The following is a 59329-nucleotide window of genomic DNA, read 5'->3' as shown; positions in this document are numbered from 1 at the left end:
CTTATAGGGGACACCCCATACAATATGCACACCTCATATCAAATCATTTTACTGCAGCGTTTTGGAGTTATGTCACATTTTACAACTTTAGAGGCCTATAAAGATCTCATTTCTAATAAGTAGAAAAAACTAATGGACATTTCTTATAGGGGACGTCCCATACAATATGCACACCTCATATCAAAGCATTTTACTGCAGCATTTTGGAGTTATGTCACATTTTACTACTTTAGAGGCCTATGAAGTTTTCATTTATAATAAGTAGAAAAAACTAATGGCCATTTCTTATAGGGGACATCCCATACAGTATACACACCTCATAACTCCAAAATGCTACAGTAAAATGTTTTGATATGAGGTGTGTATACTGTATGGGATGTCCCCTATAAGAAATGGCCATTAGTTTTTTCTACTTATTATAAATGAGAACTTCATAGGCCTCTAAAGTAGTAAAATGTGACATAACTCCAAAATGCTGCAGTAAAATGCTTTGATATGAGGTGTGCATATTGTATGGGACGTCCCCTATAAGAAATGGCCATTAGTTTTTTCTACTTATTAGAAATGAGGTCTTTATAGGCCTCTAAAGTAGCAAAATGTGACATAACTCCAAAATGCTACAGTAAAATGTTTTGATATGTCACATTTTGCTACTTTAGAGGCCTATAAAGACCTCATTTCTAATAAGTAGAAAAAACGAATGGCCATTTCTTATTGGGGACGTCCCATACAGTATGTACACCTCATATCAAAACATTTTACTGTAGCATTTTGGAGATATGTCACATTTTACTATTTTAGAGGTCTATAAAGACCTCATTAGTAAAAAGTAGAAAAAAAACTGATGGCCATTTCTTATAGGGGACGTCCCATACAGTATACACGCCTCATATCAAAACATTTTACTGTAGCATTTTGGAGTCATTTCACATTTTGCTACTTTAGAGGCCTGTAAAGACCTAATTTCTAATAAGTAGAAAAAACGAATGGCCATTTCTTATAGGGGACGTCCCATACAGAATGCACACCTCATATCAAACCATTTTACTGTAGCATTTTGGAGATATGTCACATTTTACTATCAGAGGTATATAAAGACTTCATTTCTAATAAGTAGAAAAAACTAATGGCCATTTCTTATAGGAGACGTCCCATACAGTATACACGACTCATACCAAAACATTTTACTGCAGCATTTTGGAGATATGTCACATTTTGCTAATTCAGAGGCCTATAAAGACCTCATTTCTAATAAGTAGAAAAAACGAATGGCCATTTCTTATAGGGGACGTCCCATACAGTACGCACACCTCATATCAAAACATTTTACTGTAGCGTTTTGGAGATATGTCACATTTTACTATCAGAGGCCTAAAGACCTCATTTCTAATAAGTAGAAAAAACTAATGGTCAGTTCTTATAGGGGACGTCCCATACAGTATGCACGCCTCATATCAAAACATTTTACTGTAGCATTTTGGAGATATGTCACATTTTACTACTTTAGAGGCCTATAAAGACCTTATTTCTAATAAGTAGAAAAAACTAATGGTCAGTTCTTATAGGGGACGTCCCATACAGTATGCACACCTCATATCAAAACATTTTACTGTAGCATTTTGGAGATATGTCACATTTTACTATTTTAGAGGCCTATAAAGACCTCATTTCTAATCAGTAGAAAAAACTAATGGTCAGTCCGTATAAGGGACACCCCATACAGTATGTACACCTCATATCAAAACATTTTACTGCAGCATTTTGGAGTTTTGTCACATTTTACTACTTCAGAGGCCCATAAACACCTAATTTCTAATAAGTAGAAAAAATGAATGGCCATTTCTTATAGGGGACGTCCCATACAGTATGTACACCTCATATCAAACCATTTTACTGTAGCATTTTGGAGATTTGTCACATTTTACTATTTTAGAGGTCTATAAAGACCTCATTTGTAAAAAGTAGAAAAAACTAATGGTCAGTCCTTATAGGGGACACCCCATACAGTATGTACACCTCATATCAAAGCATTTTACTGCAGCATTTTGGAGTTATGTCACATTTTGCTACTTTAGAGGCATATAAAGACCTCATTTCTAATAAGTAGAAAAAACGAATGGCCATTTTTTATAGGGGACGTCCCATACAGTATGTACACCTCATATCAAAGCATTTTACTGTATCATTTTGGAGATATGTCACATTTTACTATTTTAGAGGTCTATAAAGACCTCATTTCTAATAAGTAGAAAAAACTAATGGCCATTTCTTATAGGGGACGTCCCATACAGTATGCATACCTCATATCAAAACATTTTACTGTAGCATTTTGGAGATATGTCACATTTTACTATCAGAGGCCTATAAAGACCTCATTTCTAATAAGTAGAAAAAACTAATGGTCAGTCCTTATAGGGGACGTCCCATACGGTATGCACACCTCATATCAAAACATTTTACTGTAGCATTTTGGAGATATGTCATATTTTACTACTTCAGTTGCCTATAAACACCTCATTTCTAATTAGTAGCAAAAAGTAATGGTCAGTTCTTATAGGGGACGTCCCATACAATATGCATACCTCATATCAAAGAATTTTACTGCAGCATTTTGGAGTCATGTCACATTTTACTAATTCAGAGGCCTATAAACACCTCATTTCTAATAAGTAGAAAAAACTAATGGTCAGCTATTATATGGGACGTCCCATATAGTATGCACACCTCATATCAAAGCATTTTACTGTAGCGTTTTGGAGTTTTGTCACATTTTACTACTTTAGAGGCCTATAAAGACCTTATTTCTAATAAGTAGAAAAAACTAATGGTCAGTTCTTATAGGGGACGTCCCATACAGTATGCACACCTCATATCAAAACATTTTACTGTAGCATTTTGGAGATATGTTACATTTTACTATTTTAGAGGTCTATAAAGACCTCATTAGTAAAAAGTAGAAACAACTAATGGCCATTTCTTATAGGGGACGTCCCATACAGTATGCATACCTCATATCAAACCATTTTACTGTAGCATTTTGGAGTTATGTCACTACTTTAGAGGCCTATAAAGTTCTCATTTCTAAAAAGTAGAAAAAACTGATGGCCATTTCTTATAGGGGACGTCCCATACAGTATACACGCCTCATATCAAAACATTTTACTGTAGCATTTTGGAGTCATGTCACATTTTGCTACTTTAGAGGCCTGTAAAGACCTAATTTCTAATAAGTAGAAAAAACGAATGGCCATTTCTTATTGGGGACGTCCCATACAGTATGCACGCCTCATATCAAAACATTTTACGGCAGCAATTTGGAGTTACTTCACATTTTACTACTTCAGAGGCCTATAAACACCTCATTTCTAATAAGTAGAAAAAACTAACGGTCAGATCTTATTGGGGACGTCCCATACAATATGCACACCTCATATCAAAGCATTTTACTGCAGCATTTTGGAGTTATGTCACATTTTACTACTTCAGAGGCCTATAAAGACCTTATTTCTAATAAGTAGAGGTCAGTTCTTATAGGGGACGTCCCATACAGTATGCACACCTCATATCAAAACATTTTACTGCAGCAATTTGGAGTAACTTCACATTTTACTACTTCAGAAGCCTATAAAGACCTCATTTGTGACCCTGGATCACAAAACCAGTCTTATGTTGCACGGGTATATTTGTGGCAATAGCCAACAAAACATTGTATGGGTCAAAATTATAGATTTTTCTTTTATGTCAAAAAACATATTAAGTAAAGATCATGTTCCATGAAGATATTTTGTAAATTTCCCACCTTAAATATATAAAACATTTATTTTTGTGAATGGATGCAGCACTATCACCAATAGAAATGGACAACTTTAAAGGCGATTTTCTCAATATTCCGATTTTTTTGCACCCTCAGATTCCAGATTTTCAAATAGTTGTTTCTCGGACAAATATTGTCCTATCCTAATAAACCATACATCAATGGAAAGATTGTGTATTCAGCTTTCAGATGATGTATAAATCTCAATTTTAGAAAAAATACACATAAGACTGGTTTTGTGGTCCAGGGTCACATTTCTAAAAAGTAGAAAAAAGTAATGGTCAGTTCTTATAGGGGACGTCCCATATAGTATGCATACCTCATATCAAAGCATTTTATTGCAGCATTTTGGAGTTATGTCGAATTAGACTATTTTAGAGGCCTATAAATACCTCATTTCTAATAAGTAGAAAAAAGTAATGGTCAGTTTTTACAGGGGACGTCCCATACAGTATGCAAACCTCATATAAAACCATTTCACTGTGGCTTTTTGGAGGTATGTCACATTTTACTACTTCAGAGGCCTAGAAAGACCGAATTTCTAATAAGTAGATAAAACTAATGGTCAGTTCTAATTGGGGACGTCCCATATAGTGTGCATACCTCATATCAAAACATTTTACTGCAGCATTTTGGAGTTATGTCACATTTTACTACTTCAGAGGCTTATAAAGACCTCATTTTAAATAAGTAGAAATTCAGAATTTGTGGAGTGGTTGCTGGCATCTTGTGAATGCTTGTGACGCCACTCACCGTCGTAACTGTGGACAACAACGCCAGTCCCACTCACAACCCAGTTCCCAGCCAAGATCACCCAGACTGTGAGGATCAGCAGCATGAGCCCACCGAAAGCAGCGAGAATGAATTCACTTGTCCCGTCCAACCTCCCTCTCCCACCACCTCTCCAAACCACTTGTAATAAATGTGTATGTTTCCTCAGTATCTGTATGTTTCTGCAGTCCCAAGACACTCCTGCCACCCAGTCATCTCCCCCTCCCATTTGTCCCGCAGTGCATCTCAGCCTCCTCTCAGTGGCACGGCTACATCTTGGGCCTGCTGGGAGCCATCTCCTCCTGGGAGTGTGGAGACTGTGGCTCCGCCTCCAGCCTCTGAGTGCACCGCCTCCACTCCACCTCTACCCATCGCCCTGGCTCCTGTGCTCTTACCACCCTCCACTCCAACGTGAACCATTGGCCATTCGGCCTCGCCGGGCTACGTCGGCTCCACTTGGGTTGGTCATCGCACCACTTTTGCCATGGACTTGTGGCCCATTTGTTGCCCTGTGGCCCTCCACCTCTTCAGCTTTGGCTAGCCCCGCACTCCCTCAGGCTCCACCTTCACATATGGTCGCTCCAGCTCAGCCTCTAACCTCAGGATCCCTGCTTCCACCTCAGGGGGTCGTCGCTGCGGCCCAGCCACGGTCGCATAGGTCTTTGTGTCTCACTGCCTCATGGCTTCTCTGGCTACGCGGTGTGCTCCACATCCATCACTGTCGTCACCACCGGCAGTCCCCATGGTGGCGTCTGGACTCTTCACTCCATGGCTACTGCCTCCTGCGCCGCCGCCATGGGAGGCAGTCCTGGCTGTGGTCTAATTATTGGAAATGAGGTCTTTATACACCTCTAAGGTAGTAAAATGTTAAATAACTCAAAAATGCTGCATTAAAATGCTTTGATATGAGGTGTGCATACTGTATGGGACGTCCCCTGTAAAAACTGACCATTACTTTTTTCTACTTATTAGAAATTAGGTTTTTATAGGCCTCTAAAGTAGTAAAATTTGACATAACTCCAAAATGCTGCAGTAAAATAGTTTGATATGAGGTGTGCATACCGTATGGGACGTCCCCTATAAGAACTGACCATTAGTTTTTTCTACTTATTAGAAATGAGGTCTTTATAGGCCTCTGAAGTAGTCAAATGTTACAAAACTCCAAAATGCTGCTGTAAAATGTATTGATATGAGGTGTGCATACTGTATGGGACGTCCCCAATAAGAAATGGCCATTAGTTTTTTCTACTTATTAGAAATTAGGTTTTTATAGGCCTCTAAAGTAGTAAAATGTGACAAAACTCCAAAACGCTACAGTGAAATGCTTTGATATGAGGTGTGCATACTGTATGGGACGTCCCCTGTAAAAAACTGACCATTATTTTTTTCTACTTATTAGAAATTAGGTTTTTATAGGCCTCTAAAGTAATAAAATGTGACAAAACTCCAAAACGCTACAGTAAAATGCTTTGATATGAGGTGTGCATACCGTATGGGACGTCCCCTATAAGAACTGACCATTATTTTTTTCTACTTATTAGAAATGAGGTGTTTATGGGCCTCTGAAGTAGTAAAATGTGACAAAACTCCAAAATGCTACAGTAAAATGTTTTGATATGATGTGTGCATACCGTATGGGACGTCCCCTATAAGAACTGACCATTAGTTTTTTCTACTTATTAGAAATGAGGTCTTTATAGGCCTCTAAAGTAGTAAAATGTGACAAAACTCCAAAACGCTACAGTAAAATGCTTTGATATGAGGTGTGCATACTGTATGGGACGTCCCCTATAAGAACTGACCATTAGTTTTTTCTACCTATTAGAAATGAGGTGTTTATGGGCCTCTGAAGTTGTAAAATTTGACAAAACTCCAAAATGCTGCAGTAAAATGCTTTGATATGAGGTGTGCATACCGTATGGGACGTCCCCTATAAGAACTAACCATTAGTTTTTTCTACTTATTAGAAATTAGGTGTTTATGGGCCTCTGAAGTAGTAAAATGTGACAAAACTCCAAAACGCTACAGTAAAATGCTTTGATATGAGGTGTGCATACCGTATGGGACGTCCCCTATAAGAACTGACCATTAGTTTTTTCTACTTATTAGAAATGAGGTGTTTATGGGCCTCTGAAGTAGTAAAATGTGAAATAACTCCAAAATGCTGCAGTAAAATGCTTTGATATGAGGTATGCATACTGTATGGGACGTCCCCTATAAGAACTGACCATTAGTTTTTTTCTACTTATTAGAAATTAGGTCTTTATAGGCCTCTGAAGTAGTAAAATGTTACAAAACTCCAAAATGCTGCAGTAAAATGTATTGATATGAGGTGTGCATACTGTATGGGACGTCCCCTATAAGAACTGACCATTAGTTTTTTCTACTTATTAGAAATAAGGTCTTTATAGGCCTCTAAAGTAATAAAATGTGACAAAACTCCAAAACGCTACAGTAAAATGCTTTTATATGAGGTGTGCATACTGTATGGGACGTCCCCTATAAGAACTGACCATTAGTTTTTTCTACTTATTAGAAATGAGGTGTTTATGGGCCTCTGAAGTTGTAAAATTTGACAAAACTCCAAAATGCTGCAGTAAAATGTTTTGATATGAGGTGTGCATACCGTATGGGACGTCCCCTGTAAAAACTGACCATTACTTTTTTCTACTTATTAGAAATTAGGTCTTTATAGGCCTCTGAAGTAGTAAAATGTGACAAAACTCCCAAATGCTGCAGTAAAATGCTTTGATATGAGGTGTGCATACCGTATGGGACGTCCCCTTTAAGAACTGACCATTAGTTTTTTCTACTTATTAGAAATGAGGTGTTTATGGGCCTCTGAAGTAGTAAAATGTGACAAAACTCCAAAACGCTACAGTAAAATGTTTTGATATGAGGTGTGCATACCGTATGGGACGTCCCCTATAAGAACTGACCATTAGTTTTTTCTACTTATTAGAAATGAGGTGTTTATGGGCCTCTGAAGTAGTAAAATGTGAAATAACTCCAAAATGCTGCAGTAAAATGCTTTGATATGAGGTGTGCATACTGTATGGGACGTCCCCTATAAGAACTGACCATTAGTTTTTTCTACTTATTAGAAATGAGGTCTTTATAGGCCTCTGAAGTAGTAAAATGTTACAAAACTCCAAAATGCTGCAGTAAAATGTATTGATATGAGGTGTGCATACTGTATGGGACGTCCCCTATAAGAAATGGCCATTAGTTTTTTTACTACTTATTAGAAATTAGGTTTTTATAGGCCTCTAAAGTAGTAAAATGTGACAAAACTCCAAAACGCTACAGTAAAATGCTTTGATATGAGGTGTGCATACTGTATGGGACGTCCCCTATAAGAACTGACCATTAGTTTTTTCTACTTATTAGAAATGAGGTCTTTATAGGCCTCTGAAGTAGTAAAATGTTACAAAACTCCAAAATGCTACAGTAAAATGCTTTGATATGAGTCGTGTATACTGTATGGGACGTCCCCTATAAGAAATGGCCATTAGTTTTTTCTACTTATTAGAAATAAGGTCTTTATAGGCCTCTGAAGTAGTAAAATGTGAAATAACTCCAAAATGCTGCAGTAAAATGTTTTGATATGAGGCGTGCATACTGTATGGGGTGTCCCCTATAAGAAATGGCCATTAGTTTTTTCTACTTATTAGAAATGAGGTCTTTATAGGCCTCTAAAGTAGTAAAATGTGACAAAACTCCAAAACGCTACAGTAAAATGCTTTGATATAAGGTGTGCATACTGTATGGGACGTCCCCTATAAGAACTGACCATTAGTTTTTTCTACTTATTAGAAATGAGGTCTTTATAGGCCTCTAAAGTAGTAAAATGTGACAAAACTCCAAAACGCTACAGTAAAATGCTTTGATATAAGGTGTGCATACTGTATGGGACGTCCCCTATAAGAACTGACCATTAGTTTTTTCTACTTATTAGAAATGAGGTCTTTATAGGCCTCTGAAGTCGAATAAATTGACGTATCTCCAAAATGCTACAGTAAAATGTGACATTGAATTTCAGAAACTTTTAATGTAGTAAAAAATATATATGAAAACAAAAAAGATGTATTTAGAAAGAATGTATACTTTATTTTACTGCTTTTTTTTGCAAATAATTATGTTGTAAACCTCTACATAAAAATTCTCTAGATGTGACCTATAAAGAAAAAAAAAAACATTAGTCAAAGAAATACACAACTTGCAAAGACAACATGAGTGTAAATTAAAAGGATAACAGAGTAAAGTACAAAAACTCTCAAAATACGGCATCTTATTATATCGTCTCTCACAGATAGATAGATAGATAGATAGATAGATAGATAGATAGATAGATAGATGAAGAAAAAGATAGAAAAAAGAAAAAAGAAAGAAAGAGAGAGAGAGAAAAGAAAGAAAAAAGACAGATAGATAGATAGATAGATAGATAGATAGATAGATAGAAAAAGAAAAAAGAAAGAGAGAGAAGAAAAAGATAGAAAAAAGAAGACAAAAAGAAAAAAGAGAAAAAAAGAAAAAAAAAGAAAGAAAAAGATAGATAGATAAGAAAAAGATAGAAAAAAGAAAGAAAGAAAGAAAGAGAGAGAGAGAGAGAGAGAAAAGAAAGAAAAAAGATAGATAGATAGATAGATAGATAGATAGATAGATAGATAGATAGATAGATAGATAGAAAAACAAAAAAGAAAGAGAGAGAGAAAGAGAAAAAAAGAAAAAAGATAAAGAGAGAGAGAGAGAGAGAGAGAGAGAGAGAGAGAGAGAGAGAGAGAGAGAGAGAGAGAGAGAGAGAGAGAGAGAGTGTGTGTGTGTGTGAGAGAGAGAGAGAGAGAGAGAGAGAGAGATCTGGGGTGCGTTTCCCGTACAACTATATAGCTCGCTGCTTAACTACCATAGTACGATGCATCGTTGGAGAAATCAACTAGCTAGTCACGACTGTTTCCCGAAACCGTCTGTCGCAAAGTATCGTTCAACCACGTTGGTTTATGACGTCTCGCACGTGGTGGACTAATAACTTATTTTAATTAATCTGTTTGAGATCGAATTAACGCTAGATTTTGTCATATAAGTTACAGACATGGCATCTGAAGACCATTTCTAATTTTTCTCAGTTATTTTGCTTTATTACCAGACTCAATATTTGGCTCGTTCTTACATAGTAGAGCACGTTCGCACATGCGCAGTCTTCAAAAACGGTGCTTTAAATCTTTTGACAAACTAAAAGACATAAATTACATTTGTATGTATTCTAAATAAATAACACGGGTTGTACTGAATGTCAGCTTGCTTATTTTGCTAAAGATAAGGATTTATTCAGTCTACATCTAATGTAAACTAGAAACTATGCTTCTACGACAGCTCGAGAGCTGTCGTTCCAACCACACAAGTTTGCGATGCTGTTTGCGAACGTTCGTTTGAACGATGGTTTCGGGAAACACCAAATCGTTGAACTATGCTGATAACGACGGAACTTGCGACCATAGTTGGCTAACGATGCTTTCGGGAAACGCACCCCTGGGCAACTCAAGCGCTCTGAAAGCGCGTTCTCTCTGCTGTTACTGAAATTACCGTATTCACAGTAATAGGCGCACACGTTTTTTTTTTTTGGCGGCTGGCTTGACCGTGTATTTTCAAACCACGGCTGGCTTGACCGCAGTAAGAAACCAAAGGAGCAGCGGCAGCCGTAAAGGAGGCGGAAGAAGAACATTAAAGAAATAAGATAGCCTACATTTCTTACCTGCTATTTACAATATAGGCTAGGCTATTATCAACATTTGGAACAGGGCGTCGGGATCCTGGCACCAGGATATAGCCTAGTCTAACAGTTTGTTTTAAACCTAATCTCTGAGTTGGTGTGTAATTGTCTAGTTAGCACTACAAGTCTACAAACAAGAGTAGCTTAAAATCGTGCGGCATACTGAGGAGAGGTGTGCTTTTATCTGTCTAAGCGATCAGAGAAGTAAACGACTGAGACAATTTCTCTATTGTTTCAGGGCTGCCGACTCACGCAATTGATACTTTTCACACGCTTCTTCTGCTTCTTCACACTGACACCTACAGACAATACAGAGCAGGTTACTTTTCATATGACACAAATAACCTCTCAATTTCTGTCAATTTTATTACGAAATTCAATAAATTATTGACAATAATTATTAACAATAAATACCGTTTTGGCGCTTGTAGCATGTGACGTGACAGATTATGAATTTCTTCAGAGGAAGGACCAAGGTAATTTGGCTAAATTTGTATGAAAAACCTAACTGCACGCTATGACATGGTGTTGCCCAATGCCCATAAGCAACCAGTTACTTATATAGCCTATATAATATCACCTGACATGTCTGTTCAATGAAATGAGAGGCTGAAGCGGGTGTGACCTTTTGTTTAGGGATAGAGCAGTGCTTTCATGAAGCAAAGCCACATGGCTACACAGTGCCACCAATTGGTAAGATAAATTTAAACAATAATCCGTGTTTTATAGTGGATTTAGGCACGACGCTGAGCAATAAAGGCTTAAAATAGTCGATCTCCGAATGCAAAGTAACAGGGAGGAGAGTATACGGAAAGCTCAGTTCCATATAAATTCACGGATAATTTGTTGTTTTGTCGTTAGTGAAAATCAATATTGACCTTGTATTTGAAAAAGGATGCTCATATAAGAAGCAATATTACAATTCAGAGTCAGTTCATTTACATTCGGAGATCGACTATTTTTGACTGTCAAAATGCCAGCAGGCTACAGTGAGTTGTTCAAAATCTTTCTTTTTAGTAAGGGACTGTTCGTTTTTTATTTAAGGGGCCACCGGAGGAGTTTTGAGATCTGTTGTCAAAAAAGACATGACCCTCCCTTCGCCAGCAATACATTTTTCTATGACCCTCCAAAATGATTGTGAAAAAAGGCATGACCCTCCCCGATAATTTATTGATTAGCCTACTTCTGTACTGCGCTTGGCAAAGATGTTCAGATAGCCATTGTTTGTTTGTTTTTTAAAACCATAAACTCTTGCTTTCTCATCTTACTATGGCTGTAACGATAGACCAAACCTACGATTCGGTTCGTATCACGATTTTTGATTTTAGATTTGAAAAACAATCATGTTTTTGGTGCTGATGCGGTTTGACTCGTTCAACATGTGGATGGCGCTGCCAACAAAGCATCTAAAAGCTGTCACAAAGAACCTGCAAAAGTAATTATTATGAATATGTCAAATATAGCAAGGAGACATTTTAATTGTTTATTAATAAACGTGTTTTCTGTGTCGACTGCAAATATGAAGTTGACGATGCGTCGCGATCTTCTCAGAACGCGCCAGAGAGAAATGCATATTTCATAAGCAGAAAGCAGTCAGTTCCTTCATTTTGAATTGTTCTGTTTAAAAGTAGACATTTCAAGCTTTCTATATATTTCTCAGGTCTGTGAGGCAAGTAGCATACCTTACGCTGAGTTTCGGTTCATTTATGAGACGAGTCCAGTTCTCGCCCGCGCCTCCGTGTCATGATTACCGGTATCTATTTTCTACTATATTTACTTCTTAGGCTATTTAAATCCAGATAAAACATTGATTAAAATTAAGATACAATTAATAAAAAAACGAAATTCACTTTAAAGAAAGGCTTTGTGCTTTCTGTTTGAGGTCTCTGTGAAATTTTTAAAGTCGCTTTCAGAGCAGTCATGTCCGTAATGGAGAACTGTCACGCCCGTAACATTGTTTTTTTTTCACATAAATGCGACCACGAAAAATTAAATAAAAATAATATGTTATGTTCTGTGGAGGCCGATCTTTATTCATCCGGTGGGTATATATCTTTTGGTTTGCACAGTGTCATTTATAGAATTAGGCTACTAAAAAATATTTTGCCACCTAAAAGTTAAAGATTTTTTGTGTCACGTCACATGTGTATTTCCCTCATATTAAATATAAAACGCATGTGTAGACTGATATTTTTCTAATGTCTTGACTCCTTTCAGACGTTTCAAAATATTGGTATTAAATGCATTTTCTGAGAATTTATATTTCACGTATTGACTGCAAATGTCACGTCCATAACACTGGAATCGCCCAAGTTTAACGAATTTATCCTCAACTAGTTTTTGTGGTGTAGGTCTACGTATTTATGTTAACTTAAATAAATCTAGTAATTTAAAGATGTGGTAGCCCTACATCTTACACATCGTGGAAACAAAATAAGAATGGAAACTAAAATATGGTAGCCTATGCGCCTAAAGGCCAATTTATACTCGAAGGTACGGCGTAGCATACGCATTGACGTGTACCATACGTCGTAGGCTACCCTTCGCCGTACCCTGACGCGCACCTCCTCAAAAATGTAACTACGCGTCGCGGCGACGCGGACCGCAAGATCTGTGATTGGTCGGCTGGATAGCATCGCGTTTCCTCCTACCCATTTCCGGAATGATCTTCTGCACTCTGCACCGCCCGCCCGCCATTTTTAAATTCCGAAGATCAGTGAAGAGCCATGGAAATAGACCAAGTGACCGAGAGATTGCTTGAAGAAGTGCGGAAATACAGCCATCTGTATGACTCCTTCAGTCGCCATTGCTCGTAGAAACCTAAACTCAAAACAGCCGCGAGGAATGTAAACACAGTGGAACTGGAACATTAAAACCCACCCGCGCCAACTAGCGTTTCGGCGGTGTAACTGCAGAGCAACACAGACATTCGCAGAAGTATAAATGCTCACGACGGCGTCGCCTATGTGCGTACCCTACGACGTACACTACGGCGTACACTCGACGCAGAAGTATAAATTGGCCTTCAGTCCCAATACTGTAAAACTCGACGTAGGCCTACGTTCACAACATGTTAATGCAGCGGTAGAGTTACACTCACAGGACACTGTGCACTTATTCGGAATCACAAAAGTTAATTATTTGCTCGTGCTTTAAAGCTTTGCCGGGTAAACATTTCATTGGCATTCTGTTCTGACATGATGCACTTTTTCTAAGCGCGAACTGAAGTGCGCGCGCACTGTCCAACAGCGCCAAACTGGATTTTTGTTGGGTCAGACCCATCTGATATCGAAGGGGGGCTGATAACGCGAGATCAACATCGATCTAAATGGAAAAAAATAGCACCAAACAAGCCACTTTGAAATGTTGCTGTTTTCATGAATATAAAAGTTGGGTGACCCTCCCCCTAGACTAAAAAAAATTGGATGACCCTCCCCTCAACAAAGAATAAAAAGACATGACCCTCCCCTATTTTCCTCCGGTGGCCCCTTCCATAAATACCGAACGGTCCCTAAACTCTGTGTACACATGTAGCCCCTGGTGATACTTCCAGCAAAGTTTCATGTTGTGTCGAGCCTTCTTAGTGTTTTAAAAATAGTGATTTTTGATGCTATCATAGTAGTGCCCCAAACACTCCCATTCAAAAGGCAATTTGACCGAAAACGAAAATACGGTCAATCTTAAAAGTGCCATTTCCATTCTAATTATGCTTTTAAGTGAAAGTTGCCCTTTAAAATGTTTCTAAAATGTTTATTTTTATTTATTTTTTAGCATTATTATATTATATTAGGCCTATATTTAGGGGCGGGCTGTCAAAATTAGTGTGTTAACTTTTTTTAGTTTAACGTGTTAAAAATATTTACCGCAATTAACGCAGCATCCGTTTTCCCCGGCATAATTTGGCGAGCATTACAATATATAACCACTCTCTTATTCAAAAGTTTTTAAACCATTAAAACACCTCAAGTCAAACGAGAACACACTGTCTGTCTGTGAATATCCTGTCTGTGTGACACACACACGCCTTGAACAAACAATAACACAAAGAATTGTACCAAAATGCAGATTTTCTCAAGTAGCCTACACTGATAAACCAGTTGCTTTGATGTCTGTCATCAATGTTAATCAAAGATCAAAGGTAACAGAGAAAATGAACTGTAGCTTTAATAAGGATTAATCTTTATTTAATTTATAATTTATGCAGTTAAGACTGTAAAGTGTTTGAGAACTTCATTCAATTTATGTATGTGTATAGATAGGAAGGCCACAGGTAAATATGACATTTCTTATCATGGGTTTATCTGAAGATTGTTTTAAGTTCACTTTAATTAAAAGATGTTATTTTTTAAAGCCTAATAAATGTTGAAATTGATAGCTTTCAATTATACTGAAATGTTGAATGTCTATAATTTCTATAATTAATGTTTAAAAAAAAAAAAATTATATAGACATCAGTACCAGTGGCTATTAGTATGAGTGATACTGGCATTCATTCATAAAAAGATGCCATTTCAACAAATATTTTAAATATTCTGTCTTTAAGTTGATGATTAATCATGATAAATTACAGGAAAAATGTGTGATTAATTCATTTTTTTAATTGATTGACAGCACTAATTATATTATATTATATTATATTATATTATATTATATTATATTATATTATATTATACTGCTACTTGTAATCAACATAACCGTTTTAGTATCGCCGTCTAGTGGTTCAATCTGGTGATGCTTCAATGACAGCAGCAGATTCTGGCCAGCAGGGCGGCGCTCTGGCACAACGAAGGTTGAAAATATTTCTTAATGAATAAAACTAAAAGTAATATGATTATTTAAAGAAAGAAAGAAAGACAGAAAGAAAGAAAGAAAGAAAGAAAGAAAGAAAGAAAGAAAGAAAGAAAGAAAGAAAGAAAGAAAGAAAGAAAGAAAGAAAGAAAGAAAAGATCAATTATTGATAATATAACAATGACTAAAAACATATTGCTACATTTAGGCTCAAACTTAAACTGTTTTGAATGTAAATGTTTTTATTGCATACAAAGTGTAGCCTACACATGTAGCAGAGAAATAATTAATATTTAATTGTGTTTAGGCACATTTTAATGCACACCTTCCAATATATTCAGGTTTATTTACTCTTGATTTAATAGAATCATGAAGCAGATCTTGGGGAAGACTGAATGATAGTTCTGCACATTATTTTATTAAATTTTTTTGCATATCAGGTGCTGTATTCACAAAACACCTTAAAGCTGTAAACACCTAGCTTGCAGGTTTAGGAGAAAATAATGAAAATAATGGCCATGTCAGTCCTAATTTTAGGAATTTTTGCTCCAAGAGTATTTCACAAAGCATTATAGCACTAAAACCAGCTTCTAAATCTGTGAAAAGTTCACTGTAAAAAGTGATCAGTTGACTTTAAAAAAAAAGGAAACTTGTTGCCTTAAAATGATTAAGTAAATAAAATTGTTATGTGAACTTGACAATTCCAAGTTGAACTAGCTTAATCTAATTAAATTGAAATTACTTAAACATGTCAATCTTCTTAACTTAAAACTAACACGTTTTTCCTGAGTTCTGTCTACTTACTTAAATTGAGGAAACCCGCTGCTTTGAAAAAATGAAGTAACCACAACTTATCACGCATGAGTACTTATAATTCACTCAAGACTGATTTGATGTAATCTCATTTTAAACATTTCTTTGAAAGTCACAAAAATTGTAGGCTATACAATTCTTAAAAAATACCAAATTGTTAAAAACAATATTGTGTTTATTCCCATACTTCCATAAACTGCACACACACACACACACACACACACACACACACACACACACACACACACACACACACACACACACACACACACACACACACACACACACACACACACACACACACACACACACACACACACACACACACACACACACACACACACACACACACACACACACACACACACACACACAACCCTCTTCTCTGAGAATAGATGACATTTTAAATTGTCAGTCTGTAATTATACTATTATACTTTCAATATTCAGAAAAGCAAAAATTTTATTCAACTAAGTGGAGAAAGAACTTTTTCACATTAAAACACAGAAGGTTCTACTGATGCTGTAAAATACATATGGGTAGTCAAGAAGACTCCTAAGTCACTAAAACCAAATCACAAACAATCCCAAAAATGGCTATTGCCACAGCAATCCGCCCAAAGACACTGGACACCAGGGATGGGCAAACAAGGGCCAACATTTTTCTCCTTCATACCAAGGTGCCAAATTACTAATCCACATTCTAGACCGTCTTACTCAATTTACTTTTTGTTGAGGGAATTCAATAATGTAATTTGTTTTGAAAGATTTTATTAACTATAAAACTTGTGAAATTATGCTAATACAAATGGGAAACTTTGTTGTCAGTTATAGCAATATAAGCAATATAAGCAGTAAGCCTACCCCAACAAGCAAATGTAAACATCTTACAGTTTTTTTTTTCGATTGCTAAACAACAGTGGGCACAACTGGAGTCACAATCATGTGCAAAACTCTAACTACAGTCTGCACAGCAGCAGTTCATGTGGACCAAACTCTAGTTCGTTTTTCATTGCTTGAACACAGTTTTCAAAACTCTATCCCATGACTTTAACCACAACCTGCACAACACTGTGGATTTACAGCACTTTGTTCAAATGCTAACACACTGCTGTCAAAACTGTGAACCACACATTCAAAACAGAATAGATTTCAGCCTAGTGCCTTTCAAACACTGCTGACTGCAATCTCAGCTGAAAGGCTATAAGCAGGGGTCTTGTTTTAGACTTGTTAGTGAACACACACACACACACACACACACATTTTAGTACTTTTAGTTTCTAAATTTTTTTCTCATTACTGTAATTCAGTAAATTACTACCGACTATTGAAGCAAACTGCTAATTTTCATTTACCGTAAAGAATTATGTTCTAAAAATTTAAATAAATCATGCGAAAGAATGTCACTCTTTTCTTTGAAGAAAATATGACTTTGTGAAGTCACTGAAATTGTTCAAACTGTAAAGATGAAAAGTTTGTATTTTCTGTATTGGTGTTTGATGCTAGTGTTTTTCCTCTCAGTGTGTTCTGAGTGACAGTGTGTGTTATCTCAGTGAGGGTTGTGTGTAGTGTTTGGCTGCACTGAGCCTGTTTTGAGCCGTGTGTTAAGAGTTGTGTTGCTTGGAGTGAGTTTTGCAGGTGATGTGAACTGTTTAGCTCAGGTGACTGTTGGTAGTGCAGACTGTAGTTAGAGTTTTGCACATGTAGCTCCAGTTGTGCCCACTGTCGTTTAGCAATCGGAAAAAACTGTAAATGCGTTGTCTGTAAATTTGTAACAAACAAATGTACAGATGTCCTATTTTTGATTACAAGCCTAGAGAACATTCTCAACAGTTAACAAGTGCTTTTTCAAAAAATAAGGGTATTTAGCGTGCCGTCCGAGGGGACTGAGAGCTCCAAGCTTGAAATTTAGCCTAAACCCAAAGTATTCCCGGCTGGGAATAGGAACCAGCCGAGCGTGAGGAGTCTGGGTGGTCGTTTTTTTGTATTCATCATTCAGTGGCTCTGAATTGTCAAAACACCTCTCAAAATGCATACTGCAGATTCGTATCCGTAGAAAGCATTTTGAGAGGTGTTTTGACAATTCAGAGCCATGTAGGGCCTACAAGCGAACGCCCAAATCCAGAACTGTTCAGATCAATTGGTTCACGGAAATTGGTGGTCTTTCTAATGTGTGGCTCCAGTATCGCTAGCAAAGCATCAAACTGAGCCACTGACATCGTGAAGTAAACTTTGAATCGCCCCCCTCTTTTTATGAAGAGAGGACATCAAAATCATCCTCACTCCCTGAAGGCTCCATTTTGTATTGTTTTGTGAATTTTTTAATTCACCGGATTTAAGTCATTGGACTCAGTGTGCAAGGTTTCTGTGCGTGACGAATTTTTAGGATGACAAATACGAAAAAACGCACACGAAAATTTCGGATTGGTAAGATAAAATGTTTTGTGAATACGGCCCCTTTTGTGTTAATTTATACAAAAATAAGTTGAAATTGCAACACATAATGACTTGAAATTACCACTTTAAACTGAGCATGTTTATAATTTGTAAAAAAAAATTAAGGGATATCAAGACAAAAATGTTAGTGGGATATTTTTCGCAACACTTTGCCAGAACTCTATTATCTGCTTCGGTGACCTCGCGATTGTTGTAATGACCTTGGAAAGGTTGTGACTTTTAGAATCCTTCATATAGGTCCGAAACTGAGAAGGATCTGGTGCGCGTGAGGGTTTAATGCCCAACCGTTTCAGACAAATGCCCACATAGGCGTCCTCTATGTTAAAGTACTTCACGTCCTTGGAAGCCTCAACTATTTTTTTGGGAAGGTCATTGGAGAAAACATATCCTAGTCCCTGCAAATATGTGGGGTATGTCGGTTCGGGGAACAGCTCCTCTGAGACGTAATATTTAGATTTATTGTTTCTGATGACATGCTGGTTCCACATCAAAAAACCAGTGATGTAGTTCTGTCTGGGTGTGTTGGGTGCCAATAGGAGAGTCACCAAGTTTTCCAGATTTAAGTACATGTCAGAATCGACCTTCATACTGAAATTGGCTTGAGGGCAACGAGTGGCCAACCAGTCCATGATCACCATCGTCTTTATGGTCAGGTTGACGTACGAGTCCACAAAGTTGCTCTGCACTAAGTCTCTGTGTTGTCGGCTCTCTTCCTCCAGTTGCTGTTGAGCTTTTTCAGAGTCGGATCCTCCAGTCAAACCCACCAAGAACAGAGTCATCACTGCTTTCCCCTGGACTGTGCTCTCATTCCCCCACGTGCTCCGGATGGCGTTACGAGCTTCTACCTGATGGGGCGCCACAGGGACCATCAAGACCAGGAACGGATTCTGCTGACATTTGTCAGGTTCATCCATAATGAACTGATAGTTGCTTGGATGAGCTATATGATAATGCACTGAAATGGCTTTGGTGCTAATGGATGCAGTGGGTTTGTTCAGGGCTGTAGGTGTTTGCATGATTTTCCAGAAAGAATGTTTGCCAGACAAGCCCTCAGTATAGGACTGAGTCTGATTTACAACATTAAACATTGTGTGATGGTGCGTAACTTGCTTGAGAGAGAAATAGATATAAGCCATAGTAGACAATGCTAATGTAGTTGTGAACATCAGAATGAATCTTGTTTTAATGTGACACATTAAAGCTCTTCCCGGAGTCAAACCGCATCTGAAGAAAAAGGAGAAAGAGAAGCATTAAAATATTAAATAATCTCCCTTGGATTAGTTTTTGCCACAATCAGTCCTAATTATTTCGAAAGATTGAGTAGCACTACACTTTTATTTTTTCATGCAATGTTTTCGCTGAGTAAGTTTTAGCGCCAGACAATGCCAGTGACAATAACACCATTCTAATAAAAGATCAAATTGTTTGCTATTGGTATTAATATCAAACACACACAAATTACCATTTGACAGTGCAGTATGTATTTGACAGTCAAATTATGAAGCTGATCTATCTCATGAATAAGCTGTACAAAAGTGACCGTGCCGGTTTTCCCTGTCCGACTTCCACTAAAACCTCTTTCACAGTGTTTGCTGAAATATGTAATCGTAGTATTCTACATTTCTGTCAGGACCGTCAAATACGATTGACAATAAACATACAGTTTGGACTGGCGGTACGGTTCCGTTCTGGGCGAGAACTCCCTGCGCATCCATGAAGCCTAGCATGGATAAGAGCAGGGAGAGCAGCAATAACCCCCTTAGGGTAAACAGAACTGAACCAACCTGAAAGTTTGCAAATATATTTAATTCAAGATTTTAAAGTACAACATAATCGAGAATTACTCTGATTCAAGGGGAATCAGAATGCCAAATCCTGACTGGGCGAGAGGAAGAGCTGGGGATGGAGGAGGGTAATTAGCTCCTGAGAAACGCGATAGCTGCTGCTGATAATACTGAATACTTATATATGTATACAGTGATAGGCGTCGTATTCCTATAGGTAGATGTGGATCAGCTGAGGGTCAGCTGATACGAGCTTGACTAACGTGACCAGCCAGAACTAACGCTACGCTTGATAACAACATACGTTTTTTAAAACAACGAAATATTCATTTTTGGGAAACATAGTTCATCTTTACCTTCATGCACTTTGGTCAGTAGTGTATAGTTGGTATACTCAGGTATTGTTTCCACTTGTTATTGTTAACTATAACTAAAACTATTAAAAATCATTTTTGTGATTGAAAAGTTGAGATAAAGCTTAAATATTAAATATTAGATGGATTTCTTTTTTAAACCCAAAAAACATAAACTAATAAAAATGACAGAAGCACACAATTAACTTAAGGGAATTTTACATTTTAAATCTCATTCAAAATATTAATAATCCTATAACAGTATATAAGATACTGATTTTTTTCAATACATTAAAGAATTTGTAATAACTGTGAACATTTTCAGGTATAACAATGAACTATAAAAGCTAAAGATCAGCAGAAGTATAAAGTATCAAAATATGACTAATTATAACCTCATATTTACTCACAATTGTGTCTATTATGGGACTATAGTTACTGCATGGTGTTCATGAAAGTATTGATTTTATAGCATGAATATTAAAGCCCGGAAAGTACTGTGTAATTAAATTGAAAGTACAGTATAACTTTCGGTAATTACAGTGTACCTATAAAGTACTTACATGTAAGTATAGGGGAACAATACGTAAAGTCTTGGGAATAAAGGTGTAACAACCAGGAAAATACGGCGTAATTAAAACGAAATTACAGTGTAACTTTTCGTAATTACAGTGTACCTATAAAGTACATAAGTGTAAGTATAGGGGAATAATATGTAAAGTTTTGGGAATAAAGGGGTAACAACCAGAAAAATAACTAATTATTTAGGCAAATTATTTAGACTGTAAGTATTCCATGTAGATACAGGGTAAGTATGACATTGTGGGCTGTAAATTAAAGTGGTGCTTCTTACCCTCTTGTTTCATGTAGTTACAGGGTTAGTACAATAAAAACACATGCAGGCCTACACACACACAATCTGACATCACTTGGAAAACCTTTATTTGAAAAACAACTTATTTCAAAACAGATTTACAACATATTACACTTCTTATTCTTTTTTTTTTTTTTTTAAATCAACTTTTCATTTCAAATACTAAAGTCCTGATAGAAAGTAGCATGTTTTGTCCTGTTTTGTTTCTCTTGCATGGATTCCTCCTCCTCTTGGTCCTCCTCTTCTTTTTCTATCGTTCCACTGATTTGCCTAATCATAAGAAGGAGTATTTTTCTATTCTGTATTATGTATTAAAAGAAAATACAGTACACCCAGAAATGTTCTCATAATTTACTCATCTTTTCGTTACCGACCAACTGTCACCAGCGAGTGCATGAGAGTCGGCTTGAATGGTTTCGCGTTTGCTGAAGCTTTAAGCGACCATTGCATCCTCGCGGGAGTTTGATGTGAAACTCGCGCGAGAACTGGTGTCTGTTCTTCTGCATGGTTTGTTTTTCATTAGTATTATCTGTTATTGTTTGTATTTTGTTGTGAGCAATAATAAAAACATTAAAAAAATAATAATAATTTGACATTCGGTTTTTCGGTGCGCTTACGTCAAGCTTTAATTTGTCAAGCGTAAACGTACTCAACCCTCTCATGAACGCGCAGGTGACAGTTGGTCGGAAGCGATAGTCTACAGTTTAAAATTTTTAAATATTTGGTATCTTTCTTAAAAACGTTTCTCGTTTCACTTCAGAAGACATTGATTCATCCATTGGGGTCGTATGGATTACTGTAGTTATTGTTGTATGTGCTGTTGTCAACTTTAGGAACACATGAGCTTGCATTATATGCATTTACAGAGATTATTTATTTTTCTAAAAACTTTTGTTTGTGTTAATCTGAAGAAGGAAATTTGTATACATCTCGGATGACATCAGGGTAAAAGAGGAGTAAATGGTGAGGACATTTCTGTAGCCTACTGTAGGCTATTTTCTTTTAACACATAATACAGAATAGCAAGAGACATGTCATGGGATTCCTTCTTAAGATTCATCAGTGGAAAGAAAGAAAAAGAAGAGGAACAAGAGGAGGAGGAAACCAAGCAAGCGAAAGTGCTGTAAATCCGTTTTTAAATAAGTTGTTTTTTTTTAAAATAAAGTTTTCCGAGTGATATCAGATTGTGTGTGTGTACATGTGTTTTTATTGTACTAACCCTGTAACTACATGAAACAAGAGGGTAAGAAACACCACTTTAATTTACAGCCCGCAATGTCATACTAACCCTGTAACTACATGGAATACTTACAGTCTAAATAATTTGCCTAAATAATTTGTTATTTTCCTGGTTGTTACCCCTTTATTCCCAAAACTTTACATATTATTCCCCTATACTTACACTTATGTACTTTATAGGTACACTGTAATTACCAAAAGTTACACTGTAATTTCGTTTTAATTACGCAGTATTTTCCTGGTTGTTACACCTTTATTCCCAAGACTTTACGTATTGTTCCCCTATACTTACACGTAAGTAGCCTACTTTATAGGTAGGCCTACACTGTAATTACCGAACGTTACACTGTACTTTCATTTTAATTACGCAGTACTTTCCGGGCTGTAATCTAAAGCGTTACCGAAAAGCACATAAACAACAAATAAAAGCAGGGACCATACCTCTTCCACATGCTTCCAAATCCAAATGTCATGACTGCATATCTAAATGAACTACTGGAACATGCATCAGTTTTTTGCATAGATCATATTTTCATAAGTAGTTAGCTGGGTGGAGCTATGCATCGAAATGACTGCATTTGTGATGCAACACTCTGAATCTCCTTTCTGATATTATAATAAGACGAACTTTCCACAAATGTCATGTTTTTATGGTGACTATTTGCTATATGTTTGATGAACTATTACTTAACATAAAACTGCAAAATTACTAGAATTGTTCTCACATTTAACAGTTTCATGGAAGACAATGGGATTATTAAAATGAATTAGGCTACTCATCACTAAAACCAGAAGTTCTGGTTGAAAAACAAAAGATCTGGAACTTGAACTACTGATGGCTTACTGCGGAGGTAAAAAAATGACAGAAATGTTGCTCTGTCACTATTTAACAGCACTTTTCAACAAGTCTCGCCTCACAGAGATATGTGTGCTTCTAACTAAACTGCAAGAACAAAATTATATATACACGCGCACATACGACCCCAAAAGTTGGGACATTTTGTAAAGTGCAATAACATTAAGAATCTGTGATTTGTTAATTCTCTTTCAAGTTTATTTAACTGACAGAATGATTCCAATGTTTTCACTGAACAACTTAATTTTATTTAAGCAAATCACAAACAATCCCAAAAATGTCTATTGCCACAGCAATCCGCCCGAAGACACTGGACACCAGGGATGGGCAACTTCGATAGTGACGAGGGCCAACATTTTTCTCCTTCATACCAAGGTGCCAAATTACTAATCCACACTCACACCTTTTACACCGTCTTACTCAACTGACTTTTTTATTAAGGGAATTCAATAATGTAATTTGTTTTTAAAGATTTTATTAACTATAAAACTTGTGAAATTATGCTAATACAAATAGGAATCTTTGTTGTCAGTTATATCAATATAAGCAATATAAGTAATATAAGCCTACCCCAACAAGCAAATGTAAACATCTCAATTGCATTGTCTGTAAATTTGCAACAAACAAATGTACAGATGTCCTATTTTTTTATTAGAAGCATAGAGAACATTCTCAACAGTTAACAAGTGCTTATTCAAACCATGAATAAAAATACTATTTTTTTAAAAACTGTATAAGAACATAATTAAGTGCACACATTTCTGTCATGCATTTGGCAAAAAGGATTTTGTTGACTGCATTTTACCTTTGCAATCAAAGACAAGTGCAACTCTTGCGTCACCGGTGTATCTTTCATACTTCTCGTTCTCTTCGCTTAACCGATCCGAGCCAGCCGGTATGGATATGGTTTCGTTTTCCACTATAGTGGCGATAGAGCCTTGGGTGCTGAGCATTTTCTTCATAAATGCAATACATATTTTGATTTATAGATTTTAATCCGCGATGACATAACATAATAAAGGTTAATTTATGTACAGGCAACATGTGTTGAATAATGGAGAATAAAACATAGAAGAACCGAGGTCCACCCACCACAATTTTACCAAAACTCCTGTAAGAAACAATGGTATTGCTATTCCAATGCAGCTTATAGCTTGTTTTAGGATTCATCACTGTGGAGTAGTTCAACTGTATTAATAAATGTTATTATTTCTTATTTCATCTGTTAACTCTCACTTGTTCCTATAGGCCTACTCACTCATTACCTGGCATTAGTGGTTTTAAGGAATAGGAGTTGGTATGCATATATTTAAGGGCGTGCAAAGATGGGTGGTGTTTATGATCATATAGTGGGCCGGTCTGGGCCAAAATGCCCGGGCCGATTTGTTGTCCCAGTCCAGCCCTGATGTCGCTATAGTCGCTTGTGGGCGTTGGTAGTAAAGCGTGGAAATAATTCCCTAATTTATATTAAAATGAGTGTATACTGAGAAGTCTGAACATAATTTACTGATATTTTCGCTTTTATAACCTTTTAATAAACACGCATCTGGAACGGAGAAAAATGTATACCACTTAGCGCCTCTAGTGGACGTTTCACCCGAAAAGTGCAGGGAAACGTACCTGGAGGTACGTATTTCAGGTTCTGCAAAAATGTAGGCAGAGTAACGTATTTCCGCTTTGGAAGGAGCCCAGAAGGGAGGGGGTGGGAGTGAATGGAATAAGTAGCTGTGTTTATTACGCACTGAGAGGACTACAGACACTCAATTTTTATACTCTCTTTTTCAGAGTACTTACATTTTAATGATGTATTGTATATAAAGACAGTTTAAACAAATTTGGGAACAAGTTTTTTAGAAAAACCCTGCTTACCCTGGCTATGAACCTAAAAAGTAAAATAAAAAATTTAATGTAATGAAAAAATTGAGTAAGCAATGATTACACAGGTTATACACCACAATTTAATTAAATATATTAAATATATTTAAAATTAAATACTTTTTACATACTTTTTCTCTTTTTCAGGAAATGCTGTTTTTGGACTGGCAGTCTGTTTTCATGGAACATTCAACCTTTTCATGGAACATTCAGGAAAATGTGATTTCTCCCTCTTATGTTGTTTTTCCCCCAACCATTTAAAAAAATAAAAAAAAATAAAAAAAATAATCAGAACGTGTAACGTGTCAACGGCTCCTCAAACAATTTCCTTTCTGAACGTTTTGTTTTGTTTTGTCACAACCTCTTCCTTCTGAACATGTTGTGACCAGCTTTAAAAATATTCTTAAATAAACATCCTCCATGTTTCATGTCTTTGTAAACAGAAATGTGTTTCTCATGTTTGTTTGTTTGTTTGTGCTCCCATCCCAGACAGGGATTTTGAGATACTTTTATGTATCCCAAATTATACTTTTAGGAAAGTTTGGGATACTTTTATGTGGGCCTCTTTACGTCCTTCCAGATGTCTATTAGCTGCTGTGGGGATCCCAGGATTGTTGTAATGACCCTGAGAAAATCCTCTCGATTATATTGTCCCATATAAATTCTAAACTGTGAAGGGTCTGGGGGGGATGAGGGTGTAATGCCCAAATGTTTCACACAAGCGCCCACATATGCGTCTTCAATGTTAAAGGGCTTTATTTTCTTGGAAGCCTCAACTATTTTTTCTGGCAAGTCATTGGAGAAAACATATCCCATTCCCAGCAGGTAAGTGGGGTATTTCGGTTCGGGGTACAGCTCCTCTGACACGTACCATTTTGAGTTTGTGTCTCTGATAACGGACTGGTCCCACATCACCATTCCAGTGATGTAGTTCTGTCTGGATGTGTTGGGTGCCAATAGGAGAGTCACCAAGTTTTCCAGGTTTAAGTACATGTCAGAATCGACCTTCATACTGAAATTGGCTTGAGGGCAACGAGTGGCCAACCAGTCCATGATCACCATCGTCTTTATGGTCAGGTTGAAGTACGAGTCCACAAAGTTGCTCTGCACTAAGTCTCTGTGTTGTCGGCTCTCTTCCTCCAGTTGCTGTTGAGCTTTTTCAGAGTCGGATCCTCCAGTCAAACCCACCAAGAACAGAGTCATCACTGCTTTCCCCTGGACTGTGCTCTCATTCCCCCACGTGCTCCGGATGGCGTTACGAGCTTCTACCTGATGGGGCGCCACAGGGACCATCAAGACCAGGAACGGGTTCTGCTGACATTTATCAGGTTCATCCATAATGAACTGATAGTTGCTTGGATGAGCTATATGATAATGCACTGAAATGGCTTTGGTGCTAATGGATGCAGTGGGTTTGTTCAGGGCTGTAGGTGTTTGCATGATTTTCCAGAAAGAATGTTTGCCAGACAAGCCCTCAGTATAGGACTGAGTCTGATTTACAACATTAAACTTTGTGTGATGGTGCGTAACTTGCTTGAGAGATAAATAGATGTAAGCCATAGTAGACAATGATAATGTAATTGTGAACATCAGAATGAATCTTATTTTAATGTGACACATTAAAGCTCTATCCGGAGTCAAACCGCATCTGAAGAAGAAGGAGAAAGAGAAGCATTAAAATATAAAATAATCTCCCTTGGATTAGTTTTTGCCACAATCAGTCCTAATTATTTCGAAAGATTGAGTAGCAGGCCAGACACAGCCAGTGACAATAACACCATTCTAATAAAAGATCAGATTGTTTGCTATTGGTATTAATATCAAACACACACAAATTACCATGTAGAATCAGACGGTTAAGTGATGGAACTGATGAGCACTAGTAGCTGACACTGAGCATGCGTTTACTGCCGAACGTACAGTCGGGTACAGCCACGGTCGCTTTGGCCAGGTGCTGTTTATAGCATATGGGGCGGAAGTCGCGGGACGCAGACTCTAGAGAGCATTTGACTGGACAGAAGATGATGAGAAGCTGAAGTCCGCGGTAACGTCATAAAAATCCGTGAGCCATTAGCAGAAGTGAGAGACTGTAGCTTTGAATGCTTATATCTCCTAAATGCAAATTTTGTCATTGTTTTGGAACACACAAGCTTATTTATAACATTAAGGCTAACATATTCATCCTAAAAACGTACATTTTGATTTCAGGGGGCCTTTAACTATTAGGGCCTAGCCTTTCACTTCTATTTGGCCTCTGTCCCACTTTTTTGTTGTGTTTTGCAGCCATCAAAATAAAAATGTGTGTATAGCCTACTTACTAAATACAATTAAGTTGTTCAGTGAAAACACTGGGAATCTTTTCTTTGTACTTTTGTCAGTTAAATAAAGTTGAAAGAGAATTAACAAATCCTGGATTCTTGATTTTATTGTATTTTACAAAATGTTCCAACTTTTCCTGATTTGGGGTTGTGGCTACTATACTGTATACAACTGATGACGTTTTATTAAAAAGGTTTTCCACATTTCCACATTCTACTAAAAGATCCACATTTACTGCCTGGGAAATGTCATATTTAATCAGTAAATACAATTTAATAAGACACTAGCTGTTACAATTCAAATGAAATCACTAACACCAAAATGTAAGTAAAAACCAAAAAGTATAAAAGTATTTAAAAAATCAGTATAACGTTTGCAGTCGTGCTCATATTTGTGAAAACAGCTCCATTGCGCTTGTGATATTGCTTTATATCGTTATTTTTTTTTTAAAAAAGATTTCATACAAGTACTTTTTTTTTATATCAATTCTTACATTTTGTGTGCATTAAGTATTATTTTTTCACACAATCCCCCGTTAATTTCTGACAAAAATAAAATAATTTGAAGCTGTAAGTTTTACATCCAACAAATAGTTAAATAACAAACAAAGTCCTTTTGGTCTGCAATGTTATAATCGTTAACGAAAACGAACGAAAAAACGAAAACTAGTTAGGCCTAACTGTCGTTAAAAAAAGAAAAGAAAAAAAAAAAGGCATTTAAAAAAAAACGATAACTAACTAAAACTGTTATGTCAACGTGTGTTTGGCAAAACTAGCAAAAATAAAATAAAATTATAGAGTAAATGTCCTTAGTTTTGTCAATGTCTTTCATAGAGCAAATAACGTTATATCTTTCAGAGTTGACATTTCCGACCAAAAACATTTCCGACTAATTGTTTCCCACACATAGACTAATATTTGGCGGTGCGCCACAGAATCGACACCGGCCGCCACATATTGCGTGTCGTTATTCATTTTTTTAACGCTATTTAAAACACGGAGCGTATTCGTTAAGCTGCATTTCCTTTCCCTGCTCTCCCTCCGTCTCTCTGTCACTCACGCGTCTCTATCACACACACACACACACACACACACACACACACACACACACACACACACACACACACACACACACACACACACACACACACAGCCTCTCCCCTCCGTGCACACCGCGTCTCCATGAAAATGTGTGTTCGTTGAAAGCAAGTTCGAGAAAGGTTGGTATCTCGTGAAGACCTTTACACAATCAATCACACATTAAAAAAGTGGTATAAAAAATATTTTGAATTCTGAATACAATTTTGTCAGTGTGTTAATGTCGACCCGAGAAGCGATTGCGCCTTCTTTAGAAAGTTAACTAGTCACAAGTTTGAGGTAAAATGCAGTTGGGTTGTCGATGTCAAAACACTAAGCTGTGATTCAAATATTAAATAGCCTAATGTTTTATCTTTTTTTTTATTTTATTTTTATTTTTTTACTTATTTCTTACACTGAATGTTTGCTGCTTCAATCCAGATGAGTATTGTATAGGGTAAATGTTGTACAGGGTCAGGGTATAGCCATCGCTCTCTTTTGCAGACTGTTTACATATTTGTGCCCATATGTACATGTTATATAGCCTACTGGTGTTATCGTTGAATACATATTTCTAAAATTGTAGTCTATGATGTTTTTGCTGAGTTATTATTACACAATACTTTTTCCGAACTTTTTGAATCTTGCCCTTGACAAATAACCCAAATTACAAAAAAAAGACTAACACTAAAACTAATAAAAACTAAACTAAAACTAAGTATTTTCAAAAAAATGAAAACTAAACTAAACTAGCAAACCCACTTTAAAAACGAAATAAAACTAAACTGAATATGAAAACAAAAAGTCAAAACGAAATAAAAATAAAAACTGATGAAAAAATGCAAAACTAGAATAACCTTGAGATCGAGACAAGACATTCAAAAATGGTTTTGAGTACAACAATTTACAACTAGGCTATTTGAGTCTGTAGGTTATATAAAACTACACAAACCTTTCTGAATAGCCTACCTCAGGTGCGTCATGATGGGTTTTTTTCCAATTGGTAGTAGACTACACAAGAAACTTGTTAGTAGGTAGGTAGCCTATTTTCATTGTTTGCCATGGCGGAACGTAATTTGTCTCTCGAGTTGTAGAGCTGTTGCTTGTTAAACAAATGGGAACTAATCAGAGCCGCAACCTGTTTACAGTCTATGGCCCTGTCCCAAATGGCACCCCATACTCGCGATCTTCCTCTGTCCGCACTTTCGTGACTTAACGCCGCTTTGACTGTCGGGAAGAAGTCTGCTGCGGAGCTCACATCAGTGCGGACTCGGCAAAAGTGCGCATCGAGGGCGCAAATCGACTGCAAAGAGGGCACTCGCGAGCACCCTTCTGAGACCTAAAATGACAAATGGGACACGGTCTCACGGAGTTAACGGACACGCGCACGCGGCAGCCAAAGTCCACAAGACCGAAAGTGCATTTTGGGACAGGGCCATATGTCCGGAACAGCAACACAACTGTCTTCGTGTTCACGCGCGCACCAAGGTTATTATAATTTTGCATTTTTCGTTATTTTTTATTTAGTTTTGACTTTTTGTTTTCAAATTAGTTTTTAAAGTGGGTTTGCTAGTTTAGTTTAGTTTTCTTTTTTTTTAAATGCTTAGTTTTAGTTTATTTTTTATTAACTAAAGTTTTTATTAGTTTTTATTAGTCTTCTTTTGTAATTTGGGATATTTGTCAGAGGCAAGATTCAAGAAGGTCAGAAAAAGTACTGTGTAATAATAACTCAACAAACACATCATAAAATTTTAGAAATATGTGTTCAACAATAACACCAGTATATAAAATGTACATATGGGCACAAATATGTAAACAGTCTGTACAAGACTCCACAGAAAGTGCAAAATGTGTAAGTGACGTTTGCCAGGAAAAAAACCTCCATAGCCAACAGACTAAAGAAGACATACATGAACAGCATGTATTCAACCCATTTTTGGAGCTCAATCTGACGTGAGAAATTTAAAATAAACTCTAGAGGGTCAACACATTTAGATGAACCATCTCAAAATGAACTAGGCTACTCAATGAATTGGACTGCCCCGCATTAGATGCATGTTCTGCGGCTCTATGGCAAATCATTGCAGTTGAATAGCAATACAATACTGCCTATGTTGTACTTGACTTCATTAATTAACACTTCAAGTACGAGATCCAGACAGCTGGCAAGATACTGCACCATCTCAGCTGGAAGCTGATGTGGTTTGCTTTTCTATGTTAAGTTTACATCAACTTGTGTCCAACATGGTAAACAAAAGAGTGTAAGTCCCTTGCATTAATGAATCAGCTGTGTCAAATTGTTGTGTGTGTGTGCCGTGGGTGTGTGCGTGAGGGAGTGTGCATACACTGAAAAAATTTATGTAATTTGTTACAGCAAATTTTTTTGTTGAGATTTTCTCAAATTGTATTTATGATTTAGTTAAAACCATGAATTTTGATTTAATATTTTATATACATCAGGATAATAGGCATTAAAGGTTTTTGAAATTTATATCTATAGGGTTCTTGCCAATGCCCACCGATGAGCGCTGCTGAAAAGCAGGGGCACTACCTTGCCAGGCGTGATGCAGACAAACAGAGAAGACAGCAGTACTTACAGAAAGAGAAAGAGAAGTGGATTAAAGACATAGAGACAGGAAAGAAGAAAGTTCAAAAAGGCCGCAGTGATAGGGGACAGCGTGCCCAGCGAAAAAAGTGGAGAGAGGCTTATAAAAGCAGGAAAGAGATTCATGAAATAATTAAAACCCCTTCTCCCAGACACAGACTGACGGATGGACTGTTATAAGATGCTATTAAATGTTATTCAACAATGTTCCTGTGTTTCCTGAGCATTTTGTCACATTATTGACCTGATCTTTAATCAAAAGTAATCTATCTATCAATCCCTGTAACTTTTCGCAACCCTGTTACTTAAATTTCAACCCTGTTACCGTATAATTTTTATTAAAATAATAATAAATTACCTTTTTTAGCTCACAGGGGCTTGAGCTATATTGTCATTACCATAGTTTCAAGGATTATATGCATTATGCATTTTAGCAAATACTTGAAAATGTCAAAAGTTAAAAATTTGGCAAAGATGGAACTCAAAAGTTACTGAAATGAATTTAAATCAAGTGATATCTAAAATTAAATATTTATATAGAGTGATTGTGACTTTATAGGCTACCTAATGGCATGAAATTATATTAAAAAAAATCAATATACTTTTTTCGGGTTCCTGAGTATTGGTAACAGGGTTGCATCGAGCACCAAAAAAGTAAAATAAAAAGTACTATAAAAAGTGTGCCTTTGATACCTGAGCTGGACGAATCAAATTACTTAATGGTATATTGCCTGTTTTTATGAAATACATAGTAAAAAATAGTAAAATAAAGGGCCAATTTTTCGAAATTATGGATGCCTAAATGTCCTCCAATTCTGGAATGACCCGTGTATGTATTTCATTCAGATAAAGTAGCCTAGTCTACCTGCACACAGATCTACGTTTTAATGTAATAATTCCTCATAGTAAAAAAAGCGTATTTTATTAAGTTAGGAGTAGAGATGCACCGATTGATCCGCTGGTGATCAGAATTGGCCAATTTTCACGTGATCGGCCATGACCGGCGACCGGCCGGTCAGTCTGACATATGCCGATTTAATGCCGGTCAAATGCACTCGGGCTCCCCATGATTAACATCGCGCAACATCAGCATCACACGTGCACACGGAACGCACATGTAGGAAACCTCGTGAATTACGGCCGTTTCACGCATATTTTTTTTTTTTTTTTTTTTTTTTTTTTGCCGTGTATGTTAATCAATGAGTGCATTCACACCGGCAGCAGGAACAGCGCGTGAGCGCCGCATGAGCACCAGTGAAGCGGGGGTTTCGCCGCCGAGTCTATTTTGTCTGCGCTGCTCACGGTCAATTAAAGTGAAAGCACACTTTTGATGGACAAAGTAAATATGATTTCAAACAAAAGTGCCCAAAATGCACAGAATGTGCATGACTAGTATGTTTTAACAAGAACTGGATTAGGTTATGTCAGAAAAGAAAATGAAGACTCAAAAATATTTATATAAAATGTACCCATTTAAACTTGTCTTTATCATTCAGTTTGGCTAAAAGGATATGGTATTTTATAATAATAATAAAAAATAAATATATATAGAAAATAAATATTTGTGTGTGCTGTAAAGTAGTTAGAATAAAATGAAATCGGAATCGGCTAAAATCGGTATCGGCAGGTCAAACTCAATGAAAAATCGGAAATCGGAATCAGCCTAGAAAATTGTAATCGGTGCATACATAGGGGAGCGCGGGGCACAACCTAACGCGGGGCTAGTTGTAACACGCTTGTTTTAAATACTTCCGCACATACTTGGATGACGAAACTTTGTGTATTTACTAGTTGCCAAATCAATACTAAATAGAAAAAAAAAAAATTCCGCCAAAAGATATCCATAGACATTTATTAAACCATAGCAAAAGTAAATTTCTTAAGTTAATTTTTCATCTCTATTTTTTGTGTTTATTTAAAATAAGACAAATCTGATATTTTAATCTCCAAGATGTTATTTAACAGTTGAGATCAGGGACGTCACTAGGATTGGAAGACAGGGGGGGTTTAGCCCCCAGGGTATTTGTAACTTGCGTTTATAGAAAATCTTACAGTGAATTTGAGTAAAAAACAACTATGTATATATTTTGCTGTATTTGTCTCTTCAACCCCGTTACCATCTTCAACCCTGTTACCCTAGTCTCAACCCCGTCACACCTACATATTTTTATTAATGATTTTTTAAAGTTTATGAATAAGTAATTTAATGTTTGTTGAACTTAGTCAGAAATGTTCAGAGCAATCATAAGAATACTGATTTTAGTTCAAATTCTGAAGTTAAGCCACATCTTTGATCAAAAATGATAGGGTTGCTGTCACAAAAAGTGCCCATTTCAGGCTTTAGTATAGCATAAGTGTAAAATTATATGTAAATTTTATGGTGCATGGTACAATTTCTGGTAAGCTACGCTTTTTTATTATTTCAATTCAATTATTGTGATTTGATTTAATATTGACTCATTTGGATAAATATTAGGTACTCAAGATAGGCGTTAATTTTTCTCAAGAAAAAACAACTCACCTAATGCTGTAAACATACAGAGAGCCCTATCAGCTGGCAGTATTATTAAGGTTAAAAATAACTCAAATTAAATATAATGCGTTTTTTTTTTATTATAATAACTTTATTTAATGATAGGCCTATAAGTAAAAATATAATAAATATGTAATATAGAACACATATTTAACAAAATACTCTCTATAGCTCTTTTTTTCTTGCCAACTATATACGTGCTATAGCCTATTATGGTCATTAAAGGTAGGGTAGGTAATCATTTTTCTAAAAAAAAAACATTCCAAATTTGTTTAAACTGTCTTTATATACCAATACATAATTAAAATGTAAGTACTCTGAAAAAGAAAATATAAAAATCGAGTGACTGTAGACCTTTTAATCTGCAATAAACACAGCTCATTATTTCCATTCACTCCACCCCCTCCCTTCTGAGCTCCTTCCAAAGCCACGCCCCCAAAACACATGAACGCGCGACGCCAAACGCTCAGGCTGGAACAAGACGCATTTATTACCTGAGACGAGTGGAGAGGAAGGAGCGCAGTACATACAGTGACATCATGTCAGAATCACATGTAATAAAATACCTAACTTTATCACTATGAATATAAACAAATAAGATTTCTTTTAGTACTCACTATCAAGCTAGCATATCGATAATGGTAAAGTTTCATTCGGTAACGAGCTATATTTATAAGGCAAAACTAAAAACAGGTTGCATTGATACACGTTTTTCCATTACCATCAGTTACACTGTGATGAAGATGAATTTCGTGTAAGATTCATAACATATACGGTGTTTTGCATGTAAGAGTTTCCATGATGAAAACATTGTTGACTCTAATGAAGACTAACGTACACTCCGAGTCCGGAGACAAGTACCGCATCGTCGGCTCGAGGACAGGTCCGGGGTTGAGGGCGAAGCAGAGGAGGTCGTTCAAGAGCGCGGGCAGGGTCCGAGGAAGTAGTTTTTGCCTTGTTTGCCTTCGCTGACTGCATATGCAGGTGCTTTGAGCTGAATATTTCCGGGAACGGTGACATGTGATGAGTGCACGCCGGGCAGCGCGCGCAGTGGGGCTCGGGGCGGGCACGAGACATGAAGGCATCTGATTGGTTCTTTACATTCGCACCGAATGGCAGTGATTGGTCAGAGTTTTTACTGTCCTGCAGCTGCTACAGAGGTCTGATTTTTTTCATTCCTTTTTCTAAACACATAATGTATTGACTACTATCAGGATGGAAGGACCATTTCACCCAGTATAAAAAAAAGTGTTTCTGAACAGGATCACCTACCCTACCTTTAAATGGCTTTCCTGAGGTAAATGTGACATTGTTCTCCAGCTATGTTATTGACCTCTTCACGCTGATAAAAAACACTGATTGATCGATATTATGTATGAGCCATGAGGAATATACATTTCGGTAAGTTGTAGCCTACTACTGTATCTTTCAACAGTGTTCGTGTTTTTTTTTTTTTTTTTTGTATTAGCTAGAGATGATCGGTTCACGTGCGCTTGGGATCTGTCACGTCACATTTACAAATGCCAAAACGGTATTTATTGTTTGAATTTCGTAATAAAATTGACAGAATCTGAGAGTTGAGATTCTTTTATATCATAAAGTAACCTGCTCTGTCTAGTCTGTCGGTCTCCGTGTCCTCTTTGCTTCGCGATTTGTCTGTGCGTGAGAAAATGGATGTGTGGCGTGAGAGCGTGTGAAAAGTGTCAATTGCGTGAGTCTCACGGTGAAGGCGTGATAGTTGGCAGCTCTGATTACCCTTTGTACTTCTGTCCAACTTCCGACTTTTCGGCTATTTTTTGTAGCTGGATATATATCATTTGTTGCGTCTAAATATGAATGAGGATACAGTTACTGATAAATCGAATTGTTATTGTTGTTCTTATTATCATTTAGGGGGGCTTAGGAACATTTTTGGGGTAGCTTCAGCCCCCCTAAAATAGGCCTAACGACGTCCCTGGTTGAGATAGTTCTTTAATGCTTCGCTAACTAGCAGAAGACACTAGCAGGGTTTAAATCCCAGTTGTGCAGGCGGGGACATGTTGTAACACTGCGTTACAATGTGCTCTATTAGAAATATGCTATTATATTCTATACTTTTATTAATTTTATTGGGAAAACGTGAGAAAAAGGTGAATAAAGACTGAGAGTCAATGTTCAGAAATGACTAATTATTTAATTGTTTTGAACTATGTTGTATAGCTGTGTTTTCATGTGTTCGTAGTCAAAACTCAAAAATGTGTTTATATTTAATTATTAAAAATTGCCATTATTTTATATGAAAAAGTTTTTTAATTGTATTTTATTTAGAAAATATTTTAGTTTGTTTTGTATATATTTTTTATTAGATCAGATAACATTTTAAGCTGTCATATATGTTATGTTACAATGTACCCCACACATGTTACAATGTACCCCACCTATGGGGCATGTTGTCACATTTCACTTCCATTCTTTCGGGGTATGTCAAGAAAAAAGTATATACTGTATTAATAAAACAAAACCACATAATTGTACTAGACATGTGGGAAATTAATGTGGGAAAAAATAAATACTCTGAACCATAAGTAGATTTACACAATCTGAGAAAGTCAAAAAGCGTTAGGTTGTGCCCCGCTCTCCCCTACTATTAAATTGTCTATCTAAATCTAAAACAAATTTCAAGAGAAATATTTAAATTTATGTAATATTTGTGTAAGCCATTATGAAAATGTAAAATGTTTGTGTATTTATATGAGTGTGTGTGTGTGTGTGTGTGTGTGTGTGTTTGTTTATATTACATTGTGGGAACCAAATGTCCCCACAAGGATAGTAAAACCTGAGATCACCTCCATTGTGGGGACCAGCCAGCGGTCCCCACGAGGGGAATGGGTTAATAAACATACTAAATTATATTTTTTTGAAAATGTAAAAATGCAGAACGTTTTCTGTGATGGGTAGGTTTAGGGGTAGGGTTAGTGTAAGGGGACAGAATATACAGTTTGTACAGTATAAAAACCATTACGTCTATGGAGAGTCCCCACAAAGATGTGTGCGCCTGTTAGAGTGTGTGTGTGTGTGTGTGTGTGTGTGTGTGTGTGTGTGTGTGTGTGTGTGTGTGTGTGTGTGTGTGTTGGGATATGTGGTTTACACGGACAACACGCCGGACATTTCACCTGGGCTCCACGGACCTAAGGGTAATACGGGGACTATGCCAAGGTCCTCATAAATCAAAGAGTGTAACTGCATTTGTTAGTGTCTGAACAACATAAATTCTCTTTTTCTTTGAAAGTCCTTATTTACCACTTGACCTGATTTTGAGTGTATCCCAGTGTATAGAACAGCGACCCCACAGCTGGGTTTTATATTGCAGTTTCATACACATTTCTGATACACACGGTGCATTTTGGCGGGCCGTCTTGTGATTGGCTGGTTTGCGCACGTGGGCGGTAACAAACGGAAGCTCCGCCCAGAAGCATGGCCTCGAGCAGTCGCTAATTAAATGCCTAATGGACCACACCTCGCCTCGGAAGTGTCAGCTCGACGTCATTGGATTTACTGGATTAAATACATACAGGTAATACTTATATTTATAAATATAGTTGCATTTTTGCATGAAGTGTTTCCTATTGGCAAGAAAGTGTAACTTGTGACTTACAATTACTGTAAAATGCTATATATTTACCACAATGTTAGCTGAGCTAGCTTGAGTGGCTATCAACATGTCCTGCTCATTAAGCCTCAGGCTAAAGAGGTGGAGGACAGCAGGTAGAGATGAGGACAGAAGTAACATTGCCAGCAGGTCAAATTTGGTAGTTTTGTTTTTAAAATGAAAGCTAGCTAGGTTAAGTTGAGCTGTGGCTATCGCATGGCTTAACGAGCAGGGCGTAGCTAGTTAAAGCCTTAACTTTTACTACAGATATTGTGTTTGTTTTATAGAATTAAATATTTTCTTAGTAGCCCAACATTATTTTGTTTAAATATGAAGTTGCAGTGACACAGGAAGGCTGTGATATCATTAATATGAGTGCTTTCAGGCCATTAAATAAATGTAATGTGTTTATGATGTTCTGTTAGTGTACTAAACCTGTAAGATAAATTAATTGGTACCATAGTAACCAACCACAATGATCAATATACAAAACATGCTGTGTGTAGAGTGTTATTTAAAAAAAAAAAAAGTTAAAAACAGTGTTTTTATATTCTTGACTTTATTTAACTAACTTTGTGAAATTGATAGTTCTCATATAAGAAATGCTTTAACCATAGAACATTTCACATACCAAAATACTGTACATTTCCATCTAGCTTCAGGTGGAACATGATTTTTATTGCTTTTGTTAGCAGTTTGTTAGCACAACCTAACCAGCACACCATAGATGATACTGACCATTACAGACTGGTAGAACAAGTCATCAAATGCTGTGTTCATCAGAGTGTAGTTTTATATAATGATTTATATAATTATATAATGTTTTTATTTTTATTTTTTATTCCTTTTTACAGGGCCTTGATGATGAAATGGCTCCAAAGATGTGTGGAACCACAAATCCCCCATCCACAACTGATGATACTGAAGAGGTATGTCCTCACAAAAGATAGATTTTTATTAATATCTTGCTCTGATTGTTAATATCAGAAAAGTTGTCAGTGAGTTTTAAAGCAAGGTTTTCCTCTGTCTTTCTATCAACAGTAGAATGGTTTATTTTATTTTTTTATTCAGATGTCAAATGTCCTCTCTAGTATCACGTTCCCAGGACTTTCTCTTTATTGTCTTTTGTCTCTGTTTCATCTTCTACAGCTGACCACTGAGAGCAAGTGCAGCCATATAGCCGTCAGCCACCCGAATCAGACTAGTCCAGAGCTCAGCCCACTCACCAAGGTTGGAGAGGTAAATTAAATCTCATGTACAACTTATTTGTGGCAAAATGTTAAATCTACCAACCTATTTCAATATATATATATATGTGTGTGTGTGTGTGTGTGTGTGTGTGTGGTCGCCTGAGTAGAACATGCTTTATGTGGACAGGCGCCTGAGTAGAACATGCTTTATGTGGACAATGGAATGGAAGGACATTTGTCTAAACGTGCTTTTTCAAGCTTCAGTCAGTATAATATCTGAGTGTATGTGTATCAAACACTGAACCCCACCCAAACATGACTTGGGAGGTCCATACAGTTTACAGGGTCCTGTCCCCAGAGGCATCACTTGGGTTTTTAAGAACACTTGGACTGCCTGCATTGGATCTGTATGTTGGTTTAATGTGAATGCTAAGTTGTTTGGTTACATGTACTGGAAAGTCACCCATTCAACAGCACTGATGAAAATTCATGACAAGATGTCATTTAAAAAGAATCATAGCAAATCTTAGAACTATAGAAGGACTAACCCCTCACTCCATGTAAAAGCTTACAGTCAATTATTCTAGAAGTCCAATCATTTCTAGGAAGTGGGCTGACAATCGATAAACAACAAAGTAATCAAATGCTGTATTCATCAGTGTAGTTTTCATAGTCTACAGACTGTAGTCATGTGGCCTGTTCAGTGACTAAAGAACCGTTTCAGAGACTACATGTTTTCCACAAAACACTCACTGAAATACAGCCATGATATCTTTTCACTGAATGCTACACAGGGAACATCTTGTCTTCAAGATATTTATTATAATTTCTTTTTTTTCTTCTTTTTACAGGGCCTTGATGATGAAATGGCTCCTAAGATGTGTGGTACCACAAATCCCCCATCCACAACTGATGATACTGAAGAGGTATGTCCTCACAAAAGATAGATTTTTATTAATATCTTGCTCTGATTGTTAATATCAGAAAAGTTGTCAGTGAGTTTTAAAGCAAGGTTTTCCTCTGTCTTTCTATCAACAGTAGAATGGTTTATTTTATTTTTTTATTCAGATGTCAAATGTCCTCTCTAGTATCACGTTCCCAGGACTTTCTCTTTATTGTCTTTTGTCTCTGTTTCATCTTCTACAGCTGACCACTGAGAGCAAGTGCACCCATACAGCCGTCAGCCACCCGAATCAGACTAGTCCAGAGCTCAGCCCACTCACCAAGGTTGGAGAGGTAAATTAAATCTCATGTACAACTTATTTGTGGCAAAATGTTAAATCTACCAACCTATTTCAATATATATATATATGTGTGTGTGTGTGTGTGTGTGTGTGTGTGTGTGTGTGGTCGCCTGAGTAGAACATGCTTTATGTGGACAGGCGCCTGAGTAGAACATGCTTTATGTGGACAATGGAATGGAAGGACATTTGTCTAAACGTGCTTTTTCAAGCTTCAGTCAGTATAATATCTGAGTGTATGTGTATCAAACACTGAACCCCACCCAAACATGACTTGGGAGGTCCATACAGTTTACAGGGTCCTGTCCCCAGAGGCATCACTTGGGTTTTTAAGAACACTTGGACTGCCTGCATTGGATCTGTATGTTGGTTTAATGTGAATGCTAAGTTGTTTGGTTACATGTACTGGAAAGTCACCCATTCAACAGCACTGATGAAAATTCATGACAAGATGTCATTTAAAAAGAATCATAGCAAATCTTAGAACTATAGAAGGACTAACCCCTCACTCCATGTAAAAGCTTACAGTCAATTATTCTAGAAGTCCAATCATTTCTAGGAAGTGGGCTGACAATCGATAAACAACAAAGTAATCAAATGCTGTATTCATCAGTGTAGTTTTCATAGTCTACAGACTGTAGTCATGTGGCCTGTTCAGTGACTAAAGAACCGTTTCAGAGACTACATGTTTTCCACAAAACACTCACTGAAATACAGCCATGATATCTTTTCACTGAATGCTACACAGGGAACATCTTGTCTTCAAGATATTTATTATAATTTCTTTTTTTTCTTCTTTTTACAGGGCCTTGATGATGAAATGGCTCCTAAGATGTGTGGTACCACAAATCCCCCATCCACAACTGATGATACTGAAGAGGTATGTCCTCACAAAAGATAGATTTTTATTAATATCTTGCTCTGATTGTTAATATCAGAAAAGTTGTCAGTGAGTTTTAAAGCAAGGTTTTCCTCTGTCTTTCTATCAACAGTAGAATGGTTTATTTTATTTTTTTATTCAGATGTCAAATGTCCTCTCTAGTATCACGTTCCCAGGACTTTCTCTTTATTGTCCTTTGTCTCTGTTTCATCTTCTACAGCTGACCACTGAGAGCAAGTGCAGCCATACAGCCGTCAGCCACCCGAATCAGACTAGTCCAGAGCTCAGCCCACTCACCAAGGTTGGAGAGGTAAATTAAATCTCATGTACAACTTATTTGTGGCAAAATGTTAAATCTACCAACCTATTTCAATATATATATATATATGTGTGTGTGTGTGTGTGTGTGTGTGTGTGGTCGCCTGAGTAGAACATGCTTTATGTGGACAGTCGCCTGAGTAGAACATGCTTTATGTGGACAATGGAATGGAAGGACATTTGTCTAAACGTGCTTTTTCAAGCTTCAGTCAGTATAATATCTGAGTGTATGTGTATCAAACACTGAACCCCACCCAAACATGACTTGGGAGGTCCATACAGTTTAGAGGGTCCTGTCCCCAGAGGCATCACTTGGGTTTTTAAGAACACTTGGACTGCCTGCATTGGATCTGTATGTTGGTTTAATGTGAATGCTAAGTTGTTTGGTTACATGTAATGGATAGGCACCCTATTAGTTATACTGGGCTACAAGAAGTCAGCTCCTGGCACTGAGGCTAACCACAAATTCTCCATCTACAATTAAAAAAATATGAAGGAGGTATATCTTCATATAGGATATGCTTTAAATAAGCTGCATTCAAACATTCAAAGGAAAAAACAAAAACTCAGATAATATCTACAAGGGCTAATTTCTGCACAAACCTTCAATTTCAATCTCATCCAGCGACTTCCCCTGCATGCTGGAAAGGTTTCCTTTCTCCATTGACAAGAGGAGTTTGGAAATCTTAGCCAGTTGTGTTGTGGGAACTGGTAATCTGTAGAAGTCGCGGTGAACGCAAATGTGTTCATCAGAGTGTAGTTTTCATAGTCCACGGTCTACAATATTTTTTGTTTGTTTTTTCCTTTTTACAGGGCCTTGATGATGAAATGGCTCCAAAGATGTGTGGTACCACAAATCCCCCATCCACAACTGATGATACTGAAGAGGTATGTCCTCACAAAAGATAGATTTTTATTAATATCTTGCTCTTGATTGTTAATATCAGAAAAGTTGTCAGTGAGTTTTAAAGCAAGGTTTTCCTCTGTCTTTCTGTCAACAGTAGAATGGTTTATTTTATTTTTTTATTCAGATGTCAAATGTCCTCTCTAGTATCCCGTTCCCAGGACTTTCTCTTTATTGTCCTTTGTCTCTGTTTCATCTTCTACAGCTGACCACTGAGAGCAAGTGCACCCATATAGCCGTCAGCCACCCGAATCAGACTAGTCCAGAGCTCAGCCCACTCACCAAGGTTGGAGAGGTAAATTAAATCTCATGTACAACTTATTTGTGGCAAAATGTTAAATCTACCAACCTATTTCAATATATATATGTGTGTGTGTGTGTGTGTGTGGTCGCCTGAGTAGAACATGCTTTATGTGGACAGTCGCCTGAGTAGAACATGCTTTATGTGGACAATGGAATGGAAGGACATTTGTCTAAACGTGCTTTTTCAAGCTTCAGTCAGTATAATATCTGAGTGTATGTGTATCAAACACTGAACCCCACCCAAACATGACTTGGGAGGTCCATACAGTTTACAGGGTCCTGTCCCCAGAGGCATCACTTGGGTTTTTAAGAACACTTGGACTGCAATATTTTTTGTTTGTTTTTTTCTTTTTACAGGGCCTTGATGATGAAATGGCTCCAAAGATGTTTGGAACCACAAATCCCCCATCCACAACTGATGATACTGAAGAGGTATGTCCTCACAAAAGATAGATTTTTATTAATATCTTGCAGTGGTGGACAGTAACGAAGTAAATGTAATTCGTTGCTGTACTTAAGTAGCTTTTTTGCGTATCTGTACTTTACTGAAGTATTTAAATTTGGGAAGACTTTTACTTTAACTCCACTACATTTCAAAGTCAAATATCTTACTTTTTACTCTACTACATTTTCAAAATCAGTCGTTCCTTTTTATTTATGAGTAGATAAAAACTTAACTGGTCAAACGAGCCACCAATCACAGTAGCCTACAACGTGCGCGCTTTGTTTTGAACTTGCCTTGGTGGTATCTACTAAGCGCGAACCAGAGCCGTTAAATATGAGAGTTGCGACCATAGACAGTATATAAGAGGTTGCGACACACACAAGGTTGTTCGACTTGAACCGGCGCTGCACAGACCGATCAGTTTATATGACATCAAAGTATAGAGCGAAATCGCGAGAGCGATTGAAAAGCATACAGAGCCGTCTACTCTCTAATCGCTCTTGCGGTATTTTAATGTCATTCACCGATTGGTCTGTGCAGTGTGCCGTTTCAAGTCGAACAAGCCAACTGTGATCTCGCCGCTGCGCGGTCACGTGATTCGTGTAGCTCTCAATAGTTCCAAACAATTTGTGTTGCCAATAATTTTAAGCGGGGCAGAGAGCAGCAGCTTTTATTGCAGCAATTATCGGTAAATACTGACGCATAATGAACATTGCTTATTACCTTGACACTAAAATTACTTGCATATAATAGATTTTTTTTTTCTGAGGAGTAGCAGAAACACTGCATTAATACGTTTTGGTGTTTAATTTTGTAGGGAAATTGGCTGGTCCCATAATGTAGTGTGTGTATATATATATATTCAATGGCATTGTGCAGGTTTATGTGAATGTATCATAACATTAGGATGTTTATAATTATGACCATAGACGCTTGTGAAAAATATGTACAGTAAATACTGTAAATGTATTATACCTTATGGGATCAGTCCCCTTCTGTCCAAAATTAAACACACAAAAAATGTATTCAATTCAAATTTATATAACTAATTAATGTCATTTTATTAATAGATTGATGTGCCAAGAGTGACAGTCTTCACGTAGACTGAGTTAAGCAAGAGTCTTGTGACAAAAATTATAATAGGACATTATAGCATTAAAAAAATCATAGTACTTGGATACTTAAGTACATTTGAAGGCAAATACTTTTGTACTTTTACTCAAGTGAATGTTTAAAGGCAGCACTTCTACTTTTACTTGAGTAATATTTTACCTTGAGTATCTTTACTTTAACTCAAGTACATGGTATGTGTACTTCGTCCACCACTGATATCTTGCTCTTGATTGTTGATATCAGAAAAGTTGTCAGTGAGTTTTAATCAAGGTTTTCCTCTGTCTTTCTTTGAAGGAAGAGGCCACCACTCAGAACAATGCTCAACTTGCAAAACTCACACTTGCACAAATCATTGTCTTCAATCGAAGACGTGCTGGGGAAGTTTCGAAAATCCGCCTCAAAAGTTTTCATGAAAGGGACAACACAAAGCTCCATGAAGATGTTGCACTGGGGTTGTCGAAGACTGAACAGAAGCTTTGTAACTATTTCAGCCGAATTGAAATCATGGGGAAAAAGGGCAGAAAGTTTGCCGTTCTGGTCACACCAAGTGTGGTGGATGCTTTGTCACTACTTGCCAGTAGAAGTACTGAATGTGGCGTTTGTGCCACAAATGTCTTCCTGTTTGCAAGACCAACGTCAATGAGCCACTACAGAGGACAGGACTGTTTGCGTGTTCATGCAAGCCAGTGTGGAGTTAATTTAAAACACAATGAACTTGATCAGGTTGCAGATTTCCTGGGTCACGACATTCGTGTTCACCGCGACTTCTACAGATTACCAGTTCCCACAACACAACTGGCTAAGATTTCCAAACTCCTCTTGTCAATGGAGAAAGGAAACCTTTCCAGCATGCAGGGGAAGTCGCTGGATGAGATTGAAATTGAAGGTTTGTGCAGACATTAGCCCTTGTAGATATTATCTGAGTTTTTGTTTTTTCCTTTGAATGTTAATTTATAAACATCTAGACTTGGCGTCGTCAGCATCCTTTTCCAAGAAAAAAAAATCACCTTTCATGTCCAAATATGAGTCGAGGACTACTATTCAGAAATATAAACTTAAGTCTACAGTATGGCTGGACAGTAATTCAAAATTATGTTTGTGTAGGTGCAGTCGAATTACGTTAATATTAACATATCATATTGTGTAATCATTTATCTTATGTGCTCATGGACCACATTAAACATAAACGGGTATAAAACGGGTATAATAGCTCAAAACTACTCAAGTAAAAATAGTTACTTTGCAAAACTGCAGCCAGTGATGAGTCCAAAACCAGCACATCCAGTGCAAGTAGACTTTGACTATTTAATTTTACTTAACATTATTTTATTTATCCACTATATTGACAAGGCCTTTTTGGAGGATATTGGTTTACGTGTGGCCTTTTTGTGCACTTGAGCTTAACTGAGACTTGAGAGTTTGTAGACGCTTAAATAGATGCTTCACCCCAAAATGAATATTCTGTCATTTACTCACCCTCAAGTTGTTCCAAACTTGTCTTTGTTCTGCTGTACTAGTCAATGGCTGGCAAGATCTGCTTGGTTACAAAAATATATAAAATATCTATCTTTGTGTACAGCAGAACAAAGAAATGTATACAGGTTTGGAACAACTTGAGGTTGACTACATGAAGACAGAATTTTCATTTTTGGGTGAACAATCCCTTTAAGAGGCTGTTGTGTCGACCCTGATTTATTGCACTATTGAGGTGTTCAGTTTTATTTAGATTTTAGAAAATAAACATGACTTCTCATTTTACAAATCAATTGTTTCTTATTTTCACCTGCATCTCTCAGGTGTCAAGGACTAGTGCATCTTTGAGCCTTAATTTAGTACAATAGTGGAGCGGCTAAGTGATATTATCATTCAGTTTATGATACAAGCGTGAAAATTGGCATGAGCAGTCTCCATGGGTCACTTGACAAGAAAATTGTCCGAGCCACTTGAAATTTCAAGATTTTTAATTTTTCAAGATGGCCGAAAAATTGCATTAGCAGTCTCTGATGGTCACTAGACAATAAGCCACCTACAGCTACTTGAAATTTCAAGATGGCCACCACCTTAGTGGAGCAATTAGGCTCATGACAATTTTCATGCTTGCAATTTCAAGTAGCTGTAGGTGGCTTATTGTCAAGTGACCCACACCCAAAGAGACTGCTCATGCCAATTTGCATGCTTGTATCACCAAATAAACCACTATATCCCTTAACTGCTCCACTAAGGTGTCAGCCATCTTGAAAAATGGCCACCATCTTGAAATTTCAAGTGGCTCGGACAATTTTCTTGTCGAGTGACCCATGGAGACTGCTCATGCCAATTTTCACGCTTGTATCATAAACTGAACGATTCTGCCAAACATAAGCACTTAGCCACTCCACTACAAGTAAAATACTAAAGTACTGTTAAAATCACTTTTACTCAAGTCGTATTGGTATTGGTAACTTGTTGTAATAGAGTAATTTATGCTGCAAGGTATCTGACTTTTTACTCAGTATGGTTTTCAGGTACTCTTTCCACCTCTGAGTTTTACTAATGCCATTTTCCAGATGAGATTGCATTAAGTGATGCTGAAGACAGCAACACAGATCTCACCGCATCAGAGTTTGGAACTGTGGAGCCTATGGATATTGACTCTACAACCACAGAGCAAGATCATGACATGGGAGACTTTGGTATGTTAACTCAATTCATAGTCACTGCTGATAAAATGTATTTTTTCCTGTGACAAAAGTAACTTGTTAAATTATGTTTTCAACAGGATCAGTGTCATTTGTGTCGTCCAGAGTAAGTGAGAGTGTACCTCCCTCTGAAGGTAAGATTCAGATTCAAGAGGTTTATTGTCTATGCACAGAAAAAAACACAGTGGTTTATACCCTACAATGAAATTCTTACTTTGCCCAACTCCCTTAAAGGGATACTTCACCATTTTTTTCATATTAAACTATGCTATTCCCTTAACTAAGACGAGTTGCTACATACCTCTCTCGTCTCAGTGCGTGCACTCAATCGCACGCAGCGACACTTTGAAAGCACGTAGCTGAGCCCAGTTCATTCATTAGGATCCAAACAGAGATGAAGCTAGAAGCGACCAAACACCTCCACGTTTTCCCTATTTAAATACAGTTACACGACCAAGTATGGTGACACAACGTGGCACTTTTCTAAGCGTTTCTAAGCCACGTTTTATTTTGTGTCACCATACTTGGTCGTGTAACTACTCGTGTAACTGTATTTAAATAGGGAAAACGTGGAGATGTTTGGTCACTTCTAAATTCATTGCTGTTAGATACCATTGAATATACTGGGGTAAGCTAAGTGCTATCAAAGTGTCGCTGCGTGCTAGAGCGAGGTATGTATCAACTCGTCTTAGTTAAGGGAATAGCATAGTTTAAAATGAAAAAACGGTGAAGTATCCCTTTAACAGAAGGATTATTATGCACGTCTTTGTGATGTTTCCTGTCTCTGAAGTTTTAAACTATCAAAATGCAAGAGTAATCTTAAAGTCCGCGTGAACCGGAAGTTGCAAACGACTTTTCTCCAGTGTTATGACGTATTTCCCAGTGAAAAGGAATATTGAACAGAGGGCAGGGTTTTACTCTAGCGCTCCTCCTCTCCATCTCTGCTCATAACAGACTAACGGTTTGAGGGGAGTGGTTAAGTGTTTCCCAAACCAATTCTTCAAACCTACGTCATCGGAGAAGGTCCTCCAATGCAGAGGGGAGGGGCATTTTCAGATTTTGATTAAAGATTACGAAGCCAAAACATTTTTTTGTGTGGATTGACTTGCATGGATGAATTGTTCACCACAAAACGATCAATTTAGGCAAACAAAGTAAATATGGTCAATTTTGATTTCATGTGGACTTTAAAGAAAGAGATATAAATAAATAGCCCTAAATTTAACTGTACTGCATTTGTACAAAACATCTTGTCTGCAAGGGAGCATATACACTTACTTTATTATCAGGAAATGTATACTGAATTTGAGATAAAAGTATTATCAGGAAATGTATACTGAATTTGAGATAAAAGTAAAGTTACCTCCTTCTCTTCACATGTTCTCTTGATTGCCCATGAGTACGTTCTATTAATTCTCTTTTTAGCAAGTTAGTTAAAAGACTAAAAATGAATTGGTCTTGATGACTGAGTCACAACATGCCACAAAATCTGGAAGATTAAGAGGTTAAAAGTAGTATTAGGCTGATTGTTACGTACGGTTTCAATATCAAGACTAAACTTTCAGACCAAGTTCCATCACTATTTAGCTAACCTTATGAAATCAGATTTAAACTGAGAATCAGACCTTAAACCCCATAGTCTTTGTTTCATTTAAAATACGGTGTGTTGAAGTACAATGCCAAAATTACTTAAGACATGTTACTAATTGTAGTATTACTTACTGCAATTAATTCAAATATCAAAAGGTTTGGCCACATAAATAGATGAACAGTAAAGACATTCTAAAAATACACTCCATATTGTCCGCACTCTAATGTGGGCTAGTAAAGTTGGTGAAATAACATCGAGTGAGACACCAACTGATACCCAAAGTGAATTAAGAAAAGTAAACTGCAATTTCTTGTCAACTGTGGCATTAACTGAACTCATGTTTTGATGGCTTCAACTGGACAACACATTTTGTGATCTATTCATTTTTGTTTGCCTATCTTCCAGGGAATTATGCTGATGAGGAACATGGATCCAGAAGAGTGGCAAAGAAAGTGTGGTCTAAGGCTGAGGTCGCCACAGTAATGCGACACTTCAAAGGTCATATAAGCAGGGGAAAACTGGCCACCAAAACTGAATGCAGTCACTGCAAACTGGTGGAAGACCCCGTGTTGGCACAAAGAACAGTGCAAAATATAAGGGACTTTGTTCGAAATAGAGGAATAGCTGCAAAGAGGCAGTCAGAAAAAGAAAAGATTTAAATACACTAACACAAACATAGAAACACCACCACAATTGTCAAAGGAACACGCCGACCTTTTGGGACATTAGCTTATTCCCTGTATCCCCCAGAGTTAGACAAGTCCATACATACCCTTTTCATCTCTGTGTGTGCCGTAACTCTGTCTGACGCACCCACCGCTAGCCTAGCTTAGCACAAAGACTGGAGGTAAATGGCTCCAGCTAGCATACTGCTCCCAATAAGTGACACAATAACGCCAACATTCTCCTATTTACATGTTGTGATTTGTATAGTCACAGCATGTACAAATAACAAGGTCACATGAGAGACAGCCATCTTCTAACCGTTTACATACAGGGAACTATATTCTCATAGAATTAACTATATAGAAGACGAAGCACTGCTGGCTGGAGTGATTAGCGCAACCCTCTGAGCGAACTCTCTGCCCCTCACCATAGGGCTTCTCAGGCGCTGCGAGCAAATCCCTCCGCAGAAGTAGCAGTGCTTCGCCTTCTGAGAATATAGTTCCCAGTATGTAAACGGTTAGAAGATGTCTGTGTCTCATGTGACCTTGTTATTTGTACACGCTGTGACTATACAAATCACAACATGTAAATAGGAGAATGTTGGCGTTATTGTGTCACTTATTGTGAGCAGTATGCTAGCTGGAGCCGTTTACCTCCAGTCTTTGTGCTAAGCTAGGCTAGCGGTGGGTGCGTCAGACAGAGTTACGGCACGCACGGAGATGAGAAAGGGTATGTGTGGACTTATCTAACTCTGGGGGATACGGGATTAAGCTAATGTCCCAAAAGTCCAAAGTTCCTTTAATGTTTTAAAAAGTGTGGCTCTTGTGTTTTAAGTTGTTGTCTGCCAATTCTTATTGTCATGGCACTTGTGTTGTGTGACAATCTATTGTTTAGCTCTTACAGGCTGTTATCTGGCTGTTAGTCAGTGTCACCAACTAACACTGGTGATGTTAAGAGTTGTGTAATAAAATAATAATTCAAGTCCCATTAATGCTTGGTGGTGTCAGGTTAATGTGTATTTATGGTAATGAGCATTTATGTTAATGAGCAAGTATTTAAGTGACGTCATTGTCCCTTTAAAGTCCCAATAATGTTTGTTTTGGTCCCTATAAGTCACATATTCTTCAAAATGAGAACTGTCTCTATAAACCACAATAATTTTAGGGTGGTGTGTATCACGCTCTGAAGGGTGTATCTGAAGTCTAAAGTGTCCTGAATTTTTTTCAAATTTTTTTGAGTGTTTTAATCTAACTCTCATAGCTCTAGGACCTCAGGAAAGGGTAGTCCATCTAAACCACCACCGGGCCTGTTTGGAGAAAAAGTCTGGCTAATCCACATAAACCAGTATGTGTGTGTGTGTGTGTGTGTGTGTGAGTGATTTCCATTGTGATTTAATGTTCATTCTGTGTATTACGAAAATTATTTTATTTTAGTAGTGTAGTAGCCTAACCATGTTATTTGTTATTATTATTTTTCTTTTGGCGGATTGATTACCATTTGTATAACCACAGTTTTATTTAATAGTTAAATTTCAAGAATTTCATCATACGCAAAATGCTTTTTCCTTAACATCTATGTCGTTTGAATTGTAATCTATTAAACTATTCCATGTGTGCACGTCAAGGTTATAATTGTTAACGAAAACGAAAGAAAAAACTAAAACTAGGTGAAAAAAACATTGTCGTTAACTGAATTAAAAATAAAAACGAGGCATTACAAAAAAACGATAACTAACTAAAACTGTAGTGTTTGGCAAAACTAACTAAAATAACATAAAATTATAGAGAAAATGTCCTTAGTTTTCGTCTTTGTCTTGATGTCTAAAGCAATTGAGCATAGAGCGAATAACGTTATATCTTTCAGAGTTGACATTTCCGACCATAAACATACAGTTTCCGACTGGCAGTGCTGGGGTGACTTCAGGACTTCAGGACTTCAGGACTCAGGGTTGGGAATCCCTGTGCACCAGCCCAACAAGCATAGTCTGGAATAAATATGCAGGGCAATGTACAACACTGTGTTTGAATGTACTGTGAATGTATAATTTTTCACCTTATTAAAAAGAAGAAACATTTTCTTGGTCTTGTCACAAAACTCTTTCTGAACCTCACTTAGACATATAGTCCAGTGTTTCCTAATCCTGAAGGCACTACGGCATTGCATGTTGTTAAAGAAGTCTCCCTCCTCTGACTGCTTTATGTCTTGGAGTCTCCACTGAAGAGGTGATGAGTTGATTGAGATGTGATTATGAAGAGTTGGAAAATGTGTTGTGTTTGGTGTGCCTCCAGGAACAGGGTTGGGAAACAGTGAGGTTGCCTTTTTTAATTTGCAACTGATAGTTTACTGTAAATTTCTCTCATCTTACATCAAGTAACCGTTAGTGTGTAGGCCTAAGAGTAGAAAGTGGAGCCTATATTTGCGTGAGATTCTGTGTTTGTATGTTAATAACCCCACCACAAGTGCCAGAAATAAAAGGATTGTTTCCCTGAAGCATAAAACAAGTTAATATTTGATTTCTTTTAGTCATAAAGGAATTTATGACTTTTTAATTTTGCGGCCTGCAGTTCCTTAATTATGGCCCTGTCCCAAATGGCACCTTAAGCACTCGCGATCTTCCTTCGTCCGCACTTTCGTGACTTAACGCCGCTTTGACTGTCGGGAAGAAGTCTGCTGCGGAGCTCACATCAGTGCGGACTCGGCAAAAGTGCGCATCGAGGGCGCAAATCGACTGCAAAGAGGGCACTCGCGAGCACCCTTCTGAGACCTAAAATGACAAATGGGACACGGTCTCGCGGACTTAACGGACACGCGCACGCGGCAGCCAAAGTCCACATATGAAGTGTGCCTTTATGACAGGGTGTTACATTTAATGATGTGTAATCCCAATGGTTTACCATTTTCAGAACGAGTACAGTCATGTGTTGTGTGAAATCAAGTGTTGGCTACTGAATTTGGTGGACAGTCAGCCACAAAGTGGCGCGGTAATTAATTAAGTAATTATTAATATTTTGTTTCAAGTTTTAATATTTTGGTTCTGATGTTGAACTGACAAGCACAACGACAGACAAACATATTTGAACCAATATCAAACATGCAACAGTACTATCACAATGTTTTTACACAGGCTTTGTGACCAATCTAAATTCTGCATAAATATGCAATGCTACATAAAAGGCAGAAAACATAATGTCTGCTCTGACCCGTGCAAACTTATTTCTAAATCCCACACTTTATTCATAAACTGGCAGCCTGTCTATAATAATGAAAGCACCACCCTAGTAACATTTTACATTGTTTTCTAGATATTGGTGTTTTGTTTTTGCCTTTTGCTGCCCATCTTGATGACACTCCTTGGTAGAAGACACACTGTATCTCAAAGGGTCCTTCCAGGGTACATAAATTGACAAATAAATACAATTGTTACATCACTAACAAGCCCAATTAAAGTCTGCTACCTGTTCTTTTGCCTTGTTACATTTTGGGCATTCATCCTGTTCATCCTGTGTTTGTTTGTTCCTGGAGATGTTCCCTCAACTTCAGCTTATGAGAGTTTGTAATTACATTTACTTGACTTCAGCTTGTTTCTTTTTGTGTCTTCATTGCTTGGTTTGTAAATTAAAACAATTGCAACCAATACATAAAAAAAAATAAATAAAAAAAAATAAAAAAAAAAAAATATATATATATATATATATATATATATGAAGAGTTCAGATGCAAAAGCCTCTAAATGCCATCTGAAATTTTCTTCTAGAATGATCATTTTTATGAAGCTCATATATTTAAGTTAATTAATTTCACTTAAATGTCAATGAAAATTACCTATGAATTGTCATTTAAGTGAAATTATTGAACTTAAATATACAAGCTTGATAAAAATGATCATACTAGAAGAAAATTTCAGATGGCATTTAGAGGCTTTTGCATCTGAACTCTTCATATGTTTGCTACTTCTAATTGAATGTAAATATTGTCAGTGCACTGAACTTGAAATGTATTTAAGTGACTATAGTAATAATAATAATAACAACAACAACAAAGTCAATAACATACTGGTTAATGCAAAATTTTAGCCAAATAATCCAACGATTAATATTTGTGTAAACAAATGTATTGGTCAAAACTACTAACACAACAACATGCAATAGGTCATTGATATTAACACATCACTGGGTTAGCTTCTGGGTCATTTTAACACCTTTTTTAAACTAGGCATTTCATTTAGCCATGTTTACTAAATGTATAGTTTTATAAATTGCTGTAGGCTAGGCTACAGTAAAATCTGTCAAATACAAAGATGCAAGATTTAATTAATTGATTTACATTTTTTTTCTAACTGGCAGCCTTAAGTAATATAGCTAACACTTTTTGCAGTCGTACTATATTAAATCTTGCGTAAATATAAATAGGCCTACTGATTATTATTATAGGCTACTGATTACTAATAGAGTCTACACTGTTGCCCAACCCACAAAAAAAAAAAAACCAAAGGGAGAGAGGGCCCTTGAAAAGTCTGGAATATATTTTATGTTACCTGGATATTTTCATTTCCTAATTAAATTTCATAATGAATGTCAGATGAAATGTAAAGTTAGTGTATTTGCTGAATAACTTTGTTGATTGACTGACTGTCCACCCCTTGCTAATGCGCCAAATGGTTTAGTCCATCTGCACGCATTTTGTTTATGTTAATTAGTTCAGCATTTGGAGGAGCGCAAACTTCTGCTGTAGAAATGTCTTTCTCAAAGCAAGGCAAATCAGGCCCCCCAAAATGAAAGGAACGACATTAGAAGGAAAGAAAACAAAATGAGGGGAAACAATTACTTATTTTCAAAGAAAGGTGAGCACAATCTAGAACACGAAATCTATAGTGCTAAACTGCTTGAATATCTCCGCGATAGTGCTAAAAATCAACTGAGACAACACATTGAAAGAGCAGAACATACACTTTCAGATGATAATTTGGTTATAGGCTACATGTAATCTGAGATAAAAGCTAAATAAATAAACTGTACACTAACCATGCTGTTTGCACAACACACCATTATAATAGCCTAAATTGAAACCTGTTTAATTTTTAATTAATAGGCTATAATATCTAAAATTAGCAATTATATAGCCTACGTTGAGTGTTATTTAAAAAAATATTTAAAAAAATTGTAATATCATTTATCTTAAACTTAGTAACCACAGTAAAGTAGGCTAGATAATGTTGAAAGGAGGTTTGAAATGTGTGTGCACACATGACAAATTATCAGGCTACTCTAAGCATTTACAGTTAATAGTTATTAGGCCTACGCTATAAATATCTAGGTCTACAGATTCATGTGTGCAGAGGCCATTATTATTATTTAGATTTTTTTGAGGAACATGGGGGCCCATCAGGACTGCCTATGCATAGGGCCCGGGATCTTGTGCTACGCCCCTGGTTATGACCATATCCCAAATTAAAAAGGTACAATAGTAAAGATAATAGAATAGCCTAAGTATTAATCCAGACGTTTATCCACACGCACGATATCATACGTCATTGGTCACGACAAGGTACGCGACGATCGACACGATGATTGCTTAGTTTGCAAAGTAAGTGCACAAATCACACACACACACACACACACACACACACACACACACACACACACACACACACACACACACACACACACACACACACACACACACACACACACACACACACACACACACACACACACACACACAAAGAGTCAATGAAAACACCAGGGTAGAACTGCAAGCTGGCTGGAAAACACTGAATAGACTGTAAGGAGACGGTTCAAATAGGAATTTGAGGCAAGTTCAGTTTATTTCGACATCATTTTGCGGGTGAGTTTTTAAAGCATTTTTTGTCTCCCTCTGGTGACTGAATACTGTGATTCTCTGATGAAGATAAAATAGAAGATTCTAGCCAACAGGGCGGCGCTCTGACACAGTGAACGATGCTTTTATTTCATGCATGATTATATTACTGACACATTAGATAAATTAATATTGTATACATTTTTTTGTATTTACAATTAAATATTTTACTGAGCAATGCCATTTCTTGACATTTTTTTTTTCCTTGAACCAAACCTACTATACAAAGTGTACCCAAAACAGAGGAATAACTTAAAGGGATAGTTCACTTTGAAATTAATTTTTGGTATGTTTTAGCTTACCTCAAGGGCATCCAAGATGTAGGTGTCTTTTTTTCCGCAGTAGTTTCAATTTTGATATTTTTAGGTCAAACCGTTCTTGTCTGTCAGTCATATAATGCAGGTCTGTGGTCACTGTCTCAAAGAGCATGCACAGAGTCCAAATTAAAACAATTCCCCATCGTCCAAATTAAACAATTCCCCATCGTAACATTGATGGCCTAAGACACGAAACGAGCGGTTTGTGTGAGAAAACGAACAGTATTTATATCGTTTTTTACCTCTTATACACAGCCATGTCCAAGTGATCTGATCTTAGGCGACTCTGTGCATGCTCTTTGAGACAGTGACCATAGACCTGCACTATATGACTGACAGACAAGAACGGTTTGACCTAAAAATATCAAAATTAAAACTACTGCGGAAAAAAAGACACCTACATCTTGGATGCCCTTGAGGTAAGCTAAAACATACCAAAAATAAATTTCAAAGTGAACTATCCCTTTAACAATATTTAATATCAAAATCAAACATATATAGTACATTCCCTACCCTTTTAAAACAAAGGAACGGGGTCAGAAAAACGTGCTAATTTTGAGGAAGCATATCCATTGTGGTACGCTGGTACTGTGTCAATGATTATCCAAGATTAGTTTGTTCATGATGCATTTCTGATTTTGTTGTGAGCAAATTCTTCAGCCCAATGCAGGACCTCTGTAACATCTGAGACTTTGGTTGCTTTTCCCACACCTTTAGCAACCTCGTTTGAGCCATCTGCATTTCCTTCCAAGCGTGCGCACACATGAAGAGCCCATTCGATCGCTGAACCACCAGCAGAGCCCTAGAAGGCACATGGCACCCTTTAGCGTCAATATGAGACGCAGATAGAAATGGGCCAGAAGGCGCCTCCTAGCGGTCTAACCCTATCCCTACACTAAACCTAAACCTACCCATAACCGAACAAAGCTCTGTGCGTCTCATATTGACGCTAAAGGGTGCCATGTGCGTTCGATGTAGACGAAATGTCAAAAGCGTCAGTATTATGACGCCCAAGGATGAGAATGCGTTGCAATCTCACACCTGTGTGGTTATACTGTAGTTGTGTGATTTTGTTGTGTGCTGTACCTTGGGTACTTGGCAGGCAAAAAGCACCTTCCCTGACTGCTGCAGGTGAGCAAACAACATGACCAGGGAATCTGGACTACTCTTGCTCAGCTTGAGCACAGTCTTCATCAGCACCTAAACAAGATAACATGTAAACCAATTGTATACATTTGATACAAATATAATCATCAAAGATCATCACAAAACATACCGATATCGAGACCGTCTGGATCAAGTCCACAAGCACAGTTTTATTAGAGTGTTTGTCCAGCAGCTCTTTTTTTTTTTTTTTTTTTTTTTAATGTCTATACATTTTTTTTTTTTTTTGCAAGTTAAAACATTGTAGCTTATACAAGGTAAAAGATCAATGTCATATATACACATACAGAAGAGAGAGGAACATACATAACACCCAAAAAAAAAGGAGAAAAAGAAAAGAAAAGAAAAGAAAACAACTAAATATAAATATAAATATAGTGAAGTATGCAGGTACATTGGTAAGTTTAAGCAATGAGATATTTTAGTGATATAGATAGAGGCAATTTTAAGACAGCAGCTCTTTGGCTTTCAAGGCAGCCTAATAATATACAGATAATATTAACAACTAGCTAGACAACCTTTAGACGTTTCTACCTCTGTGATCTCCAATTTTCTGATGGACGTGTTGCTGCTCTTCTGCATCGCTTTCAGGCGAGTCTGCAACTCTCGTCTCTGCCATTGTGGGATTGGTGTGTTATCAACCACCTAACACACATAACACGATATAGACGAATGAAATTCATACATCATGAACTGACTTTCCAATGAAGACGAGAGGTTATGGAGTTGCGTACATTCATTAGGAGGCCGATCTCTTTGGAGAGTTTCTGTGCTGCTGGTATAGACGGGCTGCTTGCAACTTCTACCCGTGACACCAAAGACTCCAACTCCTCCTGCGTGGCTTGGCCCGCCTCACGAGCCTGGGTCACAGGAACAGTTAGCATCACAGAAACTGAACTGCTACAGAGGGGGGGGGGGGGTTTCCGAACCTTTTTGGCTTCATCTCCAGTAACAGCAATGTTATGAATAATCTTAATACTTTCCCCCGGTTTCAAAGACAAGGCATAAGATAGTCCCAGACTAAAATTCATGTTTTAACTGAAAGCAACTTGCACCGACACATCTTAAAATATTTCAGTGTAGTTAATTATGTTTAGCCACATTTTACACCTTCCCATATATTCAGGTTTATTTACTCTTGATTTAATAGAATCATGAAGCAGATCTTGGGGAAGACTGAATGATAGTTCTGCACATTTTATTTGCATATCAGGCGCCGTATTCACAAAACACCTTAAAGCTATAAAGTATCTCCTAACTTGCAGGTTTAGGAGAAACTCTTAAAATAATGGGCATGTCAGTCCTAATTTTAGAAATTTTTGCTCCAAGAGTATTTCACAAAGCATTATAGCACTAAAACCAGCTTCTAAATCTGTGAAAAGTTCACTGTAAAAAAGTGCTCAATTGACTTAAAAAAAAAAAAGAGGAAACCTGTTGCCTTAAAATGATTAAGTAATACAATTGTTATGTGAACTTGACAATTCCAAGTTGAACTAGCTTAATCTAATTAAATTGCAATTACTTAAAAATGTAAATCTTCTTAACTTAAAACTAACAAGTTTTATCTGAGGTCTACTAACTTAAACTGAGGAAACCAGCTGCCTTGGAAAAATGAAGTAACCACAACTTATCATACATGAGTACTTATAATTCACTTGAGACTGATTTGATGTAATGTCATTTTATACATTTCTTTAAAAGTCCAAAAAATTGTCGGCTATATAAAATTCTTTAAAAATAAAAATTGTTCAAAACAACATTGTGTTTATTCCCATACTTCCATAAATTGCAAAAAAAAAAAAAAGAAAAAACCTTTACATTGACTATACAAAAGGCTAAGCTTTAATGACGCTGGTGCCCTCTGCTGGACATTTAATTTGTTGCACTTTAGGATATACATATTATTTCTAAATCACATGACTATCATTCCTGTAATTTCATTGGTTTAGATCGGGAGAACTGAATGTCAATCAAAATGTGTTCATGCAGACATGTAACCATAGATATCCATAATAAAGATGTCTTAAGGCGGAGTCACTTCCGGCATCACCGGCGGCCATCTTGCCACAGGGAAGCTTTCTGGCAAAGAAACAAAGAAAACAACCCGAAGGCCCTCTGAGAGGCGGGATGAAAGAAGGGCCAACAAGGACGGCCACACGGTAACGAACGCAAGGATATCGGCAAAAGAGAAGATCCCAAGGAAATGTGGGTGTGGCTGGGAAAAAACAACAACGTTGAGGGGACTTCACATCCACATGGGAAAGATGAAGTGTGGTGGTGGTAGCCTGATGCAACCTTGCACTGCTCTGGTAAGGGCAGGTCAGACAAATGGGATCCAAGGCCGGGTTGACAACAACAGTGCCAACTTTGTTGCTGCAATGTTGCAGAGGTAGAGCAGGAGGAAAGGAAGGAGGAGGAAGAAAGGGAGGTTGATTTACCCCAAGAAGTGAACCCAGTAGCACCCCCGAGTGACTCAAGAACGGAGCTGAGCCAGGGGCCCAGGAACCTGAAGAACCCACTCCGAAGGAAGAAGATCAAGTGGCCAAAGGCCAACGAAGCTGAGGAGTGGAGAAAGTTGGACGAACGTCTGAGCGGGCTGCTGCAAAAAGCTCTGCGCAGGTCAGTGGTAGCCAAGCTAAATCTGTTCGGAGAAATCCTGTATGAAGAATGCAGCAACAGGTATGGCGAGGTGACCATCAGAGAAGCCGCAATAAGATCAAAGGGCAGGAGAGAGAAAGAGATCGATGACCTGGTGGCAAGCAGAAGGCAGATTCGCAAACGTTGGAGGAAGGCAGAGGAGTCTGAGAAGGAGGGCCTGAAAGCTCTCTGGGATGAGATCAGAAGACGCCTTGCTAACCTCCGGAGGGCAGAACGCATTAGAAGACGGAGAAAAAGGAAGGAGAAGGAAAGATCAAGTTTCTTCAGGAATCCATTTCGGCATGCACACGGGCTCCTGGAGGAGAAGACAAGTGGAACACTGGATATCTCTAAAGAAGAACTACAGGAGCACATTCACACTCAGTGCAGTGACCCAGCAAGAAACAACCCCCTAGGCTCGCCAGGGTATGTGCCTAGACCCTCAGAACCATCA

The 59329-nt window shown here is 37.3% G+C and overlaps 4 protein-coding genes and 2 long non-coding RNA genes across 6 annotated transcripts; 1 reads left to right on the top strand and 5 right to left on the bottom strand.

Moving 5' to 3' along the window:
• Positions 1 to 18509: 18509 nt before the first annotated feature.
• Positions 18510 to 23194, bottom strand: LOC309476713 (beta-1,3-galactosyltransferase 5-like). The gene is made up of 2 exons (XM_082139885.1): positions 23101 to 23194; positions 18510 to 19633 (listed from the first exon to the last, which is right to left on the bottom strand). The coding sequence occupies exons 1-2, from the start codon at positions 23178 to 23180 to the stop codon at positions 18520 to 18522; spliced, it is 1194 nt and encodes a 397-aa protein (XP_081996011.1). The 5' UTR covers positions 23181 to 23194; the 3' UTR covers positions 18510 to 18519.
• Positions 23195 to 24246: 1052 nt separating this feature from the next.
• LOC309476763 lies at positions 24247 to 24584 on the bottom strand. The gene is made up of 2 exons (XR_014198345.1): positions 24395 to 24584; positions 24247 to 24346 (listed from the first exon to the last, which is right to left on the bottom strand). It is a non-coding gene; the product is annotated as an uncharacterized lncRNA (long non-coding RNA).
• Positions 24585 to 25459: 875 nt separating this feature from the next.
• On the bottom strand, positions 25460 to 29873 carry LOC309476717 (beta-1,3-galactosyltransferase 1-like). The gene is made up of 2 exons (XM_082139891.1): positions 29755 to 29873; positions 25460 to 27038 (listed from the first exon to the last, which is right to left on the bottom strand). The coding sequence occupies exons 1-2, from the start codon at positions 29766 to 29768 to the stop codon at positions 25943 to 25945; spliced, it is 1110 nt and encodes a 369-aa protein (XP_081996017.1). The 5' UTR covers positions 29769 to 29873; the 3' UTR covers positions 25460 to 25942.
• Positions 29874 to 38949: 9076 nt separating this feature from the next.
• LOC309476706 (uncharacterized protein) lies at positions 38950 to 49501 on the top strand. The gene is made up of 10 exons (XM_082139872.1): positions 38950 to 39667; positions 39888 to 40071; positions 40124 to 41172; positions 41994 to 42068; positions 42290 to 42379; positions 42745 to 42819; positions 44240 to 44831; positions 46492 to 46617; positions 46704 to 46757; positions 48620 to 49501. Exons 3-10 carry the CDS (start codon positions 41005 to 41007, stop codon positions 48871 to 48873), a joined length of 1434 nt encoding a protein of 477 aa, XP_081995998.1. The 5' UTR covers positions 38950 to 39667; positions 39888 to 40071; positions 40124 to 41004; the 3' UTR covers positions 48874 to 49501.
• Positions 49502 to 55545: 6044 nt separating this feature from the next.
• LOC309476744 lies at positions 55546 to 56419 on the bottom strand. Its single transcript, XR_014198327.1, has 3 exons — positions 56351 to 56419; positions 56161 to 56274; positions 55546 to 55876 (listed from the first exon to the last, which is right to left on the bottom strand). It is a non-coding gene; the product is annotated as an uncharacterized lncRNA (long non-coding RNA).
• A 264-nt stretch (positions 56420 to 56683) lies between these two features.
• Positions 56684 to 58219, bottom strand: LOC309474933 (alanine--tRNA ligase, mitochondrial-like; the record flags this gene model as incomplete). The annotated part of the gene is made up of 4 exons (XM_082137551.1): positions 57168 to 58219; positions 56973 to 57098; positions 56773 to 56883; positions 56684 to 56716 (listed from the first exon to the last, which is right to left on the bottom strand). The coding sequence occupies exons 1-4, from the start codon at positions 57267 to 57269 to the stop codon at positions 56684 to 56686; spliced, it is 372 nt and encodes a 123-aa protein (XP_081993677.1). The 5' UTR covers positions 57270 to 58219.
• Positions 58220 to 59329: the final 1110 nt, after the last annotated feature.

Source organism: Leuciscus leuciscus (genome assembly GCF_965113295.1).
Source record: "Leuciscus leuciscus genome assembly, chromosome: 15".
NCBI classification, from domain to species: Eukaryota; Metazoa; Chordata; class Actinopteri; order Cypriniformes; family Leuciscidae; genus Leuciscus; species Leuciscus leuciscus.
The sequence above is the reverse complement of the archived record's forward strand: the minus strand, read 5'-3'. Positions and strand labels throughout refer to the sequence as shown.

Bases quoted from the DNA above. Each gene is read 5' to 3' on its own strand.
- LOC309476713 (XM_082139885.1), bottom strand. From the start codon at position 23,180: ATGCAAAAAACTGATGCATGTTCCAGTAGTTCATTTAGATATGCAGTC. The intron at 19,634-23,100 runs GTATGGTCCCTG...CTTTTTCTTCAG, and splicing joins TTTGGAAGCATGTGGAAGAG to ATGCGGTTTGACTCCGGGAA.
- LOC309476706 (XM_082139872.1), top strand. From the start codon at position 41,005: ATGTCAAATGTCCTCTCTAGTATCACGTTCCCAGGACTTTCTCTTTAT. The intron at 42,069-42,289 runs GTATGTCCTCAC...CATCTTCTACAG, and splicing joins CAACTGATGATACTGAAGAG to CTGACCACTGAGAGCAAGTG. The intron at 42,820-44,239 runs GTATGTCCTCAC...CTTTCTTTGAAG, and splicing joins CAACTGATGATACTGAAGAG to GAAGAGGCCACCACTCAGAA.